A 72,089-nucleotide genomic window follows, 5' to 3' on the forward strand; every position below is an offset into this window, starting at 1 on the left:
ATAAAAGCAAGCAGATAATTCATTCACACAGTTATGGAGTTTCAGGCTTACCTCGAAAGTGAGAAATTTGGATTTCTGAGTTTGAAATGTCACAGGCCAAGATTATGACCTGAATGGCCTTCTCGATCCTAAAGTGATATGCTCGAAGCCTCGGATGAAGTGATAATATACAAGTAATGTGAAACTTACACAAAGGTTATATGACAACATCAAATTCAAAAGAAATTAATCTAAGAGAAGATATTTTTTTGTGATTTTTTTGGATGAAGTTAAGTTAATTAATAAGCTAATTAAACAAATAATTATACAAATAATTAAACTTAACAAGAAAAATAATTCTTTTTAATGTCACAAATTAGATTATACAAATATAAACCTAAATATAAAAAAGAAAATATTTTTGGAGTTTTTGATTGGTTGAAAATTAATTAATAGCAAATATTCACACAATTACTAATTAATTAACAAAATAAATTAATTAGGAAGAAAAATAAAATATTTTCAAGTCAAAAACTAATTAAACATTTTATCAACCTAAAAGTGAAACTAAAATATTTTTATGATTTTTAAAACTATTTTTGATTAATTATGTAAAGAAAAACAAATTAATTAAAGAAAATATTTAAACCAGGATCCTGTGTGGCGAGGCTGATGGTCTATAGTGGATCTGCAGGGCTCAGATGCGTTGGATATAATAAAGGGAATGATCTGATGGCCCAAAGAGTGAGGAGCATGGTAAGAGCGTGGTCAACAAAGCATATGACTGGTCTGAAATTTAAAAAACGCACGCGCGCAATCTGGCCAACCAGAGGACGCCATGTCCTCGTCTTCTACCTTGCAAACCTGTAAAAGTTTTAGCTACAAATTAGCTACGGATTCTTCCCAGCTATTTCGTAGCTAATCATCTCCGATCTCAAACCTGCACGAAACAAAATGAACAAACAAAATAGTAACCCAGATCAATCAAGTGACATGCCCTGAGCTCGAATATGCCCTTGTTGTCACCTAATTTGGCCTCTATTACAGATCCCTTTTTTTGAAGCTTCGAAACCCTAAAATGGCAACTCCATATACCTGCACTTAAACTCAAATTAAACAATCCAGAATCGTTCTACAAGTTCATATGATCATGAATATGTATTTAAAACAAATTTATGGTGCATGAATTAGTGTAATCGAATTCAAATAAAAGTCACTGAACCATGACTTATGGAGCTCGATTCTGTGAGCTTCAAGGCCTGGTAATGATTGGAATAGGTTCAGTGATACTTGAGGAAGATGTTTGAATGTTTAAATCTCACTGAATTGGCCTTAAATCCAAAATTCGAGTTTCAAGTTTCTTGCAAAAGTTTTGAAGTGTGAGAGGTGAATTTTGGCTCTGAATTGGTTTTGTTAAGATTCCAACAACTTCTAAATGGTATTTGGAAGAAGTTTGAACGACTCCTTTGGTTAGAACTTGAGAGAATTACCATTTGGGAATTCTAACCTCTTTAAGAACTTTGTGAAAATGGAAGAATGAGAAAACAAGTTCTTGGACAAGTTTTGGAGTCTTTTGCAAATGAAATGAGGCCTTCTATTTATAGGCAAAGAGTTATGAATTGGAGGGCAAGCAAGTGGAAAAGGCCATGATTGAATTTGTGGAAAAAGATGGAATGGAATATTTTTTCAATGATTACAAAGCTTAACCATGGTTAAGGAACTCAAGTGCATTCATCCAATCTTGAAAAATCTTATCTTAGATGCTTGGAATATGCTTTTGCTTTGGTCATTGCTTGCATCATGAAGCATCTTTGAATTATCTTTGAATTATCTCACTTTAATTGAATTTTAAATGAATAAAAATTCAACAAAAATGAAATAAAAGGTCATGAACCATGGATGTGTTGTGAATACCCTTGAACATATGAGAACCAAGATGAAATCACAAAATAATTGGCCTTTTTGAAAAAGAATCAAGTTTTGGTCATTACTTGTTTCATGCATTTTTCCAAAAAAAGGTCAACTTTATCAAGGCATATCTCTCTCAATTTTGATCCTATGAAAGTGTTCTTGTACTTTTTCGAAAGCTCAAGATGTCCTCTACAAGCCACTTTGGAAGATTTTTTGCATTTGAAAAAATTATCTTGATGATATGGGCTTTGACAAAAAACTGCTTTTTGTTAACTTTCAAAATGACCTGTAATGTTTTGGCTTATATCTCTTATGCGGAAGCATTTCTTGACCTCGGGCCCAACATCAAAGTTGTAGAAAATTGAATTTCCTTGAGAATGAGCTTTGGTTGTAATTTTTCTGATAAACTATGAGAGAGTTATGGCTGGTCAAAGTTCAGTTGACTTTTAGGTCAAAACCTTAATTTTGGCATTTTGAGTTTTGTTGATTTCTGAACTTTCCTTGATGAATTATGATCAACCTTTGATTAAATGATGAATATTTTTAACAAAATATTGATGTTGACAAAAAATTGTATTTTTGACTTTTGTTGACCACAGTTGATTCTTTTGTCAGACGATCCAAATTTTCACCTTTGATCAATCCTTGTGTGGGAGATTTCTCGAGCCAATAGATTAGGTCAAGATGATGCATTTGGGATCTTGAGTTCATGTCCCAAGCCATTAGGTCAAATATTGAGCAAAAGTCAGGAGTATGATGTCTTCAGTCAAAACCCTAATCTGGTTGATTCAAAGCCTTTGAGCTTGCTGAAATGAATCTTTGAGGACCAAATGTTGATTGTTGATGAAGATGGTTCATTTAAGATGAAGGGAGAACAAAACCCTAATTGGTTGTTACTTGTACTGATGAGTGATTTCTTGATTAAACCCTGCTGAGTCACAAGTAGAAAACACAATCTATGCAATTTGTTAGAGATGCAAATGATGCACATGATATGATATGAGGTGGTATCTTAGGTCAAAAATTGGGGTATGACAGATGCCCCTATTTAAGTTTCTTCAACCTGAGATATGAAGATTGAAAATCTTCGTTTTGATAGGGTGGAAGAGACTTAAATATCAGAAGACGCAAATTTTGGACCTAAGATACCAAAATCGCGAACGATGCAAGGATATTTTTACCGAGGGGATACCAAGAGATGATTCCACTGGGGACAAGGGATCGGGAAGGATGTCTCAATCCGTTTTAGGAAGAGAATCCTTTTTATCGAGAAAGCAAGTGTATGCTTCACCGGGGAATGATAGCTTTGTAAGAGAAAAGCTCACCTATCGACATTACCGACTATCAGCACAGTGATAGACTTGACAAAGAATAATGCGAAGGTAAAAGATATGAAACTGTATTACCGACTATCAACATGGTGATAGACATGACATGGTAAAAAGAGTTTCAAAGGTTCGGTTAATATTACCGACTATCAGCATGGTGATAGACATGATAAAAGTAATATAACCAGAACAAAAGGTTACCGACTACCAGCCTCGTGATAGCGGTTCTGAAGACATGATCAATTATCAGCCAAGTGATAAAATGATTCTGGAGACTTTGCTAGGGAAATTACTGGTTATTCAGCCTTGTGAACAGTAATAAGCCCTGATTGTCACATGGTCTTCATGATTGATTTCCTTGAGAGGAAAAATCTTTTGAAAGAAGCATAAACTGCTCAGATGATGAGGCTATTGTTTATGGTTCAACTTTTCTCGACTCTATTTGGGGAATCGGAATTTGAATCTCTGGTAAAGACAGGGTTCTATCCAAGAATGAACTGGAAAGAAACGGTCAAACAAGACTTTATACCCGTGAGGAATGAACTCAACTGGGGATTTTTTCCTTCGTTTTGGAGAGGAGAAGACCGAAGCAACCTTCTTCCACGAGGAATGATCTCAGTGGGGAACTGGAGAAAGAAGATGTTCTTTATGCTTATGGGTGACAACCTAATGGAGAGATGACACGCCCGTACCTGTTTCTTTTGGGGATAGATACATCCTAAACAAGTGATTTCAAAGCAAACACTGAAAAATGCAAGAATGCATAAATGATGCAAATATGTATGAATGATGAATGTCATGAATGTTGCATGCATGTTGACGATATTGACAGACAAAGAAGTGTATATTGGAGAAGGACCAACGTCGCAATACAACCAGATACTCGGCAAATGTTCTTCTACACAGTGCAGATAACACGGGTAATGAATGGCGTTGCATGCTTTAGACTTCTGTGGGGAAGACAAGCATCTTTTCTTCTTCACTGGAGATGAAAGAACTTCTTCACTGGGGATAAAAGAACTTTTTCTACCGTGAGGGGCAATTGGTCTGGGGAATTCTTTTTTGGGATAAGAATATCGTTGTCTCATAATCTCTTTTGAGAAAGAGAACAATTCTCAGGGAGAATCTTTTGTTCATCCTATGGAGACAGCTGTTGATGTTTCCTTCTGTTGTTCACAACTCAAAGGAAAGTTTCGCTTTTATTTTGAAAAAGAAAAGTAAATTCATTTAAAACTTCTTTTTTTTCTTTTTTTTTTCAAAAGTGAATAACACAATTAAAGCGTCATTTTGCAAGCTAGAAGAAATCAAGAATTGCAAATAAATGGGCACAAGGCTCAAATTTATTTAATAGGATGGTAATCAGCTAAAGGCGTGATTCCATGGAGTATTTACAAAAGTTGGAAATGGTAAATATGTGGAAAAGGCTACATTGAAAGCAATAACCACTATTATCCCTAACAACTTTGAGTTCCAAATGTGCTTGTCGCTTCAGATTGGCGATGATTTGATCGGAGATCCTTTGATGAAAAGACTCTTCAGGTGACGAAGTATGGACTAATGCAGTTACTTTGTCATAAATCCTTAATTTTTTCCTAGATTTCCCTTTCAGGTTTTCAATCTACCAGGATGAATTTTTCTGTTTATTGTCTCTAATTTTTGCCTGGACCGCCCTTTCGGGTTTTCAGTCCACCGAGACGCTCATTTTTGCCTAAGTCGCCCTTTGCGGGTTTTCGACTTACCGAGCTGTTCTTTTGTCTTTTTTAGACAAAGTATTTCTTGACTGCATCAGCATTCACAGGATGTGGGAGTTCATCACCATCCATGGTTGCAAGAGTCATGGCGCCGCCAGAAAATGTTCTTTTGACAACATACGGGCCTTCGTAATTAGGAGACCATTTGCCCCAAAAATCTGGTTGAAAAGACAAGATCTTTTTAAGCACGAGGTCGCCTTCTTGAAATTCACGAGGTCGAACCTTTTTATTGAAGGCTTGCTTCATCCTTGCTTGGTATAACTGTCCATGGCATAGAGCAGTCATACGTTTTTCTTCGATTAAGTTCAACTGATCGTATCTGCTTTGACACCATTCAGCTTCTGATAACTTAGTCTCCATGAGGACTCTCATTGATGGGATTTCAACTTCTACGGGGAGCACAGCTTCCATGCCGTATACTAGGGAGAAGGGATTTGCCCCTGTTGAAGTACGTACTGAAGTACGGTATCCATGTAAAGCAAATGGCAGCATTTCGTGCCAGTCTTTGTAAGTGATGACCATTTTCTGGACGATCTTCTTAATGTTCTTGTTAGCGGCTTCGACGGCGCCATTCATTTTTGGTCTATAAGGAAAAGAGTTATGATGCTCAATCTTGAATTCCTCACACAATTCTTTCATCATTTTGTTGTTCAAGTTCGAACCATTGTCAGTAATGATCTTGCTTGGAACACCATATCGGCAAATGAGGTTGTTATTGATGAACCTCACAACCACTTGTCTTGTAACGTTGGCGTAAGATACCGCTTTGACCCATTTGGTGAAGTAATCAATTGCCACCAAGATGAAACAATGACCGTTTGAAGCTTTTGGTTCGATCATTCCAATCATGTCGATACCCCACATGGAGAAAGGCCATGGAGATGAGAGAACGTTGAGTAGAGTTGGTGGCACATGGATCTTATCTGCGTAGATCTGGCACTTGTGACATCTTTTCACGTGTTTATAACAGTCAGATTCCATTGTCAACCAATAGTATCCCGCTCTTAAGATCTTCTTGGACATTGCATGCCCATTTGAATGCGTTCCAAAGGACCCTTCATGCACTTCATGCATTAACATGTCTGCTTCGTGTCTGTCCACGCATCTGAGCAAAACCATGTCGAAATTTCTTTTGTATAGCACATCTCCGTTCAGGAAGAAACTTCCAGAAAGCCTCCTTAGAGTTTTCTTGTCTTTGTTTGATGTCCCAAGCGGGTACTCTTGAGTTTGAAGGAAGCGTTTGATGTCGTGGAACCACGGTTTATCATCGATGACTGCTTCAGTTGCAAACACATAGGCGGGCCTTTCAAGGTGCATAATTCAGACTTTAGGCATATCATTCCGATGAATAACTTTGAACATGGAAGACAGAGTAGCCAAGGTGTCTGCCATTCGATTTTGATCTCGAGGTATATGATGCAATTCAACCTTGTTGAAGAAAGTCAACAGACGTCTTGCATAATCTCTGTAAGGAATCAAGCCAGGGTGGTAAGTTTCCCACTTGTTTTTGATTTGGTTGATCACGAGGGCTGAATCTCCATATATGTCTAGGATCTTGATCCTTAAGTCAATGGCTTCTTCGAGACCCATGATACAAGCTTCATATTCTGCGACATTGTTGGTACAATCAAATAGCAATCTGGCGGAGAAAGGGATATGGGTACCCTTGGGAGTGATGATGATTGCCCCAATTCCATTGCCAAAAGCGTTAACTGCTCCATCGAAAATTAGGCCCCACCTTGATCCAGGATCAGGACCTTCTTCAGGTAACGGTTCGTCAGAATCTTTCATCTCCAAGTACATGACATCTTCGTCAGGAAAGTCAAACTTGAGAGATTGATATTCATTAATTGGCTGATGCGCCAAGTGATCAGCGAGAATGCTTCCTTTGACCGCTTTTTGAGCACGGTACTCGATGTCATACTCGGATAACAGCATTTGCCATCGGGCAATCCTTCCTGTTAAGGCAGGCTTTTCAAAGACGTACTTGATGGGATCCATTTTGGAGATTAACCAAGTAGTATTGTTGATCATGTATTGGCGGAGACATTTTGAAGCCCAAGCCAAAGCACAACATGTTTTTTCGAGCATGGAGTAACGAGACTCACAATCTGTGAATTTCTTACTCAGGTAATAGATGGCATGCTCCTTCTTACCGGTTTCATCTTGTTGTCCAAGCATACAACCCATGGATTCTTCCAACACGGTAAGGTACATGATTAGTGGTCTTCCTTCAACCGGAGGAATCAATATTGGTGGTTCTAACAGGTATTCCTTGATACTGTCGAACGCTTTTTGGCAATCTTCAGTCCATACAACCCCTTGATCTTTGCGGAGAAGCTTTAAAATTGGCCCACAAGTAGTAGTCATTTGAGAGATAAATATGGAGATATAGTTCAATCGTCCGAGAAATCCTCTTGCTTTTCAGTTTTTGGTGCAGGCATCTCTTGAAACCCAAGAGCTTTCCAGATCTAACCCCAAAAGTAAATTTGTTAGGATTCAAGTGAAGCTGATATTTCCTTATTCGTTGAAACAACTTCAAAAGGTATTCAATATGTTCTTCTTCTGTGTTGGACTTGGCTATCATGTCGTCCACATAAACTTCAATTTCTTTATGCATCGTGTCATGAAAGAGAGTAGTCATTGCCCTTTGGTAAGTTGCGCCTGCATTCTTTAATCCAAATGGCATCACTTTGTAGCAAAAGGTACCCCATGGGGTGATGAAAGATGTCTTCTCCATGTCTTTGGGAGCCATCTTGATCTGATTATAACCGGAGAACCCGTCCATGAAGGAAAAGACGTTGAACTTAGCGGTGTTACCGACCAGCATGTCGATATGTGGTAATGGAAAGGCATCTTTTGGACTGGCCTTGTTCAAGTCACGGTAATCAACACACATTCTGACTTTGCCATCTCTCTTCGGAACTGGCACTATGTTGGCTAACCATTGAGGATACTCTGAGGTGAAGAGAAAACCTGCGTCGAGTTGTTTTTGAATTTCCTTTTTGATTTTGTTAGCCATATCAGGATGAGTCCTTCGCAATTTCTGCTTAACTGGCGGACATTCTGGCTTCAATGGCAAGTAATCATGAACAATATTGGTATCCAACCCAGGCATGTCTTGGTAGGACCAAGCAAACACGTCAACATATTCTTTGAGAAGATCTATCAGCTTACTCTTGATATCAGCATCAAGCAGCAATCCAATGGTCACTTCTTTTTTGTCTTCTTCAGAACCCAAGTTGATTCTTTCTAAAGGATCTTTGTGAGGCAGAATGGCTTTTTCCTCGTGCTTAAGTAATCGAGAGATCTCGTCTGAGATCTTTTCTTCTTCCTCTTCTTCGGCTTCAAACACAGGAAACTCAAAGTTGGGAGAGGGCATAGGGTTATTGCATTCAATGGGTTTATCAATAGTAAATCTGCACATATGATTTATGCTTGTTTCAGAAAAAACTATGAATGCAACAGTGTATGTAGATTTTCGAAAAGTTTTTTTTTGGTTTTTTAGGATTACCATTTCCAGAAAAAGCAAAAAATAAAACACATAGTGTAGGGAATTTAAAATGACACTTTATTTATGATTCATTTTTGAAACAAAGCCCTAAACACAAACTCATTTGTCTTGGGCAGGACAAAGAGGGAAACTTTTAAAAACAAATCCCTATACACAAACTTATTTGGGCAGGACAAAGAAAAAACATTTAAAAGCAAAGCCCTATAAAACATCTCTCTGCTTTGGGCCAGGCAGGAGGTCAAAATAACAGCGAGGTGATTACTTCGAGCGGTGAACAACATTTGGAACGTCGACAACTTTCTAGTAGCAACGAACTCCTCTGTGTATTATGTATTCAGGCAGACTTTTCTCGGAATCATCTTCAGTGATGACATTGACCGTTGGTCGAGCAGGATTTGAAGGTCCTGGTTTGTCAACCTTGTTCTTTGTAGTGCTGAGACGATCCTCTTCTGCTTCTTGAAGACCATAAGATGAGTCACATGTATTCTTAAGAGGCACATGCTCTGGATCTTCAGGATATAAGTCCCAATCTTCAGGATGAAGAGATTCATTGTCAGAGACACTTTCCAAGTCAACTACGGGGCCATCTTCCCCATCATCTTCAAAAATGGCGTTTATGTGAGAATAAACGTCTTCAGAGTTATCAACTTTGGTAGATGCGTTGAAGTTGAAATCTTCAGGGATCTCAAGTTGCTGTGAAAATTGAGAGAGCTTGTAGGCCTCTTCTGGTTGACTGTTATATTCAAAGGGATCTCCCCATCCAGTTGGTTGGATGTCTTCGATCGAAATTTTTGAACTTTCAGGTGCAGTATATTTCACCATATAATCATACTTGCCACTTGGTTGTCCCAAGGTATCCCAAACCTCTGCAGGAACAGGCTCAGTTTCTTTGCCTTTGGGTTTCTCTGAAGGAGGATAAAACGGTGCATATGGTTCTTCCTGAGATAGATATCCCGAGTCATTGAGATAACATTTCCATTCTTCTTCAGTATCGGAGAGACCTTCTTTGGTACACTCTTCGATAAGAACATTAACCTCTTGAGGAATCGGGTTAAGGAACCCTCCACTAAGGAACGTTTCTTTAATTGGACGAAGGGTTTCATCCTTCTTGGTGCAATTTGAGAACATCGGTGAACATCCGAGTCCTGCTATGGTTTCATTGTTCATAGGGATCACAACTTGCCCCCAGCCAGTGGTAGTGCCATCTTTTACTACCTTCACTGCCTCTTTGTAAGAAGAGATTGATGCTTTCTTTTTGGAAGATTCTTCTTCTAAAGAGAAACCTTGGAACTGCGTTCCTTCCACATTATCAGCGCCAATGAAAGAGAAAGTGGATAAGTGGCTCACCATCAAGGCTTGCTCCGCACTTATTATTACCAATTTTCCATTTGTTACAAATTTTAACTTTTGATGGAGCGTAGACGTTACTGCCCCTGCTTCATGGATCCAGGGTCGTTGAATGTCCATGACCTGGAAGGTGATTTGAAATGTATGTGGACCAATTGTCATGGGAAGGCTGACTTCGCCAATAACAGATTTTCACGATCCATCAAATGCTTAGACTACTACACCACTGAAATTCATAGGCATTCCTTGGTAAGACAAGCGAGCAAGAGTCGTCTTTGGCATCACATTCAAGGAAGATCCGGTGTCTACCAGCACGTTGGACAAAGAGTCTGACTGGCAGTTCATAGAAATGTGTAGAGCAAGATTGTGATTTCTACCCTCCTCGGGGAGTTCTTCATCACAGAAGCTTAAATTGTTGCAAGCTGTTATGTTGGCTATTATTCCATCAAAGTGGTTAATAGTCACATCGTGATCTACCAAAGCTTGATCCAAAACTCTCATCAAGGCCTCCCTATGGGCTTCAGAGTTTAAAAGCAACGAAAGTATTGAGATCTTTGAAGGAGTCTGCATAAGCTGATCCATAATTTTGTATTCGCTTCTTTTGATAAGTTTCAAGATTTCATCAAAGTCAGGATTGACATTAGTTCCACTGGATTGGCCAACATCAGTGCTTGGATTACTGATAGGAGTTTCCATAGGATTTCGCACCGGTGTATCAACAGGATTTTGTCTGGTTGCAGGAGCAACGGGCTGCTTTGGAGGTAGTGGAGTGTACACACGTCCACTTCTTGTTACCCAACTCACATCAGCGATGTTTACGACAGATGAAAGAGTAGGTATGGGAACTTCTTGTCCATTCTTTATCATTGTTGCGTTGTAGTTGTAAGGAACTTCTTTGTCAGAGTCATAAGGAACAGGTCCAGGTAGACAAATGATCAAAGGAACGACAGGAACCCTTGGTTTGTTGTAGGTAGCCTCTATGCGCTCTGGCATGTTGAAATGAGGAACAATGATGTTAACTTTAGGCATTACCGAGTTGATATCTGAGACTAAATGCTCATGCGGATAACATCCTATCATGTTAACTTCATCTTCATTCCTATTTCTGAAGATTTGAATAGTACCATCATCCAGCAATACTTGAAGATCTCTTCTCACAGTCGAACATCCATGAGGATCTACACAACATATGCTACATGAACCATAGTGATGTCGGCGAAAGTCTCGCATTTGACAGAGAGTGGCGTGCATTTGTACCAAATCTACTCTTGACAAGTTTATGTCGTAGATTTTGTATTGGCCAGGGCCTTCACGTACTAGGTTTACAGCATGCCCTCCATGATTGGGCATTGGATTTGCTTGCACATTTGGATTCAAATTTCTGAAAGAGAGGGGGTTTGATCTAACCAACCTCTGAACTTCATGTTTCAAAGCTTTGCAATGCTCGAGATCATGGCCGGGTGCTCCTTGATGATAAGGGCACGAGATCTCAGCTTTCTACGACCATGGGAGTTTCTCAGGTACTGGTGTTGGTGCTTTAGTTTGAACAAGACCTCTTTCAATCAAAGCAGGATACAACTCTGTGTAGGTCATTGGAATCGGATCGAACTGTGGAGCTCTTTGCACACGATTCTGATTGTTGTTGAACTATTGAGCCTGTTGTCGAGGCTGTTGTTGTTGAAACTATGGGGTAAATCCCGGATTTGGTGCTGCATTATCGGCTGGTGCGATAGCAGCAATCTGTCATTGACGATTGACGTTTCCTCTTGGCTTTCCTTGGGATACCATGTCAACACTTTGTTCTTTCTTCTTTAGGAAACTACTTCCGAACTTTTTGATTCCGCTTGAAGATCCACCTTCCTTAGTTAGACGTCCGATTCAGAGTCATTCTTCTAGACGCATCCCCATGTTTACCATTTCGGTGGAATCACTTGGAGCACTAGCAATCATGCGTTCATAATAAAACGGGCCAAGAGTATTTAAGAAGATCTTTGTCATCTCTTTCTCTTTTAACGGTGGATTAATCTGAGCAGCAGTTTCTCTCCATCGTTGGGCATATTCTTTGAAAGCTTCATGGTCTTTTTGAGCCATGGATCAGAGCTGGTCTTTGTCTGGAGCCATATCCGAGTTGTATTTGTATTGTCGGACAAAGGCCTCGCCTAGGTCGTTGAAAGTCCGAATGTTGGTGCTATCCAATCATGTGTACCACTTCAGTGCGGCACCAGTCAAACTGTCTTGAAAGTAATGGATGAGCAACTGATGATTATCTGCATAGGTAGACATCTTCCTAGCATACATCACGAGATGGCTTTGTGGACAAGAACTACCTTTGTACTTCTCAAAGTCAGGGACCTTGAATTTAGCTGGTATTTGTACGCTGGGAACTAGACATAGCTCCTAGGCATTCTTTCCGAACAAGTCTTTCCCATGGATAGCTTTGACTTTTAGTTGTATCTTGTTAAATTGCTCTTGGAGATCTTCCATGAGGTTACGCTGATTTGTGCTATCACCTTGATCATGATGAATCTCATTGTCTCCGTAGGGAACAGTGTGAACCATAGGAGTTGCAACCGTCATAATGGGTTGAGAAACCAACATAGTGACTTGAGAAAAGGTTACCCCCTGATTTGGAGTAAACACTGAACTTTGTGCAGCAGGTGCTTCAGTTGTGGATGTTGGAATCCCAGAGAAATTATGGCGAAAACCTGTACCGAAGCTGAAAGGCGTGCTCCAACCTTCATGCATGGAGAAAGATGGAATGCTGAATGCAACTGTAGAGACTGGAGTAGTGATCTCAGATATCACTATTGCTTGACTGTTGGGTGGGGGCTGCTGATTCTGCACGGCCATTGAGGAGTCAACCATAGTAGTGAGACTTGGAGGGTGGTCACTGTACCACGAAGCTCGATATTCTCTTGGCCAAAGTTTTCCATCACTCTTCTTTTGCTTGAACGAGTATTGTATCTGTGATCTGATTGCGAGCGCGGTCAAGAAACTTTGAGGCGCGACAGCTTGACAGTCTAATGGAGAAAAATCCAAAAGATGAGACTCTAGACAACAGACTCGAAATGCAGAATGATGCATGCAAAAAGTTTATGATTTTTTTCCAAATATTTAAAGATTATTTTCTTGCAAACATTTGAACACAAACTATTCTTTTATTAAAATGCTGGGAAAAGGTTACAACATTGGAGCGTAGCTCCTACAGAAGCAAATGATAATAAAAACTAAACAATCCTAAGCATCCTCATCGGATGAAGAACCAAATGCGTTATGCAGCTTGAGCTTCATGATTTCTTTCCCATAGTAAGCTTTCAACTCGGCCTTTTCGGTCCTTAGCTTGTCAACAACATTCTTCCAATCGTCAGGAGTTGGAGCGTTGCTTGTTGAGCCTTTAAGCTTTTTCTTGCTTTCTTTGATGTACCTCCTGATTACAGTGTCTTTTCGACGGATCTTCTCATATTTACTCATGAGCCATCCATCTTGACAGTAGAGGGTTTCTTCGTGATCTTTCACCCGTTTCTTCAACTTTCTATTTTCCACATCAGTCTTACGAAACTTGTCTTCCCAAGCGTCTTTTTCTAATCTCATCTTGGCCAAAGTATCTTGGTATTCCTCCATAGTGTCAATAGGAATGTTGGGTAGTTGAGATACCACAGGGAACATGAGTTTTTCATAATCATAAGGCATTTGAAACTCCTTTGCTCTTTTCTTCACCCAACACGTGTAGGTGTCCATGGCAATGCAGTTCCTTACCCCATCTTTTTCTTTCCTTCGGATGTCGTACCAAGCTCTCACCATTCTTTTCTTTAAACCTTGAGGATCCTCCCCCTCTTTATAGAAGTAGCTTTCCACTGTGAGACCAATGGGTTTAGCTGAATTTGCATACCCGAGTTTTCGTCGGGATAAGATCGGATTGTAGTTAATTCCTCCTTGTGTACCAATGAGGGATACGTTGGCGAACTCTCCACAACTATCAATGGTTTCTGTACCACAGCGAGCCAAGGTATACCAATGAATATCATTATTAGTAAGGGACATAAGTCTTCGAGGCCAACGCAAACCTTCTCGATTTTCCGTGAAAATAGGAGACTTAGGTAAGTGTGAAACAATCCATTTGAACAAAATAGGTGCACAACATACAATGATCCCGTCGCCTTGGCGATTTCTGTGATGGACAAAGAAATACATGTCACCAAGCAAAGTCGGAACATGATTTCCAATCAAAAAGATTGTTATGGCGTTGATATCAACAAAGTCGTTGATGTTGGGAAACAGAACCAACCCATAGATGAGCAAAGCTAGTATAGCTTCAAAAGCTATCATGCTACTAGTTTCGACGAAATCAAAAGCTTTCTTCATTAGGAACTGCGAAGTCAAACCCGGGAGATTTCCTTTGGTAGTCCAATTACTGTCTACTTCGGATTTCTTCAAGTGAATACTTGCTGCAATGACTTGTGATTTAGGAATGGCTTCCAAACCATTGAAAGGTATTTTGTCAGACACAGGAATACCCAAAAGATTGGCATATTCTTCCAAGGTTGGTACCAACTGGTAGTCTGGAAAGGTGAAACACCGGTAGACGGGATCATAGAACTGAACCAGAGTTTTGAGAAGTCCTTCATCAACATGAGTGTTCAAGATAGGCAAAAGCTTTCCATGGCTTTTCCTAAAATCGGAAGGATCTTGTACAAAAGATGCTAACTCTCTCAGTCTTTCCATATTAGGCGCTTTGAAACCGTACTTTTTGGTATGCCTTTTTACCCATTCCATAACTTAATCCTATAATGTTTGCAAAGAAAATTCTCTAAATGTTTTTGGAAAAATCATGTTTTTATGAAAAGATGGATTTTCAATGAATGTATGAATGCATGGATGCATGAATGCCACATATACAAACATGGTAAAGCAAACATGATAATACAAACATGGTAATGCAAACATGGTACACATAGGTTCAAAGGTTCAACGTCACGAGCATGAGGTCAAAGAACCAAACATGGGATAGTACTAGGGGTTAATCACCTGCACAACATGTTCTACTGATACGTCAGAGTCTACATTTTTCTTTCGGATATTACCGGCTTGCACAACTGAACTTGTGAGCTAGCAATATTCTCAAGAAAAACTCGCCTGAGTGTGGCTCTCCGCATGACAACTAATCCAAGTCTTCACCTGAATAGTTTCTGCGCCACAACCTAATAAGGCCAGGATGGGTTAATGGGTTCTGCGGCCAACTCAGCTTCTACAGTTCAATGAAAGCAACAATGTCTTCGCAACTGAACTTGCTAAACATATACTACCAACAAGGAACCTCCACTGAGCGGAAGGATTCTCATGACGGCTTGTTAAGGACTGAACTCCTTGTATGCCATACATGACTATACCCTCCACCTAATTCTTATGTGTACTTAATCCGGGTTAGGATTTGTCCATAATGTATCACTTGTAACAGAACCACACAAGTAACAGAACCACAGAACCACACATGTAACAAGAATGAAATGAAAACATAACAATTAGAATTAACCCTTTCTTTGGAAACAATAAAAAGATCTTCCCCAGTGAAATCGCCATTTTTCTGTCGCGTGAAAATCGGGATGAGACACCGGATGCCTTCTCTGGGCTCGATGCTCAAGAAAATGATTTTTTTTGTTTTTGTCAAGACCAAACTTTTTATTGTTTCCAAAGCAGGAAAAGGAAAAAAGTTGCACAAACCTTAAAAGATATGCAATGCAAATAATACAAAATTAAAAGCAATGCAAAAGGGGGGAGAGATTCCGGGTAAGAGGGTTGGTTATACGAAGGGAAGGTATTAGCACCCTACGTATCTATAGTACTCTATAGTTTTCTTTGTTATGTTTGTCTGTTTATTTCTTTCTATGCTATTAGGGAGGTTTTCTGTTGTGAGATAGGTGGGACCTAAGGTGTTTGTTTGATTATGCTCGCAAAGATCATCGCAATCCTCTGCATACATATCCCTTAGAGGGAATCAGAGCATCTGTAGCTCGGGGTCTACGGGTGCTAAGGTTTGAGTGGTTTGAGGGAGATAGAAGTTTTGCTCGCCAAGGAATAAGACCTTGTGCCTACGTATTCTCAAAGGGATGTTGAGAAAGTCAGAGCAATCATAGTTCCCACTTATGCTAGTGGAAGCAAAGGATAAGAGACAAATGTCATCTAAATGCTCGATGTATCTAATCTCTTTCATCACATACATCTGTTTGATTTTGTTTGAATCTTTTCATTATAAGACCTGGGCTGGGCCACTTATGGTTCTTAGAATGATAAAGATGATTTTTGTTTAGCCAGCCTTGTGGCAAAAACAAGTTTGATTAGCCAGCCTTGTGGCAAAAACTTTTGATAAGTCAGCCTTGTGGCAAAAAGTTTTGATAAGCCAGCCTTGTGGAAAAAACTTTTGATAAGCCAGCCTTGTGACAAAAAGTTTTGATAAGTCAGCCTTGTGGCAAAAGGTTTGATTGATTAGCCAGCCTTGTGGCAAAAGGTTTGATTGATTAATTGTGATGATATAGAAGAGATACTCCTATCATAGAGATGATAAATGTCTAATCTCCTAGGGTATTTGATTTGGATATGGGGATGCTTTTAAGAAGCCCGTGGGTCCTTGTATGAAGCCCAAGAGGAGGCTATCCGAGGGTCCTTGCATTGTAAGCCCAAGAGGAGGCTATGGGAGGGACAATCGAGGGTCCTTGCATTGTAAGCCCAAGAGGAGGCTTTTGGAGGGACAATCGAGGGTCCTTGCATTGTAAGCCCAAGAGGAGGCTATGGGAGGGACAAGTCGTTTGTACGAAGCCCAAGAGGAGGCATGGTATAGTTGGTTTGAGCTCTTAGAGCGATTTCACCGGGAAACCATACTCTATGTCGTAACCTAAACTAAGGGAGATTCTTTGCACGAAGCCCAATAGGAGGCTATGGGGAACCTAGTGTTGTACTAAGTTGAACAAATATATATATATATATATATATAACATGAACAAGCATATGAACAAGTATGAACAAGTATATGAACAAACATGAACAAGCATATGAACAAATACATATATGACAAAGTGTGTGTACATTGGAGTTTATGAAGGAAATATACCTTTAAGGATGAACGACTTGTCAAAAAAGGTTATGTACACGGGAATTGGGACTTATACTCGGGGAGAGGCCCAATGAGTTTATTCAAAGCTATGTAAACAAATATTTACAAAGGGGGTTGGGACTTATACCTTGAGGGAGGCCCATGTTGTTTTTTAAAAGGTTTTGATTTAAAACAAAAGTTTTGCAAAAGCACTACAAGAAACTTGACAAATTGCGACGGTTATTTTGGCTGATTACGACGGTTAAAACCGCCGCAATTTGCAATCTACGACGGTTGCAGCACCGTCGCAGAAACGTGTGTCGCCAGAGTGTATTGCGACGGTTACAAAAACCGCCACTCCAACTGTCGTTATTAATCGCGACGGGTATGAAACTGTCATAAATTGCAAATAGCGACGGTTATAAGCTGTCGTCAATTTCTATATGAATTTTTTTCAACTCTAGCTGCGACAGTTAGCAAACCGTTGTGAGTTTGAAATCCTGACTGTTTAAACCGTCATAATTTAATTTACGATATTCTTTTTTTAATAATATTTTTTATTAAAATTATTATCATTTCAAAGAGTTATTGAAAAATATTTTAATTTTTTTTAATAATATCTTTTTCATTTAAATTATTATCATCTCAAAGAGTTATTTAAAAGCATATCAAATATTTATTGAATTGATCAATTACTAACAAATTAAAGTTATTGACAAAAAATCATATGGAAATTTACTAATAAAAACTTACAATATCTCAAATCTTACCTAATAATACCCATTGAATTTTTTCATAAGCAAAGATTTATTAAAGGAGTACAAGGAATATTCAACTCATTACAAATTAGAATCCTTAATAAACAAGCCACCAGATATAAGTTCAATATATTAGAATTACAATCTACCTACCCTTTTTAGTTTATTATCACCCACTCTCACGTGAGAGTCTTGACAAAGTTAAGCGTTTTGATAGCATCTTTGCAGCCATCTTGAAACAGTATACAATATCTCAAAAATGAATATGACCTGCAAGAGGAAATAAATGCTTAGTTAAGAATTTTTCTTCGAGTAGGAGATCAAAACAAAGTGCTAAAAAGGTTCTAGAGTACAAGCTTGGTCTTTTAAAAATACTAAAAAAAGCACATTAAGATTTCAGATGATGAAAGAGTTTCCAACCCTATTATCCTTTTGAAGAAACTTTTATTAATCTTCACTTAATCAATCTATTTCCTCTTTCTATCTACATAATAAGGATAAGCATAATAAGGATAAGCATTGATCTAATTGAAGTAAAAAACAGGCTAATAAATAAACAGGTAGGTAGACAAATATTGAGTAAACAATTTAAAGATAACTTTTTGGAATTTGTGAAGTGAGAAAGTTACAACCTTCATAATAGATCATAGTTAAAACCACCAAACCAAGCAGTTGCAAAGTTGAAGCTAATGAAACAACAAGAAAAATAGAGAAACTAATACTTACATAGTCAACATGTTATCAATAAACAAAAGGTTGACACGTTGTAGAGGCCTTTGGGGCAAAATCCCCAAGAAAAACAATGAAGATGAAATACATTTTTTGTTTTCCTTTGTCTTCTATTCCATTCCACTAGTATATGATATTCAATTGAACCACACCTGTATGTTGACAGAGCAACCAGAGGTGTGACCTTGTTGTTTCAATCTTTGTGCCACCTATATGTTGACCAAGAAAACTATCTTCAGAATTGAGCAGTTCAGAGCAAAATAAAACATAAACCGGATCATATTACGTAAAGAAATTAAAACATATTTTGTACTCACAAGAACATGTGGCTGGTTTTTGGCATCAGGATATGCCTCAGGTGGTTTAGTCAATGTCTTTATGATGACATATATTTTCGATTCTATTTGTCTGTTCCGCATTTCTTCTTGTACCTGCATTATAAAACTAACAATCAATTGTTGGCACAAAATGGTGACAATCTGTATCTAGTGGCAAATTCTTCTTTAACCCCAATGTGAATTGAAAGAAAAGATGGAGCTTTAGCATAAACTTTCTGGAAGTTCTCTTAGTCAATTGGAAGTGTTTCTCCTTTTATTAACTTTCCTACAATGTAACATTATGCAATTCGGGATTAACTCTAAGGATTAATGAAAGTGGAGAAATATACAAGATGAGAATCATTCAAACATTAACAACAACAAAAATTATAAACACTATAATTTGAAACCAACCAAATGTGTCCCATCTGGTAGCATTTGATATTATGATTTTGGCAAAGAACTCTCTTCCATCGGAAAGTCTCACTCCTACCTACAAAAGTATGGTACAGTTTTAGTGTCATTAACTCACCAACCAACATAAAAAATACAGATTCGTTAACATTGCCTTGTCTTTCTCTGTATTTGTTTGAGGAACAATCCCAAATGTATATAGAGAGATACCAACAAATCCATGTCCTTGCGCCTGCAATGTAATTAATTAGTCTCTATGGAATGATGAACATTACTTGCCTATAAAGCTTCTGTACTTTATTCTATACAATCTCACAGCTGAAGAATGAGCTAACAAAATATGATGTGCAGCCAGGTAAGGTTCAAATGTTGAGTTTCCCTTAGAGCTCACTATCATACACAATGGAGGTGAACATCATTGAGGTGAGCTGATTCCCTGATCGTAACTTCCCATGGCAAAGATATTGGGCTTGCTCAGAGTTGTCCAATATTTGACTCTATCTCCAAACTCTCTAAAACACATGTCTGCATAGTTCGTGAAGTCTTTTCTGCATCGACATTTGAAACATAATTCTCAGTTCTGTCAAAAAAAGTTGCAAGATAAGAACATTTATTCCTAAGCATTATTTTTGGGATGTTTTTCCTAGATTTAAAGGTGTCACACCTTATTTTATACATTATAATTCATACACAGAAACACGTAACATTCATGACATGACGACTAATCCATCCTTCATAGTCATCTTCAAGTGCTTGTGGAAGATTATAGTTGTGTAGTGTGACATGTGGTTGGATACCTGCATAAGGGAAAGCCTTCCATTGTTAAAAGAAACATAACTCTTCTCATGTTTTAAACTTTGAATGAAGTCTTAATTAAGGCATCTTTTGTTTTATCTTGAAACAAATTAAGAGACTTGTATCGAACCATTGCTAATGAGTTCATTGATGAGATTGTTGTAGTACTGCAGTCCCTTTAGATTGACGGGTCCTCTACCATCTGAGGAGAATTAAAAACATTTGCAAAAGTTTAAGTACGTTAAATTGCAATACCAAATCATATTCTAACTGATCAAATTAATGATGAGATGAAACATGAAGAAGAGAAGGATTGAATTAATAACCGAACCAACATGTGCAAAGGTATCCCATATGCTAGCATTTCTTTCATCTTCATTAGCAGCTCCTTCCACTTGATAATCACCAAAAACAAAGTCAAGTGGAAAGTCACTTATGCTATAATCACCACCACCTCTCACATGAACTCCCACACTCAAACTAAGGATAAAAACTAACAAAGACAAGACAAAACATGCTTCTGGTTTCATTATTATCAAAATAATAGTAATATTTACGTTTTTAATTTTGTAAGAGCCTCAAGTATATATTGCATTAATTAGAGGGTGTATCATGTTTCTATATAAGATATTGTCAACTTGTCAACATAGTATTATATTACAACATTTTTTTTAAAGGTATACTAAATTATTGATTTTTTGTGTTCACGATTACGAAGGACCGATGAAAATTAGTTACTGTGTTAAAGAATTTTAGATTCAATTTTGATTATTCAAATTTAAATTTAAAGATCATTAAATAAATAAATATATATTATAGGTCATATATTAGAGTGTAGATTATGAAGAACTAAAAGCAATCAATTCATAACAATGCATATCTTGAAGATTCAAGTCTAACTCTTGTATACTAAAAGTCTAAGCTTCAAATCTAACTATTCTTGGTGTTTCAACAACCCTGTTCCTAAATACAATGTAATGTTTAAACAACCACTTTATCATCAAATAAAAAAGGATAAGAAGCATTGAGAAAACCTTGTGTGTAATGGGCAATTGATTCAATTGATTCATACCAACAGGGTCATGTGTTAGAACAAGATTTGTTCTGATCAATTATCTTAGTTTTGATGATAACAATAATATGAATTTTGCTTAAGATAATATGGTACTCTAATCCAATGCAATTTCCTTTTCAGGAAATATATAAAGAGTATGCATAATTCAGCGCTCAGAAGCTTTGTCTCAAATGGTTCAGCATGCAACATCAGAACATGGTCTGGCAAGACATCAGAAGATGGTCGAAGCAGAATCAGAACATGGATCTATGGAAGCATCAGAAGAACAAGAGAACAGAAGCACTGAAGTTCTGATGGTATCACGCTCAGAAGCACTTCAAGGTCAGAAGATCAGAAGATGCTTTGCACCAAGCTGTTTGACTCTGATGATAATCAAACGCTGTATTTACAAACATCAGATCAGAAGAAAGTACAAGTGGCAGGCTACGCTGACTGACAAAAGGAACGTTAGAAGCTATTAAAGGCAACGTCAGTAGACACAGCGTGAACAAGGCTCGAGGTAGTTGACAAAAGCGTATAACATTAAATGCGATGCTGTACGGAACACGCAAAGCATTAAATGCACTCAACGGTCATCTTCTCAAACGCCTATATATATGAAGTTCTGATGAGAAGCAAGGTTAACGATTCTGAAGAAAAACAACTCATATTAACTTGCTGAAACTCTGTTCAATTAAAAGCTCAGAAACTTCATCTTCATCAAAGCTCACTACATTGCTGTTGTAATATATTAGTGAGATTAAGCTTAAACGTTAAGAGGAATATCACAGTTTGTGATTATAACTTTTAAGAAGCATTGTAATACTCTTAGAAAGATTACATTAAGTTGTAAGTAACTAGAGTGATCGTGTTGATCAGAATACTCTAGGAAGTCTTAGCTTGTGTCTAAGCAGTTGTAATTAGAGTGATCACGTGGTGGTCAGGATACTCTAAGAAAGTCTTAGCTTGTGTCTAAGCAGTTGTTCCTGGAGTGATCAGGTTGTGATCAGGATACTCTAGAAGACTTAGTTGCGGACTAAGTGGAAAACCATTGTAATCCGTGCGATTAGTGGATTAAATCCTCAGTTGAGGTAAATCATCTCTGCGGGGGTGGACTGGAGTAGTTTAGTTAACAACGAACCAGGATAAAAATAACTGTGCAATTTATTTTTATCTGTCAAGTTTTTAAAGCTACACTTATTCAAACCCCCCCTTTCTAAGTGTTTTTCTATCCTTCAATTGGCATCAGAGCGCCGGTTCTAAGGTGCAAGCACTTAACCGTGTTTAGAAAAGATTCAGGAAGAGAAAAACGCTTCAGTTAAAAGATGGCTGGTGAATCTCAAGCAAATCCAACTCCATCTACATCTGGCTCTGCTGAGCAATACAACGGTAACAATGGTTATACTAGACCACCAGTATTTGATGGTGAAAACTTTGAATACTGGAAAGATAAACTGGAAAGTTACTTTCTTGGTCTAGATGGTGATCTATGGGATCTTCTGATGGATGGTTACAAACATCCAGTAAATGCCAGAGGCGTAAAGCTGACAAGGCAAGAAATGAATGATGATCCGAAAAAGCTTTTCAGGAATCATCATAAATGCAGAACTGTTTTGCTGAATGCTATCTCTCATGCTGAGTATGAGAAGATATCTAACAGGGAAACGGCCTATGACATATATGAGTCCTTGAAAATGACTCATGAAGGAAATGCTCAAGTCAAGGAGACTAAAGCTCTAGCTTTAATCCAGAAGTATGAAGCCTTCAAGATGGAGGATGATGAAGACATTGAAAAGATGTTTTCAAGATTTCAAACTCTTACTGCTGGATTGAGAGTTCTTGACAAGGGATACACCAAGGCTGATCATGTAAAGAAGATTATCAGAAGCTTGCCCAGAAGATGGGGCCCAATGGTGACTGCATTCAAGATTGCCAAGAATCTGAATGAAGTCTCTTTGGAAGAACTTATCAGTGCCTTGAGAAGCCATGAAATTGAGCTGGACGCAAACGAGCCTCAAAAGAAAGGTAAGTCTATTGCATTAAAATCTAATGTAAAAAAATGCACTAACGCTTTTCAGGCTAGAGAAGAAGATTCTGAAGAATCAGAATCTGAAGAAGAAGATGAACTGTCCTTGATCTCCAGAAGGCTAAATCAACTCTGGAAGAACAAGCAAAGGAAGTTCAGAGGCGTCAGAAGTTCAAAGAAATTTGAACGTGGAGAATCTTCTGATGACAGAAGATCTGACAAGAAGAAGGCTGTCTGCTATGAGTGCAATGAGCCTGGACATTACAAGAATGAGTGTCAGAAACTTCAGAAGGAGAATCCCAAGAAGAAGTTTCATAAGAAGAAAGGTCTTATGGCAACCTGGGATGAGTCAGAAGATGATTCAGACTCTGAAGATGAGCAGGCTAACTGTGCGCTAATGGCGATAGAAGATGACGGATCAGAATCTAAATCAGAATCAGATTCTGAAGAGGTATTTTCTGAACTCACTAGAGATGAGTTAGTTTCCAGTCTAACAGAACTTCTGGAATACAAGTCTCAGATTAGTCTCAAATACAAAAAGCTGAGAAAGCTATTTGAATTTGAAACTAAGAAGCTTGAGTTGGAAAATTCTGAATTAAAAGAAAAACTTTTAAAATTATCCAATAATGTTGGATCTCCTTCTGATTCAGAAAAATCCACTCCTAGTTTAAACCATATTCTGAAAGAATATGATTTAAGTTTCAGGAAGTTCTTATCTAGAAGTATTGGCAGAAGTCAGCTAGCTTCTATGATATATGCTGTGTCTGGAAACAAAAGAGTTGGCATTGGCTATGAGGGTGAAATCCCATACAAGCTTGAATCTGTGGATGATATGAAAATATCATACAAGCCTCTGTATAACCAATTTAAATTTGACCACTCCCATGATATTAGGCACACATCACATGCACAAAGCTTTCACGTTACACACACTAAGAAGCATGTGACACAACCTAGGAAATATCATGAAACTCACATTAAGAATTATCATGTTGTTCCTCCTATTGCTTACAATGTTAAACCCAAGTTCAATCAGAACTTGAGAAAAACTAACAAGAAAGGACCCCAGAAAATGTGGGTACCTAAGGATAAGATTATTCCTATTGCAGATATCCTTGGCTGCAAAAAGGACAAAGCACAACATGTCATGGTACCTGGACTCTGGATGCTCACGACACATGACAGGAAGAAGGTCTATGTTCCAAAACCTGGTGCTTAAGTCTGGAGGAGAAGTCAAGTTTGGAGGAGATCAGAAGGGCAAGATAATTGGCTCTGGAACTATAAAGTCTGGTAACTCTCCTTCCATTTCAAATGTACTTCTTGTAGAAGGATTAACACATAACCTCTTATCTATCAGTCAATTGAGTGACAATGGTTATGATATAATCTTTAATCAAAAGTCTTGCAAGGCTGTAAATCAGAAGGATGGCTCAATCCTATTTACTGGCAAGAGGAAGAACAACATTTATAAGACAGATCTGCAAGATCTTATGAGTCAGAAGGTGACTTGTCTTATGTCTGTTTCTGAAGAGCAGTGGGTCTGGCACAGAAGATTAGGTCATGCTAGTTTGAGAAAGATCTCTCAGATTAACAAACTGGATCTGGTCAGAGGACTCCCTAATCTGAAATTCAAATCAGATGCTCTTTGTGAAGCATGTCAGAAGGGCAAGTTCTCCAAACCTGCATTCAAGTCCAAGAATGTTGTTTCTACCTCAAGGCCATTAGAACTCTTGCACATTGATCTGTTTGGCCCTGTCAAAACAGCATCTGTCAGAGGGAAGAAATATGGATTAGTCATCGTAGATGATTATAGCCGCTGGACTTGGGTAAAATTCTTGAAACACAAGGATGAGACTCATTCAGTGTTCTTTGATTTCTGCATTCAGATTCAATCTGAAAAAGAGTGTAAAATCATAAAGGTTAGAAGTGATCATGGTGGTGAATTTGAGAATAGATCCTTTGAAGAATTCTTCAAAGAAAATGGTATTGCCCATGATTTCTCTTGTCCTAGAACTCCACAGCAAAATGGAGTTGTAGAACGGAAGAATAGGACTCTGCAAGAAATGGCCAGAACCATGATCAATGAAACCAATATGGCTAAGCATTTCTGGGCAGAAGCAATAAACACTGCATGCTATATTCAGAATAGAATCTCTATCAGACCTATTCTAAATAAGACTCCTTATGAATTATGGAAGAATAGAAAGCCCAACATTTCATATTTCCATCCTTTTGGATGTGTATGCTTTATTCTGAACACTAAAGATCATCTTGGTAAGTTTGATTCCAAAGCACAAAAATGTTTCCTTCTTGGATATTCTGAACGCTCAAAAGGCTACAGAGTATACAATACTGAAACATTGATTGTAGAAGAATCAATCAATATCAGGTTTGATGATAAGCTTGGTTCTGAAAAACCAAAGCAGTTTGATAATTTTGCAGATTGTGATATTGATATATCAGAAGTTGCTGAGCCAAGAAGCAACGCATCAGAAGCAGAGCTTCTCAGAAGCAAAGAATCTGAAGATCAAGTATCAGCTTCTCTGGAGGATCTAAGCATTTCTGAAGAACCATCTGTCAGAAGATCATCCAGACTCATCTCTGGTCATTCAGAAGATGTCATTCTTGGAAAGAAGGATGACCCAATCAGAACAAGAGCATTCCTAAAGAACAATGCAGATTGTCAATTAGGTCTTGTATCTTTGATCGAGCCAACTTCTGTTGATCATGCTCTAGAAGATCCGGACTGGATAATTGCTATGCAAGAAGAACTGAATCAGTTTACAAGGAATGATGTTTGGGATCTTGTTCCTAGACCAGATGGATTCAATATAATTGGTACAAAGTGGGTCTTCAGAAACAAGCTCAGTGAGAAAGGTGAAGTGGTAAGGAACAAAGCCAGACTGGTGGCTCAGGGTTATAGTCAGCAAGAAGGGATTGACTATACAGAAACCTTTGCACCAGTGGCCAGGTTAGAATCTATTCGTCTATTAATTTCATTTGCCACTCAACATAACATCACTCTCTATCAGATGGATGTTAAGAGTGCCTTCTTAAATGGTTATATAGATGAAGAAGTTTATGTCCATCAACCTCCTGGTTTTGAAGACTCTATGTCTCCTAATCATGTTTTTAAACTTAAGAAATCATTGTATGGATTGAAACAGGCTCCCAGAGCTTGGTATGAACGCTTAAGTTCTTTCCTTCTGGATAATGGTTTCACTAGAGGAAAAGTGGACACTACTCTCTTTTGTAAAACCTTTAAAAGGGATATTTTAATTTGTCAAATATATGTAGATGATATTATTTTTGGAACATCTAATGCTACACTTGGAAAGGAGTTTGCTGAGTCTATGCAGGCTGAGTTTGAAATGAGCATGATGGGAGAACTCAAGTATTTCCTTGGAATACAAATAAATCAAACATCAGAAGGAACGTATGTTCACCAAACCAAGTATGTGAAGGAACTTCTGAAGAAGTTTAATCTTCTAGACTGCAAAGAAGCCAAAACTCCTATGCATCCAACATGCATCCTAGGTAAGGATGAGGTAAGTAAGAAGGTAGATCAGAAGTTATATAGAGGTATGATTGGATCTCTTCTATATCTGACTGCTTCTAGACCTGACATTCTGTTCAGTGTTTGTTTGTGTGCTAGATTCCAATCAGATCCTAGAGAATCTCATTTAACTGCTGTTAAGAGAATTCTAAGGTATCTGAAAGGTACTACTAATGTTGGCTTAGTTTACAGAAAATCTAAAGAATACAACTTAGTAGGATTCTGCGATGCTGACTATGCTGGAGACAGAATTGAAAGAAAAAGTACTTCAGGAAGTTGCCAATTTCTTGGAAGTCATTTGATCTCCTGGTATAGCAAGAAGCAAGCAACTATTCCTCTATCAACGACAGAAGCAGAATATGTCGCTGTTGCTGGTTGCAGTACACAGATGCTCTGGATGAAGAGTCAGCTGGAAGATTATCAGATATTTGAGAGTAACATTCCTATATTCTGTGATAATACTTCTGCCATATGTTTATCTAAGAATCCTATTCTTCATTCAAAAGCTAAACATATCGAGATTAAACATCATTTCATAAGGGACTATGTTCAGAAGGGTGTTCTATCTTTAAACTTTGTGGATACAGACCATCAATGGGCTGATATCTTTACAAAACCCCTGGCTGAAGATAGGTTTAAGTTCATTCTGAAGAACATCAGTATGGATTTATGCCCAGAATGAGAAGATGAGAAGTTCTTATGTATGAGTATCTTCTGAAATGAAAGTGGATTATTTTTTTAATCAAAAGTTCTGATTGAAATCAATTAGAAATTATGATTCAGTTATTACTAACGTTTCATTGTCTAAGTTGATTCAGAACCTCTTTTAAAGCAAAACAGCTGTAACGTTTTATCTCGGGATGGTAAACCTGTCTTTACTGTTCATGGATAAGCGCGCGTGCAGTTGAAGGGACGCCGACCATAGGTAACTGTGCAAGTCACCTCATTTGTCTTTATTATCTCTCCTCATGTCACGTAACATTAAATGCTATTCATCATTTGTTTCATTTTAAATACTCTTCAAACGTTTCTCCTTCCCTCTTACATTTTCTCTATTGTACTTTTTCATTTTTTTTTGTCTATTTAAATCCTCCGTTCCTTTGCATTCCTCATCAAGTTTTTTTTTTCTCTCTCTCTTCTATTTCTTTTCTTGCTCAAACAAAGTTTTTTTTCTCTTTAAAAAAAAATTCCTAGTTCAAACCTAGCGTTCATCATGAATCCTTTCAACTCAATGAGAACGGATGGAAGGGTTACTCAGTTACCGGATGTGAAGCATATCTTGGGATGGCTCTCCAAGTCTCTTTCAAGACAGGTCTCTTCTTCAATGCTGTTATCAACATTTATCCAAAGGAAGAAGACCTTCTTGAGTCACTGGAGCCCGTTTGCAACATTAGCTCCCTGTCTGTGAACTGTCCCTCACTTCCTCCCTGGTCTCTTGAATCTCTCCTACAGTGGAGGTTCTAGTCTGAAAAGACAAGATGACCACAGGGATTCTTGATGGGTTGACACAGATTGTGTCTTGCTAGGGTTTTGTTTTTAATTTTTGTAGTCATTTCCTCTTGGGATGACTTTTTATGTATTTGCTAGGAATGTTTCTCATCTTGTTAAACATAAGAACCTTTGTAAAATCTTTTGATTATCAATGAAAAGTTTCTTTGTTTTTTACATTCCAGTGATTTTATTTGTCGTTTTATACATCTGAATCTTTTAGAATATTCTTTTTGATGTTATGACAAAAAGGGGGAGAAGATAAATGATAAATGATTTGATTAATCTATCAGTTGCTGGGTAAAACTCCCACACATTTACTAACAAGAACTGCAAGTTCTATATGGTTTAAGTGTGTTGCAGGTATAAAGAAGTGAAGAAAATCTTCAAAGCAAACACAAGAAGCAAAACCATAAGAAGCATTATTCTGTAAAAAGAATAAGCTTATGGAAACTGAAGCAAGCTGAGTGCTGTCAAGCTTCAGAATCAGAAGCACTGAGAATATAATTTGATCCAAAATTTGTCTATTTGCTTTGACAAAATTCTATTTGCTCCGATACATTTTATGTTCTGACTCGTTCATGCTGACTTTTGTCGTTTAGTTTTTGTTCTGTAACATTTCAGGATGTAGAGATGCTCTGATGATGCTCTGGTACATTCAACAATGTTCTGATACAAATCTAGCATGAAGTGATGTTGGAAGAAATTCAAAGCTCTGAAGCTATCCGAGGGAAGCAGAAATCAGAAGCTGTGAATGTTCTAAAGATCCAGAAAACTCAAGTTCTGAAGCTGTCCTAAATGGAAGCAGAAATCAGAAGCTGTGAATGTTCTGAAGATCAAAGAAATTCAAGTTCTGAAGCTGTCCTAGATGGAAGCAGGAATCAGAAGCTGGGAATGTTCTGAAGATCAAAGAAATTCAAGTTCTGAAGCTGTCCTGAATGGAAGCAGGAATCAGAAGCTGTGAGTGTTCTAGGGATCTAAAGAAATTCAAGTTCTGAAGCTGTCCAATGGAAGCAGAAGTCAGAAGCTATGAATTCTCTGAAGACAGAAGCTTATGTGATCGTCTCTACCGAAATAATCAGGGAAGTCTTTTATTAAAGTTCTTCGAGTATTTATTTCAGGGGGAGATTATTTATCTCAGGGGGAGATTGTTAATCTCAGGGGGAGACATATTCACATGCTTATGCTATAGCTGTGTAATTTGTCTTTTGCCGTCTGTTCTTTCTGATCGCAAATTCATATCATTTATATATGTTTTTGTCATCATCAAAAAGGGGGAGATTGTTAGAACAAGATTTGTTCTGATCAATTATCTTAGTTTTGATGATAACAATAATATGAATTTTGCTTAAGATAATATGGTACTCTAATCCAATGCAATTTCCTTTTCAGGAAATATATAAAGAGTATGCATAATTCAGCGCTCAGAAGCTTTGTCTCAAATGGTTCAGCATGCAACATCAGAACATGGTCTGGCAAGACATCAGAAGATGGTCGAAGCAGAATCAGAACATGGATCTATGGAAGCATCAGAAGAACAAGAGAACAGAAGCACTGAAGTTCTGATGGTATCACGCTCAGAAGCACTTCAAGGTCAGAAGATCAGAAGATGCTTTGCACCAAGCTGTTTGACTCTGATGATAATCAAACGCTGTATTTACAAACATCAGATCAGAAGAAAGTACAAGTGGCAGGCTACGCTGACTGACAAAAGGAACGTTAGAAGCTATTAAAGGCAACGTCAGTAGACACAGCGTGAACAAGGCTCGAGGTAGTTGACAAAAGCGTATAACATTAAATGCGATGCTGTACGGAACACGCAAAGCATTAAATGCACTCAACGGTCATCTTCTCAAACGCCTATATATATGAAGTTCTGATGAGAAGCAAGGTTAACGATTCTGAAGAAAAACAACTCAGATTAACTTGCTGAAACTCTGTTCAATTAAAAGATCAGAAACTTCATCTTCATCAAAGCTCACTACATTGCTGTTGTAATATATTAGTGAGATTAAGCTTAAACGTTAAGAGGAATATCACAGTTTGTGATTATAGCTTTTAAGAAGCATTGTAATACTCTTAGAAAGATTACATTAAGTTGTAAGTAACTAGAGTGATCGTGTTGATCAGAATACTCTAGGAAGTCTTAGCTTGTGTCTAAGCAGTTGTAATTAGAGTGATCACGTGGTGGTCAGGATACTCTAAGAAAGTCTTAGCTTGTGTCTAAGCAGTTGTTCCTGGAGTGATCAGGTTGTGATCAGGATACTCTAGAAGACTTAGTTGCGGACTAAGTGGAAAACCATTGTAATCCGTGCGATTAGTGGATTAAATCCTCAGTTGAGGTAAATCATCTCTGCGGGGGTGGACTGGAGTAGTTTAGTTAACAACGAACCAGGATAAAAATAACTATGCAATTTATTTTTATCTGTCAAGTTTTTAAAGCTACACTTATTCAAACCCCCCTTTCTAAGTGTTTTTCTATCCTTCATCATGAACTATTAACCTAACAGCAACACACATAGAAGCAGGGTATGAAATAGAAGAGAAACAAAGAGAAATTTATTTAGGGTTTTTGAACGGAAACCTATTACAGATGAGAAACAAAGAGAAATTGATTTAGAGTTTAAGAATACAAACCTGTTAAGATTGGTTTGGGATTGGTGGTGTGGGGTTTTTTATGTGGTGTTCCGACAGAGACACCAAGGCGGAGGCGGCGGCAACATTAGGGTTTTTGCATTGGTGTTGTGGTTGTTGTTTCATTTCAGTTGTGAAATAAGAAGTAGTTCTGAAAAGAAGAAGAAGCCATTCGTTTTCCCTTCGTTCCAGCGCGGTTGTTTGATTTTTTAGGGAGGTGGTTTATTTTTTTTAATCAACCGTGGTATAGGTGTTTTTTTGGGTTGGGCCAAAAACAGAGGGCGGTTCATCTCAACCGTCGCAACCCATTACCCTATTTTGAAGTGCCAGGCCAAACAAAATATAAGGGCGGTATAGTAACTGTCGCTATTTTAAAGCGCCAAGCCAAACTTAAATATAAGGGCGGTTAGTAACCGTCGCAGCACATAATTTAGGACGGTTGGGCTTGGAACTGTCGCAGCCTATATACTTTTTCTTTTAAAAGCCCAAGAGGAGGCTATGGGAGGGACAATCGAGGGTCCTTGCATTATAAGCCCAAGAGGAGGCTATGGGAGGGACAAGTCGTTTGTACGAAGCCCAAGAGGAGTTGGTTTGAGCTCTTAGAGCGATTTCACCGGGAAACCATACTCTATGTCCTAACCTAAACTAAGGGAGATTCTTTGCACGAATCCCAATAGGAGGCTATGGGGAACCTAGTGTTGTACTAAGTTGAACAAATATATATATATATATATATATATATATATATATATATATATATATATATATATATATATATATATATATATATTTATATATATATATATATATATATATATATATATATATAACAAGAACAAGCATATGAACAAGTATGAACAAGTATATGAACAAACATGAACAAGCATATGAACAAATACATATATGACAAAGTGTGTGTGTACATTGGAGTTTATGAAGGAAATATACCTTTAAGGATGAACGGCTTGTCAAACAAGGTTATGTACACGGGAATTGGGACTTATACTCGGGGAGAGGCCCAATGAGTTTATTCAAAGCTATGTAAACAAATATTTACAAAGGGGGTTGGGACTTATACCTTGAGGGAGGCCCATGTTGTTTTTTAAAAGGTTTTGATTTAAAACAAAAGTTTTGCAAAAGTTATGTACAAAAAGCATTTAAGAAAATATGTACAAAAGAAAAAAAGGAATGGGACTTACAACTCAAAAGAGAGGCCCATGTTTTATTTTATAAAACATGGTTGATTGTTTTGTTAAAAGATGCGAGGTTTCATCGTTTTGAAAAACTTTGATCGTTTGTTTAAAACATGGATTGAAAACAGTTTGAAAGTTTTTGTTTTGAAAAAAAATTGTATAAAGAAAAGGGGATGGGACTTACAACTCAAAAGAGAGGCCCCTGTTTTGAAAATGACTTGATCAATCCAAAAAGATTTAACCAAGAGTTTTTTTGAAAGAGAAAATCCTAGAAAAAGGCTTTAAAAATGATTTGTTTTTTATTAAAGTTATGTAAATAAATGAAAAAATATTTACAAAGAGGTTTGGGGCTTACACCTTAAGGGATGCCCATGGCAATAAAAGCAAGCAGATAATTCATTCACACAGTTATGGAGTTTCAGGCTTACCTCGAAAGTGAGAAATTTGGATTTCTGAGTTTGAAATGTCACAGGCCAAGATTATGACCTGAATGGCCTTCTCGATCCTAAAGTGATATGCTCGAAGCCTCGGATGAAGTGATAATATACAAGTAATGTGAAACTTACACAAAGGTTATATGACAACATCAAATTCAAAAGAAATTAATCTAAGAGAAGATATTTTTTTGTGATTTTTTTGGATGAAGTTAAGTTAATTAATAAGCTAATTAAACAAATAATTATACAAATAATTAAACTTAACAAGAAAAATAATTCTTTTTAATGTCACAAATTAGATTATACAAATATAAACCTAAATATAAAAAAGAAAATATTTTTGGAGTTTTTGATTGGTTGAAAATTAATTAATAGCAAATATTCACACAATTACTAATTAATTAACAAAATAAATTAATTATGAAGAAAAATAAAATATTTTCAAGTCAAAAACTAATTAAACATTTTATCAACCTAAAAGTGAAACTAAAATATTTTTATGATTTTTAAAACTATTTTTGATTAATTATGTAAAGAAAAACAAATTAATTAAAGAAAATATTAAAACCGGGATCCTGTGTGGCGAGGCTGATGGTCTATGGTGGATCTGCAGGGCTCATATGCGTTGGATATAATAAAGGGAATGATCTGATGGCCCAGAGAGTGAGGAGCATGGTAAGAGCGTGGTCAACAAAGCATATGACTGGTCTGAAATTTAAAAAACGCACGCGCGCAATCTGGCCAACCAGAGGACGCCATGTCCTCGTCTTCTACCTTGCAAACCTGTAAAAGTTTTAGCTACAAATTAGCTACGGATTCTTCCCAGCTATTTCGTAGCTAATCATCTCCGATCTCAAACCTGCACGAAACAAAATGAACAAACAAAATAGTAACCCAGATCAATCAAGTGACATGCCCTGAGCTCGAATATGCCCTTGTTGTCACCTAATTTGGCCTCTATTACAGATCCCTTTTTTTGAAGCTTCGAAACCCTAAAATGGCAACTCCATATACCTGCACTTAAACTCAAATTAAACAATCCAGAATCGTTCTACAAGTTCATATGATCATGAATATGTATTTAAAACAAATTTATGGTGCATGAATTAGTGTAATCAAATTCAAATAAAAGTCACTGAACCATGACTTATGGAGCTCGATTCTGTGAGCTTCAAGGCCTGGTAATGATTGGAATAGGTTCAGTGATACTTGAGGAAGATGTTTGAATGTTTAAATCTCACTGAATTGGCCTTAAATCCAAAATTCGAGTTTCAAGTTTCTTGCAAAAGTTTTGAAGTGTGAGAGGTGAATTTTGGCTCTGAATTGGTTTTGTTAAGATTCCAGCAACTTCTAAATGGTATTTGGAAGAAGTTTGAACGACTCCTTTGGTTAGAACTTGAGAGAATTACCATTTGGGAATTCTAACCTCTTTAAGAACTTTGTGAAAATGGAAGAATGAGAAAACAAGTTCTTGGACAAGTTTTGGAGTCTTTTGCAAATGAAATGAGGCCTTCTATTTATAGGCAAAGAGTTATGAATTGGAGGGCAAGCAAGTGGAAAAAGCCATGATTGAATTTGTGGAAAAAGATGGAATGGAATATTTTTTCAATGATTACAAAGCTTAACCATGGTTAAGGAACTCAAGTGCATTCATCCAATCTTGAAAAATCTTATCTTAGATGCTTGGAATATGCTTTGTCTTTGGTCATTGCTTGCATCATGAAGCATCTTTGAATTATCTTTGAATTATCTCACTTTAATTGAATTTTAAATGAATAAAAATTCAACAAAAATGAAATAAAAGGTCATGAACCATGGATGTGTTGTGAATACCCTTGAACATATGAGAACCAAGATGAAATCACAAAATAATTGGCCTTTTTGAAAAAGAATCAAGTTTTGGTCATTACTTGTTTCATGCATTTTTCCAAAAAAAGGGTCAACTTTATCAAGGCATATCTCTCTCAATTTTGATCCTATGAAAGTGTTCTTGTACTTTTTGGAAAGCCCAAGATGTCCTATACAAGCCACTTTGGAAGCTTTTTTGCATTTGAAAAAAATTATCTTGATGATATGGGCTTTGACAAAAAACTGCTTTTGTTGACTTTCAAAATGACCTGTAATGTTTTGGCTTATATCTCTTATGCGGAAGCATTTCTTGACCTCGGGCCCAACATCAAAGTTGTAGAAAATTGAATTTCCTTGAGAATGAGCTTCGGTTGGAATTTTTCTGATAAACTATGAGAGAGTTATGGCTGGTCAAAGTTCAGTTGACTTTTAGGTCAAAACCTTGATTTTGCCATTTTGAGTTTTGTTGATTTCTGAACTTTCCTTGATGAATTATGATCAACCTTTGATTAAATGATGAATATTTTTAACAAAATATTGATGTTGACAAACCGAGATAATAAGTTCAAAGAATCCCCACAGTTTCGTCACGGTGCCATTGAAGCCTTGTAGGTCGGAGCCTACTTAGGGCATGAGGTGGCGGTTGTCCAGCTGTGACGTTTTGAATAGCTGGGAGTACATAATGTCTACCGAACTTCCTTGGTCGACCAAAATACGACGCACGTCGAAGTTAGCCATTCGAGCCCCAGATGAGGAGAGGGATGGTGGCGTTGGGAGCACCTCCCGGCAGTTCTTCCCGATAGAATGCAATGGGGGAGGAGCCGCTCTTGGAGAGGTCGAGAGTAGCGGCTTTGCTCGAATTTGCTGAAATGAGCTCGTCGAACTTTCGTTTTACAGATCCGACGGTTAGTTTGCTCAATCCTCCTCCGGAGATGACCATGGCGGAAGGGAAGAACTCCCATGGGTTGTGAGAAGAGAGGGGGGAGGACATTTTTTCCCAGTCGGGGAGGTAAAAGTCCTCTGGTCTAGTGATACTCATGGCCACTTGCATGGCGGGCGTATCCTCTACAAGCTTTTCCTCGACGACCGGTTTGGCTTCCTTGGCAACCTCTTGTTTCTTTGCATATTGTTTCAGGTGTCCCTCTCTGATCAATATCTCTATCGCGTCCTTTAGGTGGATGCAGTCCTCAGTGTTGTGCCCGTGGCCTTTGTGGAAACGGCATAACTTTGATTTGTCCACGTTTGGCCGTGCACGCATGGATTTCGGGAAGCAGACCTTTCCCGTTTGGAATTCGGCGTTCGCGCATTCGTTCAGGATGCACTCCCTAGACGTGTTTAGTGGGGTGTATTCCCGAAACTTTCCCGTCGGTCCTTTGTAGTGTTTAGAAACTTCTTGTTGGATCCTCGGCGAGAATCGTCTTGACGAGCGCCTTTGGTGTTTTCTTCCTGTTTGGATTTGCGGACCGCGTGAGCGGCTTCTTTTTCCTCATACTGTATATATGCCTGGGCTTTGAGAAAAAATGAGTCCAAAGTGGCCGACGTCTCGATCCCGAAGGCTTTGGCGAAATCCGAACGTGGTCGGAGGCCTCGTTCGAGCAAGAACTTTTTCATGTGGGCTGTTGTGGACACCTGCACGGCCTCTTTGTTGAACCTCTCTATGTAGGCTCGGAGTGATTCGTCCTTCCCCTGGATGATGGCCTCCAGGGAGACTTCCGACTTTGGATGCCTGCGGGAAGCCGTGAAGTGTCAGGAAAAAAGCTTTCCGAGCCCTTTCCATGACGTGATGGACTCGTCAGGAAGGCTCTTGTACCAAGTCAGGGCTCCTTTGTGCAGCGTGGTTGGGAACAACCGGCATTTGATTGCGCTCGGTACTCCTCAGTAGTCAAGGAGGGCGTCAATGTTCTCGAAATGCTCGTCGGGGTCGGTTGTCCTGTCATACATGCCCATTGGTGGGGGATTCTCGAGACCGACCAATAGGGGTGCTTCCAAGATGGTGTGGAACAGAGGGCCTCGACGCTCTTCTTCCTCGTCACCACGAATGGGTGTGATGGACCGGCTATGGCTTAGCCTGTGTCGCCTGCGATCGTCGTCGTGCCTTGTGGAAGGCGACTCAGATATTCTCTTCGGTCGGAGAGACTGCGAACGGTGTCGGGAGCGATGGTCTCCGTGTCCCTTCTTGGAAGTGGGACCCGCGTGCCCCCTCGGAGAGGGGGAACGAGGGTGTTTCTTGGTGACGGTCTCGCGCTGGGAGCGAGGTTTGTGACCGGGGGAGTCCTAGAACGAAGTTTCTGTTCTAGCGCTCCGATCCGATGGTTCTCTTGTTGGATTAGGGCGTTCGTCTGCGTAAAGGCGGCAAAGACGGCAGCCATGGTTTGGTCCGGGGGAGTTGGACCCTTGGCTGAGAAAGGGTTTTCAAGAACTGCTTTGTGGTTGTCTTTACCGCTGGTTTCTCCGAGGTGATGGATAGTGTTGTCGCTGACGTCTTCCGGGAAGGGAGACGCAGTGAGACCGTCGCGAGGATGTGGAGCAGTGTTTTTGGGTGGGGGGACAACGAGAGAGACGTCGTTCTTGTTGATAATCGTTGCGTCCAAAGAAGAGAAGTCTTCGTCATTGCCAGCCATGGATGATAGTTGAATGAGAGCTTTGGTTCCTGAATTCTTGCAGGGGCAAGAAAGGATCAAGAAATGGAAGAAAAGAAACGGGGGAGCTGATGTTTCCCACAGACGGCGCCACTGATCGTTATGAGCAGAACAGGTGGCTGACAACCTTGAGGCTTGGACTTTTGGGCGGTTGAGAGAAAAAAGGTGGTTGTACCTGCAAGGCACTCTGATGCTAAAGTAAGCGTTTGGACAACAAGGTACAACAGAAAAGTGAGAGAATTTGGGTTGAAAAGAGATTACCCTGCCCTCTAGGATTAGAAGGCTATTTATAGGGAAGTTTTATGAAAACAGACTCCATCTTTTGAGGACCCACACGTGGTTTTCGGCCAGGAAATACGGATAACTAGTCGTTGCCGAGCACGAGGCTACAGCATGCTCGGTTATGTCTTGTGTTTGCCCGGAGCAGGCCGGGGAAGGCTGTCGCGTGTACGAACTAGAATTCCTTGGGCCAAAGAGTGGATTGGCCCAATTGAAATAATTGGGCCGGTCCATAACATATTTCATGAAGATTTTTGTTGTTGTATCGATATAAAAATTTGTAATTTGTAATATGCTCATAAAAGATTTTCATTCTAGAAGAATGACACAAATAATTTTAACGCATTCCAGAAGGATGGTTATGTTTTTTAGATAATTGTTTATAACAAATTATTCAAATAGTTTCTGAAAAACTTATCCAGCATCCTTGAAGGATAAGAAAATAAATTATTTATATAGTTTCTAAAGAACCTATCGAGCATCCATGAATGATAGTAAAACAAATCAATTATATGATGATATAGTTTTAGTGATATGATTTTGTATTGATAATTTTCTCATATGCATGTGTATTTGAATATATTGTCAACCATTATACAAATTAGATATAGTTCTTGATGCTCCAAAATTAGGATGATCAGTGTTTAATTTGTATCCTCAATTGTAATATCTCATATTCAACAAAATCTTGTTGATACAATTTCTTTATATATTATTATTTCTAAATATTGATATTTTAACAAGAGAATTGAGATATTGATTATTAGAGGAGAAAATAAAAGGTTAGTTTCGGGACCGTAAGAGTCAAATATAGAGAGGGAGCCCCAATTTTATTGGTACCAACAAAGTAATCCCACTCTCCATATCCATTCGTACTAGTGAAACACTAGAATTAGTCTCTTATGTCAATAATTAGTGACCAAGTTTATATAACTGATATATATCATTCTTTTTAATTGTATAGACTACAATTTTGCACTACAAAGTTTATTTTTGTAAAAACATGTTACATTCTACTAAATAAAATTCAATAGTGTAAAGTTGCTACATATTTTAAAGTTGTTATAATAGTCCTTATATTTCTCATATACATCTTGATTATACTATTTTTTTCTGTTTACAAGTATAGTGTGTGGATGACATTTGTAATAGAACAGCTACCAGCTTTTCCCTCGAGTACATGAGTATAATTGAAGCACGTGCTATTGTAAACCAGAAGTTTATAAGTTACACTTAAATGTATCATTGATAAAATCGGTTGAGTCATCACAAATATAATATGATGCGAATAATTAATATTGAAGAACAAGAAGTTTCTTCAATCTAGTAAATTTTTGTGTTTCTAAAGAAAATTAAAATCAGAGAAATTGAGTTTTTCATGACATTAATTGTTTCATCGACCAAAATATCATGCAAAATATTTATTGTCTACTCACAATCAGAAGTTTGTGAAATTGTTTTCTCAGACAATGATCTCATTTTCTGAATTTTTTTATTTCAGAACTTTCTTGATAAGTATCACATATATTATTAAAAATTGATATTGAACATCTTGTAGCATATGTTCATATGAAAAAATTTGGACTTGAAGATCCATTCTTTAGACGTCTAAAGCCAGTTGTATGATTGATACTTATGAGATTATAACATCTAAATTATTATTTGGGAACATGCAATTAAGTACATTAAATATTTATTCGCATCAAGCCAACAAGATACTATATCTTAACCTTCCCTTAAATTACCATTTATTCTAATATTTCTCATCTAAGTAAATATTTGGATGTGTTGCGTATATTCCAATTGCTCCAATAAAATATATTAAGACGAGTCATGAAAGAATATTGAAAAATATAATTGATTTGAATCTCAATTTTGAGGATAAAATTTGAGCAAATAATAAAATATTTGATTGCAGTCCAATAGACTGATTACCACTTAATAAACAATTTTAAATCTTGATCCACATACAAACCAATATGAATTAGAAATTCGAAATATTATTCATTTGTAAATTTTATACAATCAATAACAGCTGCTAATACTACAATCGAATTGGATTCTCCTGTTGGATAATCTTATATTGCAAATGAATTAAAACAGGGCATGATGCATGGTAGGAAAGTAACTTCTAATATTAACAAATGCAAACCTGAAGTTTACAAATAATGATAAATTTCTAATTTTACATGATCGTTATGGTATGGTCATCTCGGTTCTATAATAATGTAAAAGAATAATCGAAAATTCATGTTGTCATCAATTAATGAGTTGACATTATTCAATCAAATAAGTTCTCATGCAACTCTTGCTCGCAAGGGAAAGTGACAATTTGACCATCGCCAACAAAAACTGGAAATGAATCTATCAGTTTTTTAGAGCTTATACATGGTGATATTTGTGAGACAATACACCAATCATGTGGACCATTTAGATATTTTATAGTTTTAGTTTATGCATCTAGATGTTCACTTGTTTGTTTGTTGTCAACTCACAACCAGACATTTGGGAGATTATTAGCTCAATTGATTCGAATAAGAGCTCATTTCCCCGATTATCCTGTTAAAAAAAATACATCTTGATAATGCTGCAGAATTTTCACTCAAACATTTAATGAGTATTGTATGTCTACTAGAATTGACATTGAACACCCAACATCACGTGTTTATTATCTCTGAAGATGTATTGCAATTAAAAATGAAGACAATATTATGGTAGACATACAATTTATTTCATCAATTTATAATTTATCAATTTATAATTTATCAATTTATAATTTAATAATTTGTCAATTTCATAAATCTTTAATTTAATTTATCTTCAATTTATGTCAAAAAATTTCTTCAATTAAAATTTTATTTCATCAATTTAATTTATCAATTTATTATATTATATTTTTTTTGTAGTATAACCTAATTTCGATGATAGAAGAATTTCACTCGAAATTAACGTCTTTTATAAATATATTTTATATCTTTTTATTTTTTAAATTATATGATATTATTACAAAAATATATATTTGTTTTTGTAGGTACCACCATCATACCTTATTGGATGAATCAATCCTGTTTATTTTATTTAGTTATGATTTAATATATTCAATTTATTTTTATTGTTTGTTTTTTATTATGTATTTTTTTATTTATCAATGAGTTATATTTACATATATTTATGGGTTTTGTAATTTTTTCATTGATGCATGTTATTTATATTTGGCAATTAATTATTATGAATTAAAATTATGAATGAATGTTAATTATAATGCTATCAAAAAGTGTCATAGTGGTCCCTTAACTCTTCAAAAGATGTCATTTTAGTTCTTTTGGTCATTTTAGCGACTGATTTAGCGACCGATTTTTGAGTTTTTCCGTCGCTAATGTGACAAAAAGGACTAAAATGACACCTTTTGAAGAGTTAAGGGACCAATATGACACTTTTTGAAGTTAAGGGAACAAAATAAACCCCGAGGTTAACATAAAAGACCAAAAAGAATATTTTGCCTATATAATACTATAAAACATCAAACACAACTCACTTATATTTTAAATTAGAGACTTAATTGGTATAAAATTAACTATGTCTCTAATTTTAAATATAAGTTAAAATTGGTATAAAATTATTCATACCAATATATTTTAATTTATTATAATTAGCAATAATATTTAAATAAAATATATATGTGTATCCACGGGTGTACTTCTAGTGTGTGTGTGTATATATATATATATATATATATATATATATATATATATATATATATATATATATATATATATATATATATATATATATATATATATATATATATATATATATTAAAAAGTACATGGTGTGTGTTTCTCCTACAAGGGCAGAGAGACTCAAAACAACCTTGTAGGTATATTACATGTTTAGATTGTGATGACTTGCCAATGGCAGCGAGAAGCCACATGTGCGGTGATTTTGAGGATGTTTTAGGGACTAGTTCACATGAAGTGAGTGATCTTGTAGACAACCGGCACTGCTTGGTTGCAGGCGAGCGGTTAGTGTAACACCCTTCTAAACCTCCGCGGAAATTATAATAATTATTCAGAGTAAACATGAAAACAAGGGCGTCACAATTAAATATAAACCAGATATTAAAATTTTAGTTGTCATGCCTCACTTGGGAATGGTTCACCAAATATATAAATTCATGTTTAACACAGCGGAAACTTATTCAAACGGAAAAGCATACCATCACCAATGCATAATCCAACAAATTTAATCCAAAACATTAAAATAAAGTATAATCATACACTCTAAACTAGCGTTCCCCAATGTTATAAATCAGAGCATGACACCTATGCAAACTAATGGACTAGCCTAAGCTATCCTCACCAAAATCAAGCTGCTACTCTTCAATATGAAAATAACCACATGTAAGGGTGAGTCTCATTCGCAATTAACAAATGTTATTAAATCATAAATAATAACATATCATAAGCACATCATTCACCCAATCGAAATATGTTCAGATTTCCAGAAAAGTATTTATCTACAACAACAGCCAAACACAACACCAAAAATATAACACTGGAAATCCTCCAATCATGTTATAAAATTATGCATATGTAATTTACTGACACTATGCATGTGGTACCAACATGGGATTAACCCATCAGACCGATCCAACACATCACCAAGATACGGCCCTACTGGCACAAATTCCACACAATAGAAATTATACCCTCACTGATCCAAAACATCACCGGGATTCAGCCACCAAATGAGTATGAATGCATGCGCACATATCACATACTTACAACATCACCGATCCGATGAACAACACCGTCTCATAATCACATTTAAGTTACATCATACATTGATACATTTTAAAACAAATCACCACAAAGTATGTACATGTCCAGCATCATTCAAAACAAATCACCTCAAAATCACATTTAAGTTACATCATACATTAATACATTTCCATCACTTATATCAACAATGATTCACCAATTAATCAAATCGTGATTTAAAATAAAATCGAGCATATGCTCATCTCACTATCCTAACACATAGGATATCTCACGAGCTCCATCATGCTCGAAACGACACTGAAAACAGGCTAACGGTTCGAAAGTTACGAGTTTCTGAAGTTATTCAAATTTTTACAAAAAGACTCAGCGTAACCGGTTACAGACAGGACATAACTGATTACACTCACACAAAAGCCAATATTTTTCAAAAACACTTCAGCGTAACCGGTTATGGTAAACAGCGTAACCTTCTCGCTATTATTTTCCACACAGCCGTAACCGGCTATGGGAAATAGCGTAACCAGTTATGAATGACGTAACTCACTCGCTATTCAACTTGTTTAGTTCGTAATCAATTACGGCCTATCCGTAACCGGTTACAGACATCCTGCAGCAACAAAATCAGTATCTGACAGCATTCCACCATTTCAATTCCACACAATTTCGAGCCAACACATACAAGATCACAAAATAGCTAAATAACACACATTATAACACAAATCAAACATGTATTATGGGTCATCTAATCTTCATACAACTCATCAATCATGCAATTGTATCAATTCACTCCCAAAACCCAAAAGTTCCCAAAACCTAACATATAATTCAATTGACCCAAACAACCTACTCATTTCAATACTATCATCTATAACCCAATAATAGATGGTAATTGGAAGAGTCCCCCCTTACCTTTGATCGAAGTTCTTGAAAGTTCTCTTCCTCTTCTTCTCCTCTTTCGCGTGCCTGCTTCTCTTTTCCTTTTTCTCTTTTTCCTTATATTTTCCAATTCTCTTGTTTTATGAAAAATAAAACATAACTTAGTAAAAAAGCCTAACAAATTAGCATCCCTCTTTCACTAAGCACGACACATGGCCCAACAGCTTATATTCCACAATTCTCCAGTTAAATCCAATTAAAATACCAATAATCCCAATAATTAATTTAAATTCCAATTAAATTAATAAATAGAAAATATGGGGTGTTACAACTCTCCTCCACTAAAAGAGTTTTCGTCCGCGAAAACATACCTTAAGCAAAGAGTTATGGATAAGAGTCCTTCATCTGACTCTCAAGTTTCTAAGTCACATTTCCACTTGCCGGTCCTCCCCAAGCTACTCTGACCAATGCTATCTCTTTGCCACGTAATTGCTTCAAACTTTGGTCTTCAATTGTCACAGGTAAATCCTCAACCATCAAGTTGTCTTTCACCTACACATCATCCACTTGGATCACATGAGACGGATCCGCAATGTATTTCCTCAACTGAGACACATAAAATACATCGTGCAAGTTCGCAAGCATCGACGGTAAAACAATACGATAAGCCAATTCTCCCACTCTTTCTGTAATTTGAAACGGACCAATGAAATGCAGCGTCAACTTCCTTGACTTTATCGCTCTACCAACACCAGTCATAGGAGTCACTCTTAGAAACACATGATCTCCCTCTTGAAATTAAATTGTTCTCCGCCTCTTATCATGATAGCTCTTCTAATGACTCTGAGAAGCCTTTATCTTCTCCTGAATCATCTTAATATTTTCTGTAGTCTCTTGGACAATCTCTGGTCCAATCATAGCATTCTCACCGGATTCATACCAACATAACGGTGTTCTACACCTTCTGCCATACAAAGCTTCAAACAGAGCCATACCAATGCTCGAATGAAAACTATTGTTGTATGTAAATTCAATCAAAGGTAAATAACTATCCCAAGCACCACCTTTATCCAATACACAAGCACACAACAAATCTTCTAATGATTGGATCGTCCTTTCCGTTTGACCATCAGTCTGCGGATGATAAGCAGAACTCAATCTCAACTTAGTACCCAAAGCTTTCTGCAAACCTTCCTAGAATCTCGATGTAAACCTTGGATCTCTATCTTACACGATACTCAAAGGAATACCTTTAGACTAACAGTCTTCTCGATATACAACTGAGCTAATTTATCCATAGCATAATCCATTCTCATCGGTATAAAGTGAGAAAACTTCGTCAATCTATCCACGATAACTCATATAGCTTCACAGTTCTTAATTGTCCTCGGCAACCCAGAAAAAAATCCATAGATATACTGTCCCACTTCCATTCCGGAATAAACATCGGTTGCATAAATCCATACGGCTTCTGATGCTCGATCTTCGATTTCTGGCAAGTCAAACAAGAATAAACAAATTCAGCAATCTCTTTCTTCATTCCAGGTCACCAAAATAACTTCTTCAAATCATGATACATATGTCATACCCCAATTTCTGACCTAAGATACCACCTCATATCATTTGCATATGCATCATTTGCCTCTCTAACAAATCGCATAGCATGTGTTTGCTACTTGTGCTCACCAGGGTTTAATCAAGAAATCATTCATCAGTACAAGTAACAATCAATTAGGGTTTTGTTCTCCCTTCATCTAAAATGAACCATCTTCATCAACAATCAACATTTGATCCTCAAAGATTCATTTCAACAAGCTCAAAGGCTTTGAATCAACCAAATTAGGGTTTTGACTGAAGACAGCATACTCCTGATTTTTGCTCAGGATTTGACCTAATGACTTGGGACATGACCTCAAGACCCCAAGTACATCATCTTGACCTAATCAATTGGCTCAAGACATCTCCCACACAAGGATTGATCAACAGTGAAATTTCAAAGTCATCAGACTAGGGTTTTGAACTATCAGGGACTGAAATCAGGGATCACATTAGGGAAACCCTAAAAATCTCCAGGAAATCACTCAAAGGATTCAATCATCTTCAAATAATCCTTATAAAAATATCCAATGGAAATTGTATCTCAATTCAAGATCCATAGTCATCAATTTCATCTGGTCGACAATTAGGGTTTTTGACCTAATTCACCTGAACAACTGACTTTTTAATCAGGTCATGGTGCCACAACTCAAACTATGGTTCAAGGTCCTCTAATACCTCAATGTGATCCATTCAGATCATTCATTTGGTGAGGATAGCTTGATTCATCTGAAATCTCCAGAAACGCGATTCACCTGAAAAAGTCAACTGTACAAGAACACCATTGACTTTTTGGAAATTTTGGTCAACCATGACTTTTGAAGTTTTAAATCATCAATATATGATATTTGAAGTCATTTGATCAAGGAAAATCAAGAAAAACAATCAAGAATCAAAAAGTCAAAAGTTTGACTTTTCATACTTAGAAAAATTTCTAAGTGTTTTCAATGGTTTTTTCCAAACTTTGGAAGGGAATATCTCCAAATTTCACCTACAAACTGAAAAAAACTTCTAACATAAAAGTTGTAGATTTTGATCCAACGAACAACTTTGTCACATATAAGTTTTTTCCATAAGATCAACCATTTAAGAGATATGGAGCTTCAAAGTTGGTATCTTTTGAAAAATTCACTTAAAACTTCATTTTCTTCAAAGTTCATGGATCTTTTTCACCCATTTCCTTAAAGGTCTTGAAGAAACTTTCAACTAGGGTTTTGAAGTACATAACAAGAGCTTTCCAAAATGTCCAAGAGCATGAAAAAATATGGAGCATAGCTATGGTTTTGAATTTTGCCATTAGTGATCATTTCACTTGAAATTACAAGCCATTTTTACCAAAGTTATGAACTATTTTACCTATCATAGCAAGCAATGACATAAACAAGCAATAATTGGGAGATATTTCTGGTTTGTGATCAGAATAGAAAGAGATAAGAAGCATAGAAGATTTTAACCATGGTTAGTCATTTTAACCATTTGCATTTAATGTGAAAGATTCCATTTTATCTCTTAAGCCAAGTCACCAAAGAAAGATCAACTTGTATAGTCTTGCATTCAGAACTTTTGGCCTATAAATAGAGGTTCAAACTCCATTCAAAATCACACCAAAACCTCACAAAACATAGGTTTTCTCTTTCTTTCTTGAATTGCAAGTTTCTTAAGTTTCAAAGAGGTAGAAAACTCAACCTCCAAACCATTGAAGTTCTGGCCAAGATGATGGTTCTAACATCTCATAAACATCATATGGGATGTGTTTGATCCACTCATACACCCCAAAAACACCTAAATCTCAAAATCACTACCTCACTTCCATATATGCATAAAGAGAGCCTTATCATGTCAATTCTCACACCAGGCCATATCTGTCCAAACTAACCTTCCAAACATTATCCATATACTTCATATGAATGATCCAAACACTCATCATCAAGTTGTAACATCAGAGTCATCAAATTTGACTCATGCTCCAAGTGACTGCAAATCGAGTACCACAGTTTGATCCAGATGAATTCAATCCATTCCAAGCCTTCAAACATGTTCCATAATCATCATTGAAGTTATCCAGATCAAGAAACAACATCTGTAACACCTCCAGGCACGAATTCAATTTCCAGTTTTGCAAGTTTTTAAGGTAAGTGTCTTGAACTTCAAACTCTATCATTCATGCATCATAAATGAAAAATTGGTTTACCATCATGTTTCTGCATAAATATAGATCATTAACCCTCAATCAATTGCTAAATACCTTGCACATACACGATTTCATGATCAATCTCAGAATTAGGGTTCTTCGTGTTCATCAGAAAATCAATGATCTTAGAGCAAAAATAAATGAAATTAAAGATCACCATCATGTTCCTTATGAAAAATCGAGTGAGATAGACTATCTACTCGATCAAAACAATCCAGTTTCAAAGATTTTCAAAATCAAATGGGGATGGTGTTCTTGGCGCGTTTTTTTGTTCAGAAAATTCAAATTCTTGTTTTTTTAATATAATTAAATGGACGCGTGTATATTACAAGCCACAAGCGTGGCTCAGTTGGCTTTTGTTTTGAGAAACAACCTCCAGGTCGTGGGTTCAACACCCTTAGGGACCAAAACCTCTTTTTTATCACTTATTTTCTTCATTTTTTCTTAACAACTTCACTTAATTAATTAATTAACCAATCAAATCAATTCATTTTTACTTCATTTTTTGTACACTCTTTATTTAACATATATATTTTATGAATATCCAAAAAAATCACAAAAAAATATTTATTTGATGTGTTTTTATTAAGTTTAAAATGACTTGTTTTTAAATGTTTTAATACTTTAAAAATAGTTGTTTTTACTTGATTTTTAAACTTAATCACTTGTAATTATTTTTGTGATCAAACCCTAATCTCTTAGGTCTTAATTAGGCATAAGCTTTGTCTTTATCTTAATTAAGTTGACTTTTTGTTAAAATTTAAACTGTTTTAAAACAAACGATCAAAGTTTTTCAAAACAATAAACCATTTCTTTTTGGTTTTCTTTTCAAAAAAACTCTTGATCAAATCTTTTTGGATTGATCAATTGATTTTCAAAACACTGGGCCTCTCGAATATTAGGGAGTATAAGTCCCATTCCTTCTCTTTGTACAGTTTTTCTTTAAACAGAAAACTTCTTTCAAAACAAAACTTTCAAACTGTTTTCAAACGACGAAACCTCGCGTTTTTTTACAAATCAATTAACCATGTGTTATAAAAAGACATGGGCATCCCTTATGGTATAAGTCCCATTCCCTTGTATAAAACTAGGTTTTTCATTGTATATACGCCTATCTTTTTATACCTCGATCAATTTGATTAAAACCCTCGAATAACAAATCAAATTAGGGTTTTCTTCAAAATCTTTTCAAAAAAACACAATGGGCCTCCCTTAAGGTATAAGTCCCAAACCCCCTTTGTAAATATATATATTTACATAGCCATGAATAAACTCAATGGGCCTCTCCCCGAGTATAAGTCCCGAGCCCCGTGTACACAAACGGATCATCCTTACAGGTATATTTCCTTCATAAACTCCATTGTATACACACACCTTGTCACATATAACTGTTCATACTTGTTCATATTTGTTCATGTAATTGTTCATATTTTTTCATACTTGTTCATATTTGTGATCATGTTATATATACTTGTTCAACTTAGTACAACACTAGGTTCCCCATAGCCTCCTATTGGGCTTCGTGCAAAGAATCTCCCTTAGATTAGGTTAGGACATAGAGTATGGTTTCCCGGTGAAATCGCTCTAAGAGCTCAAACCAACTATACCATGCCTCCTCTTGGGCTTCGTACAAACGACTTGTCCCTCCCATAGCCTCCTCTTGGGCTTACAATGCAAGGACCCTCGATTTTCCCTCCCATAGCCTCCTCTTGGGCTTACAATGCAAGGACCCTCGGATAGCCTCCTCTTGGGCTTCGTACAAGGACCCACGGGCTTCTTATAAGCATCCCCATAATCCAAAACAAATACCCTAGGAGATTAGACACATATCATTTCTATGATTGGAGTATCTCTTCTATATCATCACAATCAATCAATCAAATTTCTTTTTTTGCCACAAGGCTGGCTAATCAATCAAACCTTTTGCCACAAGGCTGGCTGATTAATCAAAGTTTTTGCCACAATGCTGGCTTATCAAAACTTTTGCCACAAGGCTGGCTTATTAATCAAAACTTATTGTCACAAGGCTGACTTATCAAAAGTTTTTGCCACAAGGCTGGCTAATCAAACTTGTTTTTGCCACAAGGCTGGCTAAACAACAAAACATCTTTATCATTCTAAGCACCATAAGTGGCACAGCCTGGGGCTTATAATGAAAAGATTTCAAACAAAAAACAAACAGATGTATGTGATGATATAGATTAGATACATCGAGCATTTAGATGACATTTGTCTCTTATCCTTTGCTTCCACTAGCATAAGTGGGAACTACGATTGCTCTGAATTTCTCAACATCCCTTTAAGAATACGTAGGCACAAGGTCGTATCCTTGGCGAGCAAAACAAAACTTCTATCTCCCTCAAACCACTCAAACCTTAGCACCCGTAGACCTCGAGCTACAGATGCTCTGATTCCCTCTAAGGGATATGTATGCAGAAGATTGCGATGATCTTTGCGAGCATAATCAAACAAAAAACTTAGGTCCCACCTATCTCACAACAGAACCTCCTCAATAGCATAGAAATAAATGAACATAACAAAGAAACCTATAGAGTACTATAGATACGTTGGGTGCTAATACCTTCCCTTCGTATAACCAACCCTCTTACCCAAGATCTTTCCCCCACTTTTGCATGGCTTTTAATTTTGTGTTATTTGCTTTGCATATCTTTTAAGGTTATTGCAACTTTTTTCCTTTTCCTATTTTGGAAATAATAAAAAGTTTGGTCGTGACAAAAAACAAAAATCATTTCCTTGAGCAACGAGCCCAGAGAAGGCATCAGGTGTCTCATCCCGACGATTTTTTCCCCGCGACAACATATTGGTAGCACCAGGATGAATACTCAATCCACTACGATGTCTTTCTTCAAGAATACTCTTTCTCAGCTCGGCAACATCATGAACACAAACCTAATCATCAAACCTCATTATACCAACCACGTCAATTTTGAATTCACCTCCTTTATCTTGATTAATTAAACTCAACTTATAAACCAATTCCACATCAGCTTTTTGACCTTCTCTAATCTCATTAAGGATACCACTCGTCAGCTTTAACTTACCCAATTTAACACTACTAGGAGTACCTTCACATACCAAACTTAAATCTCTGAATTGTTCAATTATATCCAATTCTCTCACCATCAACATAGACATATGTAAGGACTTCCTACTCAAAGCACCAGCAACAACGTTCGCTTTACCCGGATGATAATTCAAACCAAAGTCGTAATCCTTAAGGAATTCTAATCATCTTCTTCGTCACTGAATATTTCAAATCTTGTACCATACAGATAATGTCTCCATAATTTCAACACAAATACTACCGCTACTAACTCTAAATCATGAGTCGGATAATTCCTTTCATGCACTTTAAGTTGTCTCAACGCATAAGCTACAACTTGTTGATTCTGCATTAATACACCGCCTAAACCCATCAACGAAGCATCACAATACACTACAAAAAATCCTGTCAGATTCGGCAAATTCAAGATCGGCGCACTAGTCAACCTTCTCTTTAGCTCTTGGAATCCTTCTTCGCATTTCGATTCCCAAATAAACGCTTGACCCTTTCTAGTCAACTTAGTTAATGGTAACGCTAACTTTGAGAATCCTTCTATAAACTTCCTATAGTAACCTGCAAGACCAAGGAAACTACGAATCTCGGAAACTGACTTCGGAGCTTCCCATTGAGATACCGCATCTACTTTAGTTGGATCAACGGTAATACCATTCTTGGAAAACACATGACCAAGAAAACTAACTTCGCTCAAACAGAATTCGCACTTCGACAACTTAGCATAAAGCTTATTCTCTTTCAGCAATTCCAACACAATTCTAAGATGTTCCGCATGTTCTCCTTCGCTTTTGGAATATATTAGAATGTCGTCAATAAACGCCACGACGAACTTATCAAGATAAGGATGAAAAATCCTATTCATGTACTCCATAAAAACACCAAGTGCATTAGTAACTCCAAATGGTATCATTGTATATTCTTAATGACCATATCTTGTCCTGAATGCAGTATTCTGAATATTGTCCGTCTTCACCCGAATCTGATGATATCCAGACCTTAAATCAATTTTACTAAATACACTTGCTCTGACCAGCTGGTCCATCTAATCATCAATCCTCGGCAAGGGATACCAATTCTTGATAGTAACCTTGTTCAGATGTCTATAATTCCCACACAGTCTCATTGAACCTTCTTTCTTCTTTACCAGCAACACCGGCGCACCCCACGACGACACAATAGGATGGATAAATTCCTTCTCAAGCAACTCTTCTAATTAACTCTTCAATTTGGTCAATTCAGATGCCGACGTACGATAAGGCACCATTGACACAGGACTCATTCCAGGAATCAACTCAATAGCAAATTCCACTTCTCTCTCTGGTGGTAACTCTCTAACATCTTCTAGAAAGACCTCTGGAAAATCACACACAACCGGTAATTCACTACCCACCGCTTTTTCTTTCACTTCCATAGATGCAATTAACATAAACACAGCATCCCCGCCTTTAACCGCCTTGTTCACCTATCTCACGGTCATTGCCAAGTCTTCAACACTGACATCTCCAGGAAAGATCACCGTCTTCGTAAAACAATTAATATGAACCTGGTTAAATTCCAACCAGTTCATTCCCAAAATAACGTCTAGTTGTTCTAACGGAAGGCGCACTAAGTCCATCCCGAATTCTCTACCAAAAATATCGATCGGACAATTCAAGCAAGCAAAAGAAGTAGTAACTGAACCCGACGCAGGAGTGTCAATAACCATACTTCCATTTATATCAGATATTTCCAAATTTAATCTTTTAGCACAATCCAAAGATATAAACGAATGAGTCGCTCCAGTATCTATAATTTAAATTAAAGGTGTGCCATGAATAAAACACGTACCTTTAATCAATTGATCCTCAGGAGTAGTCTCAGACCCAGACAAAGCAAAAACCTTTCCACCAGATTGGTTATTCTTTGGCTTCGTGCACTGCGAACTGATATGAGCTTCTTCACCACAGTTGTAGCAAGTCATGGTCTTCATCCTACAATCAGAAGCAATATGACCCGCCTTACCACACTTGAAGCACTTCCTTTGTTCCACATTGCACTCATTCTTACGATGTCCTACTTCACCACAGTTATAACACCTAACAAAAGAACTAGAGTCCCCCACTAGGCTTCTTCCATTCACCAGCTTTAGAATTTCCTCTACCATATGGCTTACCTCGATCCATAGGCTTCTTGCCTTTCTTGTCAACTAACTCGCGAGAGTGAGATGGCTTCAGCTTAATGTTGTCTTCCTCAATAATCCTACTACAATCCACCAAGTCAGTAAATAGACGAATCCTCTAGTATCTGATACCTTGCTTGATCTCATCACGGAGCCCATTCTCAAGTTTGATACACTTTGAGAATTCACTAGCTTCGTCATTGTTGTAGTGAGTATAGAACTTCGCCAGCTCAAAAAATTTGGAAGCATACTTCGGCACTGTCAAATTACCCTACTTCAGCTCCAAGAACTCAATTTCTTTTCTTCCCCGAACATCTTCAGGAAAGTATCTCCTCAGGAACTCTCTTCCGAATGCAGCCCAAGTAATAGCCACACCATCAACGTCCAGCTCAGCTCTAGTAGTAACCCAACAATCATCAGCTTCTTCAGACAACATGTGAGTACCATACCTCACTTTCAGATTCTCAGCATAATCAGTAACTTTGAAAATCCTTTCGATCTCCTTCAGCCACTTATGGGCACCTTCAGGATTATGAGTACTTTTGAATAATGGAGGATTGTTCCTCTGAAAATTCCCCAATTGTCTGTCAGCACCAATCCCAGCTCCATTGGCATTCCCCCCAGCACACCAGCAATCATGCCCAAAGCCTCTGCAATTGCATCATCGTTTCTTCCACCTCTTCCATCCATTGTTCTGCTAATCACAAAAAAATTCTATTAGCACAAAAGTATCGACAGTGACAACTTGCACTCGTCATATACAAGGGAATAAGTGACACTAAGAATCTGGTCAGAATGACTGACTATGCTCTGATACCACTATTGTAACACCCTTCTAAACCCCCACGGCAATTATAATAATTATTCAGAGTAAACATGAAAACAAGGGCGTCAAAATTAAATATAAACTAGATATTAAAATTTTAGTTGTCATGCCTCTCTTAGGAACGGTTCACCAAATATATAAATTCATGTTTAACATAGCGGGAACTTATTCAAACGGAAAAGCATACCATCACCAATGCATAATCCAACAAATTTAATCCAAAACAATAAAATAGAGTATAATCATAAACTCTAAACTGGCGTTCCCCAGTGTTACAAATCAGAGCATGACACCGACGCGAACTAGTGGACTAGCCTAAGCTATCCTCACCAAAATCAATCTGCTACTCTTCAATCTGAAAATAACCATAAATAATAACATATCATAAGCACATCATTAACCCAATCAAAATATGTTCAGATTTCCAGAAAAGTATTTATCAACAGCAACAGCCAAACACAACACCAAAAATATAACACTGGAAATCCTCCAATCATGTTATAAAATTATGCATATGTAACGTATTGACACTATGCATGTAGTACCAACATGGGATTAACCCATCTGACCAATCTAACACATCACCAAGATACGACCCTACGGGCACAAATTCCACACAATGGGAATTATGCCCTCACTGATCCAAAACATCACCGGAGGATTTAGCCATCAAATGAGTATTAATGCATTCACACATATCACATACAAATAACATCACTGATCCGATGAACAACACCGTCTCAACATAACTCATCATAGTTATCATCACAAAGTATGTACATGTAAAGCAACATTCAAAACAAATCACCTCATTATCACATTATAGTTACATCATATATTGATACATTTCCATCACATATATCAACAATGTATAATTCACCAATTAATCAAATCGTGATTTAAAATAAAATCGAGCCTATGCTCATTTCACTATCCTAACACATAAGATATCTCACGAGCTCCATCATGCTCGAAACGATACTGAAAACAGGCTAACGATTTGAAAGTTATGAGTTTCTGAAGTTATTCAAATTTTTACAAAAAGACTCAGCGTAACCGGTTACAGAAAGGACGTAACCGATTACACTCATGCAAAGGCCAATATTTTTCAAAAACACTTCAGCATAACCAGTTACGGTAAATACCGTAATCGGTTACGAATGACGTAACCTTCTCGCTATTATTTTCCACACAGTCGTAACCGGTTCCAGGAAATAGTGTAACCATTTATGAATGACATAACTCACTCGCTATTCCACTTGTTTAGTCCATAATCGATTACGGCCTATCCGTAACCAGTTATAGACAGCTTGCAGCAACAAAATCAGTATCTGACAGCATTCCACCATTTCAATTCAACACAATTTCGAGCCAACACATACAAGATCACAAAATAGCTCAAGAACACACATTATAACACAAATCAAACATGTATTATGGGTCATCTAATCTTCATACAACTCATCAATCATGCAATTGTATCAATTCAATCCCAAAACCCAAAAATTCCCAAAACCTAACATATAATTCAATTGACCCAAACAACCTACTTATATCAATACTATCATTTATAACCCAATAATAGATGGTAATTGGAAGAGTCCCCACTTACCTTTGATCGGAGTTCTTGAAAGTTTTCTTCCTCTTCTTCTCCTCTTTCGTGTGTCTGCTTCTCTTCTCCTCTTTCTCTTTTTCCTTCTATTTTCCAATTCTCTTGTTTTATGAAAAATAAAACATAACTTAGTAAAAAGGCCTAACAAATTTGCACCCCTCTTTCACTAAACACGACACATGGCCCAACAACTTATATTCCATAATTCTCTAGTTAAATCCAATTAAAATACCAATAATCCCAATAATTAATTTAAATTCCAACTAAGTTAATAAATAGAAAATATGGGGTGTTATAGTTAGACCGGTTGTGTATGTTACAATGATAATGAGCGACGTGCTCTTTGAGTAGTGGGGAATGTATATGATTTAGAGTCTGTCATTTATCCCCTTGAGGGGTGATGTGTTTATAGGGATCTCTAAGACCTATGGTTTTTACCACCTGGACGCGGCCTTAATCGCTTGCCACTTACTACGGGGGGTTATTTACTACCTATTGTCATACCCCAAAATTTTCCCATTATATTTCAACACTTCTCCAACTATTCAAAGTAGTACAAGAAGCAATCATGCCTATCTTCTCCTAAATAAACCTCTAAATTAGGGTTTTGTTGTTCTTCAAGGAAAGGGGACTTTTGAGAATTCAGGTGGACTTCATGGTATCTCATGTGCATCAAAGTATCTCCATACTAAATTTCAAGTCTCACAATACAAGTTTGCTCAGTCAAAAGCTCAAATGATCAACAATCGACTGGTTTGACATAAAAGTCAACTATGGTCAACTTACAGTCAAAACTCCTGATTTTTGGTCAACATCAACATCTTGAAGTTATATTCATCATTTGATCAAGGGTTGACCATGATTCATCAAGAAAGGCTCAGAAGTCATCAAAAGTCAAAGTTTCTAAATTAGGGTTTTTGGACTAAAAGTCAACTGAACTTTGACCAGCCATAACTTTCACATGCTTCATCAAAAAATTCTTAACCAAAGCTCATTTGGTAGGAAATTCAATTCTCTACAACTTTGTTTCTCACATGACTTGGCCAAAAATGCATCATTTGGAAGATATGAGTTCAAACATTACAGGTCCTTTTGAAAGTCAACAAAAAGTTGTCTTTTGTCAAAGCCAATATCATCAAGATAAAGTCTCCAAAGTGGGATGTGGAGGACATCTTAGGCTTTCCAAAATGTCCTAGAACACTTCCATACCATAAAAATTGAGGGAGTTATGCATTGTTAAAGCTGACCAATTCTTGATAAAATGTATGAAGCAAATAAGGACCAAAGTTGATTTTCTTGCAAATGGGCCTAATCTTTTATGATCCAAACTTGTTCCTCAAGTCATCAAGAAGCTCCAAGTCCAAGTCCATGAATTTTTGACAATTATTTGATTATTATTCGTTAAAAATATGATTTAAATCAAATAATCTAGGAAATATGAAAAGATTTGATTTGGCTAAGTTCTCTAATCAAATTCAATCACATAATAGACCATATCTTTGATTGAATTTCGTGCTCCCCAAGGTTGGAAGAAGGAGATTGAGATTTGGCCAATTTTAGAAAGATTGAAAATCAAATTTCAATCGAAATGCCAATCATTGATTCAATAAGATTAAATCAAGTTTTGTTGCCAGAATCTGTTCTATTATAAAAACACAACTTGTCCAAAGCATAGAGGGACGAAATTTTGCAGCCAAGAGCCATAGTGAAGTTCTTGAAATTTCAAGAAAAGTGAGAGATCGAATTCAAGGTTGGAGGCCAATACAAGGAGTTTTGTGGATTCTAACACGTTCCTGGAGTCTTCCTGAAGCTATCCCCATCATTACCAACAATCAAAGCGTTCAGAATCATCAATTGTATACTCACAGTTTGCATCTTCTAACCTGAATTCAAATTCAATCATTCACGCATAGTTAAAGCTCAGTGTAGGGCTTTTCGTTTTAGGCCAAATTGCCATTGTTAGGGTTTGAAAGCTCAGACGAGGGATTTTCGTTTTAGGCCAAATTGCAGGGAATTATGGGTACCACTGGGTTTGTGAGGATGAGACGAACTCATCCATGGCTTCATAATGAATTTTTTATGCTTGTGTGAGATTATGACATATGGAGGTTCTATGGTGACGGACTTTGTCCGTAGGTAAAAGCCCAAAACCTAAAACGACGTTTCTGGGAAGAAGATGAGTACGTGGCTTCGTACCATTGGCTTGTTTGAATTGCGCACGTTATTTCATTTAACTGGAATGTTTAATATACTATAATTGATTTGCGTTCTATTGCTGACTAAAGCGTATTGGTTGAGATGGTAAGAGCATTGGTTGGTGAAGCTAGGGCGTGGGTTCGAGCCTTCGTCCCAACATATATATTTTTTTGTGAATTAACATACTTTCAGGTTCCATGTGCGCTACAAGAGGAGACCCATGGTACACCCTCACATCACAACCCTTGGGTCACATCGAGATCATATTCAACGCCCACAAGGCTGAAGGCATACCGTGGACATGCACAAGAGCACCACACATGATCACATCGTATTATTTTTGTTTTATTTGGTTTATTTTAATTTCTTTTTAGGTTTTTTTTATTTAGCCAATAAATCTCAATTTCCCCCTATTAACCATACAAAACTCTAAAATGTATAATAGGTAGGTGTTGTTCATTCGCATTCTTCTAGGTTCTAACCTTTAGGTTTTTTAACCGATTTAAACCGATTTAATTAATTAGGTTTTTTAGCCAAAATAATTAATCTAGTTAATTAGGTTTTAAAGCCATTAGGTTTTTTAACCGATTTAATTAATTAGGTTTAAACCAATAATTAATTAACTAATGTAGGTTTAGGCTTAATTATTTTAATTAGGTTTTCACCTCATAACCCTAATCTTCTCAAACCCTAATCTTCATTCTATGTTTTATCGATTCTTTGATTTTTGTGCATTTAATTATTTCTAATTATGTATCTGTTTTGAGGTTGTAATAATTTTAATTAGGTTTACTTTTTTTTGTATTTTTTAATGTTATGTAACTGCTTCGAGGTTGTAATAGTTTTAACTAGGATTTTACTTTTCCGCATTCCCCGATTTTATTGTAATTCCCTCCACAAAGCCTGGTAATAGCGTAGGACTTTATTTTTTCTGCTTTTATTTTCTACACTATATAACTATTAGATGATAATAGGATTGTATGGCAAGATAAAATCAAACTAGAATAACCCTAATTTTCAGGATTAAATAAATCAACCACTTTTGTTCACACACACACTCACCTTTAGGGTAATTCTCTCTTATGTTGCCTGTCGACGAATAATAGTCAAGTCCCTCGAGCGTAGGGATACCTTAGCAAATGTTGCCTCCGATTTCAATCATCATAGTCCCTCCGATTTAAAGATCAATGTCCCTTCGATGTTGCCTACGATATAAATGATCTCGTCCCTCGATTAAATGAAGATAGTCCCTTCAAATGCTAAGGTATCCTTATTTTTTGCCTTTTGTGACTATCCCATCCAATGCATAGGACTTCCTACCCTCTTTATGGTATGGATAGCCCCTGTGACTATTCGATGACTTTTCGATGACCTTTTACATCCAATGAAAGAACTTCCCACTAACTAATGGTGTGGATAGTCTCTTTCCCTTAACGAAAGGAAAAGAACAAGAAAGACCAATTTAGGGTAGGTAACTCCTGATTGCTTGCTCAACTCAAAACATTCAAAATGTTTTTTCACACCTTGTTTTTCAAAACATTTTTCAAGATAAATAATTTGTATATATTCGAATGATGAATCATTACAAAGTTAACTCTTTTACAAACTGTTTTTCTAAACACACACCATATTTCAAACAAGTCAAACAAAAACTAGTGAGCTAAGCAATTAAGAGCCCATGGATAACCATCGATACAAAGAGTGCTAATACCTTCCCTTTGTATAACCTACCCCCCGAACTCAAAATATTTTTCAAAAGGTCTTTCATGTTCTTTTTGTCTTTCCTAATTAGATAAAATAAAATTCGATGGTGACTCTTTCTTACCGCAACATGTTTTGCGAAATAAAAAAGATAAAAAGTCAGTTCTCCCACCGTGTTACACCTATCTTCTAGGAATCAATATGGACACTCTCTTGGCTCCCACATTCGTGCAACCTCTCTAGTCTAGGGCTTTACCACATATAACATTACACAATCTCTCAAGCACAATGATTTTTCTTTAAAGGGTGAAGTATCTAAAACTACTCTCCTTTCCATAATGCCCCATCACCCTATCAACGATTTCCTTGATTAAGAAAGGTCTCCTTAGGTGGCAGTACTCCCCCTCAAAGGTGATTCCCTCAATGAAATGCGTGCTAGACAATAGGCGAGATATTTGTTTACTAGCTTCACCCGATGAGTTAGCGTCAAGGTGTCCCCTTTTTAATTAAGGTGTGTTACCCGAGACGTCAACCAATCACGTTCTGAATGTGTTTCTCTTTGTTTAATGTAATCATTAATAGCCTGCTATTCGAAATTGAAAATGTTTATAGCACGTATAGGTAGCATGCAGAGTTTCATATAACCCTGAGAGGGTTCAGAGTTATCCTATAAGAAGGGTTTTCCTTTTCGCATTCCTTTTTACTTTATACAAACTTTCTCAAAACATCTCCATTTGTCACCTCAGCGAAGCTTTCAACCATCTCAAGAGTAGGAATTTCTTCATATTTCCTAATTATTGGTACTAAATCTTAGAAGATCTATTTGGAAAAAGTGCTTCAATGTTAGGGATAGGAATTTTGGATAGATAGCTCCTTTCTGGTGGTTGCGACAATGGTGGTGACTTTTTTATTCTCTCTGACTTTCTCAAGAACAGAATGTCTTCATCCTCCATGGTTTCCAAAGGCGCGAGTAACTTTGTCTCTATTTACACTTTCGAGGAACAGATATGTGTCTTTCTAGTGGTAATGGATGTCTCTTCCTCGAGGAATAAGGATCGGGTTATCCTAGAGACTCTACCCTTAAAGAGGATGACTTCGCTTGTCTCCTCCAATCTCCCCTCGCCATATTTCAACTTTCATCATTCCTTTATCGAGGATATGAGAGTCCTTTTTCCTCCTTCTAATTTTTCCATGGAGATTCTCAGGGGCTTAATGTCGCTCCTTCTCAATTGTTTCTGAACAGCTGGGGTTACGTTAGGTCTTTTGAGATGGTTTGTAAGAAGTTATACATGAACCCGACTATTGGGGTCTTCTTCTCCTTCTTTGTTACCAAACTGGTGAGAAGTAACTAGGTTACCATGAGTAACCAGCAAACAAAGGATCCTTTTACCCCAACTGCAAAAACTTTAAGTATAGGAAAGATAAGTTTGTTTGGATAAGCGATCGAGAAGATTCTCTTGGAATGCTAGGCTCCGACTGTGCTCCCCTTTTTTCATTATCCTGGACGGAGGACCCGACGATGGTTATAGATTACAATATGGTGTTCCTATCCCCCACTGATAGAAGGACTGTTTGTTTCCTTTAGAAATCCAATATCATGCAATGGCGGGAAGTAATTAAACTATGACGAGAGTGTTTTCTTTATGCATAATAAATGGTAAAGAACATGGCGCAAGAGTGCAATAAGATATGGGAAAGGAACAAGTTCTCCAATTTAGTCGTTAGTAGTCCGAAAAGTCACCCAGGGGTTTGACCATCCAGGGGAAGAAAAGAGTGACCCAGACATCGACCTCAGAGTTACCAAAGGCTAAATCTAAACTACTAGGAGAGAGTCTCCTTCTATTTTTGGTCAGGCGATGGAGCCTGGTGAAGCAGGAATGTTACGTCCTGGTCCAACAATGTCAATCTAGATCTTCTCTGCTTCAGAGGCTCGCGTCTCTCATTTTCCAAGGAACTCCCTAATGAAAATGATACCCTTCTATTAAACGCGCTGCTACTTTAAGATTTCCAACATGGAAGATATGATAAGGATGCTAGTGACCTAGAGGCGAGGCTTCAGGAGCAGATATAGGCTTATAATGAGAGTCAACGATTGTTACAGTCCCTCTAGCCAGATAAGGAGAAATGGGGGAAAACATCGGAGGACTCTCAGGGAGATGCCAGGGAAATCTTTGTTGAGAAAAAATCTGTGTAGGATTATTTGGATGCAGTTCTCCTCCTCCAAAAAGGCTTAGAGAAGGAATTATCATATTTGAACGGCAAAATTGTGTCACCTATCGACGTATACTTTGAGTGGGACAAGGAACAAGTCATTTTTTATATCCTACTCTATACTTGAGTCCCTTACATCCCTTAAAGGGAGTGAAAGGCAGGGTGGTGGTGGATGAGGAGGCAACGACTCTCGATTCAGAAGGAAGGTGCGCCTTAGAAGGGCGGTGAACATGAGAGTCCTCGTGAAGAACTCCAAGGAGAATAATGTTCACCCTCTATGAATTTGTTTGCCATTTGTTATATTTCTTTTGACCCACTCAGGGGATTTTATAATCGTTTGGAACAATGACGTCTCTCTATGGGTGTCTATTAACCGTATCTATCGTTATTTAGTCTCTTTTTTTCATACATTGATGTGACTGTTTTTGAGATGGCGTGACACTCTTTCCTTGGGGAACCTATTATTTTTAATTGCCTCTATGAGTGACAAGGATCCTATCTTGGGGGATCCAGCGTGTATAATTGCTCGTATGGGTGGCAAGGGTCCCATCATGGGGGATCCAACATATATAATCACCTCTATGAGTGGCAAGGATCCTAGCTTGGGGGATCCAATGCATATAATTTCCCCTATGGGCGGCAATAATCCCATCCTAGTCGATCTAACATATATAATTTCCTCTATGGACAAAAAGGATCTCATCCACGGGGATCCATGTGAGTAAGATATTTTTGAGTGATAGCAAATATGTCTGATAAAGAAATCCGTGAATGATATCTCACCTGATCTATATGTTTGCATCATGTGTTGTCATATGTGTTTATGCTACAAAATTGACTTTAAGGGTAAAATCTCATAATATTGAAGGATGAGTCGACACAAAAGATCACGTGTCAGCTCATAATTCATTTGAAACAATAAAAAACTTTATCCCTTCACCATGAGTCGATACGTAACCACTTGTATCGACACATGGACTAAAAATTTCTAAGCATGTATCAATACATAGGATCCTCCATTGACACATGCTAATTACATGTCTCTGGAAAAAAGTTTTCAAGATGCATGTATCGACACATACATGCTTGCATCGACACATGCTGATTACATGTCTCTGGAAAACATTTTACAGAATACATGCATTGACACATACGTGCTTGCATAGACACATACTCCTTTTATTTTCTGAAAAATGAATTTAGATATAATATGAGTCGACTCATGATCAACTTGCATTGATACATATTATTCTAACTTGTCTGGAAAAACTTTCTGAAACAACATGCATCGATACATGTGATTACAAACTTTCTAGAAAACTATTTTAACACAATATGTATCGACGCATACAAAGACAATCTTTCTGGATTGTGTTTTTACAATAGCATGCATCAACCAGAAACACGTTGCATCAACACATACATACCTTCTTACACACATGTATCGACTCATAAGTGTTATGCGTAGACTCATATTTCTGTTTTTTCATCAAGAACAGATTGGTTCTTGGATGTTCGATAATCAAGACTAGACGAGTTAGATTCATTCGTAGCGAAAGGTTTTGAAATCAAAGTGATTTTTCAAACAAGTAGTGGAGTAGAGGATTGTTCGTGAATCTTGCATTCAAAGACTTGATCAGCTCAGATCAAGGGAAGGTTACTACAAGAAGAAGAAGAAGGAAATTTGTGTGATTCAATTTTTAGATTGTAATTGTAACCTTGTAAACATTTTTCAGCTTATTGGAAATAAAGACTCAATTTCGTTGTTGAAATTGAAGGGAGACGTACCCACACGCGAGGACGAAAGTGGGGAACTTCCTTACGAAACCTCTTTGTGTATCATATTTCTATCCTTTCTCTTTATATTTGCAATACTTTTACAAATCAATTGGTGTTCTATTTTTGAGTTGAATGATCCAATAGTGGTAGAAATAGTCATTTGAAAAACAGTATTGTTTTTTATCATTAAACGGGTGAATTCCAACTGTTTGATAAAAGTATCTGCTAATTGTTTGTTCATTGGAAATAGTTCATTAGTGATAAGTTCACTAATTTGAAAAGGGTTTTGTGTTAATTCATCTTCTTCATCCAAATAAATCCAGCAACATTCGCGTGTCCGGCTTTTTAGTGGTCGGTTCAGAATAGACGGTAGTCGATTCGGGACCGATATCTTTTGTAATTTTTGAAAATCCTTGTTAAGAGGAGGTGATATATTCACCCCCATCTCGATCACTTGCCACACCGTCTAATAAGTGGTATCAGAGTGCCAGTTCGCTGGTGCTTTGTATCTACTAGTAACGATATGGCTTCTGAACTAAAGGGGTGTACAATAGAGCTCCTGTTTTCAACAGTGAGAATTATGCTATTGGAAAGACTGCATGCGAGTTCACATAAATTCCATTGATAGGAATGTATGGACTGCCATCCAAAATGAACCATTTCAAATAAGTGTGAAAAATGCGGATGACGTCATGGTACCAAAACCAGAGGAAAATTGGGATGAAAAAGATGAGAAAAAATGGTCGAGCGATTGGAGAGGCCAAAATATGATAATCTCGTCACTTGGTGTTGATGAGTATTATCGGGTATCCCATTGCACGACAGATAAGGAGATGTGGGATGCTTTATAAGTTGCACATGAGGGGACTACTAAAGTGAAACAGTCTCGTATTAACACACTCAATCAAGAGTTCGAACTCTTTCGCCTGAAACAAGGAGAATCCATCTCTGAAATGAAAAAGAGATTCGTTCATCTAACTAGTCGTTTGAATGCATTTGGAAAGCCTGTTTCCAATGAAAGTGCCACTAATAAAATTTTGAGATGTATTAGTAGGGAATGGCAACCTAAAGTGACAGCTATCAAGGAAGCTAATTGATCGTACCTGATCAACTGGATCTTCAAGGCCTGCAATGAGCTGGGTCTTCAGTGAACTAGGGGGTGTGCCTGCGAGGTACTCCGATGCCAAAGTGAGAAGAGGGAGCAATCAGAGTGCAAGTACAAGGTGAGAAGGGAAAGAATGAAGTTACCTGACCCTCTAGTGAAAGAGGGTATTTATAGCCCCCAGCGCTGGGCAAAGGTCTCGCTATTGGACTGGATGCCCAGGCCCAATTAGGAGACTTCTGGGATCCTGCATGGATATCGAAGACCAATATGTAGCCTCCATCATGGGTCAACCACTCCGGAGTTTGCGGGAGGACGCGGTCTTTTCGGGAATACATGGACTCTGTTTAATCCGGAGGATTGGGAACGAAGGAACCCTACAAGGAGGAGGGTTCCCGTTGGAGGAGGCGTCCACTGGGAGCACCTACCAGGGTCGGGCAGGTGCCACTGCTCGACCAGGAGTTAGGGAGTTGAGTGAGGGGAAACCATATGTCTGTGCTCGGCAGACGAGGAAACCACTCATGTGGTCCAATAATGTTGGGGAGGAATGTTTTTATATGGGCGGGATCCAATTTGGGCCTTAACCTGATTGGGCCAAGCGTCCGCCTAGTCCAGAATACTAACAATCTCACAACGCTAAGCATCACAGCCTTATTTGGCAAGCTGGAAGAACATCAACAAGAACAGGAAAGTATTGAAAAGTGTGAGAATAAAAGTAAAAAGGATAAGAATAAAGACAAAGAGGGTGAAGAGAAGTCAATAGCTCTTATGGCTTCTAGCTCCAAGACCTCGCAAAAGGAGCAAAGTGATGGTGACTCAAATAGTGACGAAGATTTGGATGATAAGGAAATGGGACTTTTCGTTCAGAAGTACAATATATTCATTTGAAAGAATGGAAGCAAGCACTCCAACAAGAACCTCATTAACTTTCAAAGACAATCAAAAGGGATAAAATATGAAGAGAATAATAAGAATAAAGAAAAAGGACCTTGCTTCATCTATAATGAGAATAATGAGAATAATCAAAAGGGACATTCCTTTTACTCATCTATAATAAATGTGGGATGGATCAAATAAGATTTGAACCTTATATATCTGACATGAGTTAGAATTCTTTTGAGAAGAGTTCAAGAATGAAGGAAAAAAAACTCGAAAAGTTATTAAGAACATATGAATTGTTTGTTGTTGTAAATACCTATATAAAAAATATAACGACCATTTAAATCGTATCATGTTTGACATTGTTCGATTTATTATAGTTCGATTATATCTTTGTGACTCTTTATTATAATTTTTTTATATACAATTATTTCTATCCATAACCAATTCCATTTAAAATAGTCGTAAAGACACCATATTTTATATGGAGGTAAAAGTACCTAGTTTGTCTTTATGATCATCTAGGTTGTAAGGTTTATTAAGTAAACTTGGTCACAATCTAGATGAATATGTACTTATAAATGCATCCCAATGGAAATAAGGGACGCACTTTCTATAACACGTTAGAGAACAAAATTGTTTTATCACTAGAATTGGAGTCTTCCATTAGAGATAATAGGTATCTAAAGGAACCAGTGGGAGTGATGTAGAATTAGAAGAAATTCAAGTACCATATCCTTTTAATTTCTACAATTTACTTTCATTATTTTTCTTCCGGTGCAATTCACTCAACCAAAATTACAAATATGATCTTAATCGAGAAAAATATAAAATTAATCACGACTTTTAAATACCACAATTCAACCTCCCCCCCCCCCCCCCCCCCCCTCCTCTTTTGCTTAAAGTCACTTGTTCAACAATTGTCGCGTCAAACTCCTATAGACTAAAGGGATCTGATAAAAAGAGATTTAAAATCATCTGAAACATAGCAGAAGACTACATCATTCATACGAGGTCTATCAACATCAAGTTCTTTAAAAATATCAATGAAATGATTCACATCCTCTTGTCTAATATCAGACACCCCTTCAATTAAAACCTCTCAAACTTTCAGCGTTAAAATAGCATTCCTTTTACTCATACTCTTAACAAAAACATAAACGAAACCAAAATTAGCATCATCAGCCTTCGGCCAATTAAATCTAGAACTCTATAAGATCAATCAAAATATCAACCCTATTAATTTCCTCTCTCAACCGATCAATTTGGGAGTCAAGATTACAAAAATAAATAAATACTTTATTACAAACCAAACAGGAATGATGATATTATACATTATTCAAGTTAATTCTATAAATTTAATACAAAAATAAATACTTTATCATGAACCAAACAGTAATGATAATAGTATACATCATTCAAGTTGATTCTATAATTTTAATGGTACATATTTTATCCTGTCAAATTCCAGGAGTGAAAAAATACAAAACTAGATTTGTCTTTCTATAAAGCTTCATTTAATAATAAAAATGAAGTATTTCTCTTTTTTCATGTATCTTTCTTAACCACAAGAAAACCCACAATCAAAGATTTTAAGCAATACATCCAATAGATAAAGTCAACAAACAAGTGTTAGCATGTTCATGGAAACAACTATGTTTTTGGAAATTGACTGCTTCATTAATAGGAGACTCACAATACCATATCAATAAATGGGTCAATCAAGTTATCAAAAAGAACTTCATTTCTAGTAATAAGACTTTTCTCGTTTTGATGATAAGGACTCACTCCAATATAAATTCTAAACTAAAAAAGTTGCTCAATGCATTTTCATGTTTTCTGAAAAGCTAGTTCACAGTAAAATGTCAGGTCAATTGTAACTCAAGTCAACACAGACTCCATTTGCAATATAAAAGTTAAAAAGAACAAAGAAGCAAAAACTGTTTAATTTAATCAAGGCGTCTCAAGTTTTAAGAGGCGCTGTGTAGGTTAACTAAAGTTTAATCATGGAAATACAAATACAGACCCTATATGCTTACTGTTTAATCTAGAAAATACAAGCTTAAAGGGTATTATCATGTGACATATGCATAGGCATAGGACATGCAAAGTATATTCCATGATAGCAATTTTTGATAATTTGCAGGGAGCGGGAAATCATGTGACATAGCCATAGAACATGCAAAGTCTCATTTTGTAATAAATTTTTTGTACCAAATCTTTAACAGGTTTTACAAAGGAAAATGGATTTACTGCACTCACAAGTTCAGGTAGCGATACGGGAGAATCCAAGTAATTATTCACTCAACGAGAATACAAATTCAGTTCTGTTCGCACCAGTGTTTCAAACAGATCATTTACTCTTATAACTAACTGTGTCACTAGATTTCTCAAATGAGATTTTAAAAAACAAACACTATAGGGAGTGAGTAAATAAATCAATTACAGATAATCTAATCAAAATGGAGCTCAAGAAGTAATTGAATTAAAGTTAAATCAGTAAGCAACCAAAGTGGTTGTAATGTGTATAACTTATCCAATAAATCCAAATTCCATGGTACAAAAGCTTCCTCAAAAGGCATAAAAAAAAATACACTGTTTCCCTCGTATGGTCCACCCGTGCTTCTCCAATAGGGTTTCGAAAAATTGGGTAAACAGAGTTTCCTGTCAAATTTCAAAATCTTACCAGCCTTATCTGAGCATCATCCCTCTAAAGAATGACCCTATGAATCATTCAATTAGTTCCAAAATTAAAGAAAACCCCTACATTCAGAGTCAGCCACTTTCTCTTTTGCAGTTACCAGGTAACAAGTACTTGTATCTATCTGCGTTATTTAATAAATATGCAGGAAGATGCACTGCGGAATAAGAATGTGGAATCGGTCCAAGTTTTCCAATGATCTCCTTGAATGTATACTCTTCGGGAAGCATGTCGAATAAGTCAGCACCTTTGCATATCACATTCTGGATCCGTTCAGGGTTCAAGTAATGAGGGAACCTCACCCGATCGTAGTGGCTGTACGCTTTCATCTTAAACACAAACTCACTGATACGGCGGAAACAGAAACTACAATGCCACCCAGCATCTGATAGCAGTACATCAGACTGTCTATAGTGTGCATACCTTGTTTTGTCGGCCTGGTATCTGTGGATTGACGCTCTCCAACTTTTGTTGTCGAGAAAAAACTCGAAAGAGTACAAGTAATTCCTCAGTTGAAGATGAAGAACCGGAGGTATTTCATCGCACCACCTCAAGAGATTAATCGTGTGTGCACTGGGAATCTCATCAACATCCGACATTATCAAAAGATCATCATCTTCAATGCCTGCTATCCTCAAAAGCTGATCCAACGCAACTCTTTGATACGCCTCCTCAATGAACGGATTTTCCTTTTTCCTGAACCTCCCACCAATAACGCCATATGTCAGACGTGGCTCAACAAACTTGAACTTGTCCCTATTGCCCGCGTAAACCAATGGTTTAACAAATCCAGTAAACGTCGAGTTTGATTCTAGAAGTACATACTGTGAAACATAAGGATACATTTCTTTCCATCGGATAGTAAGCATTTCAACTTCATTACTAAACAAAACAGCGTCAAAGACACGCCTTGGAGATTCGCGAATTCCCCATCCATGAAGTTTACAAAGAGACTCCATCGACACGTTCTCGTGATAATAGTGAGGGATTTCATGAAAAGGCTTCGGCGGAGATTCCCACAGTGGTCTCAAAAAGTATGAGATTTTCTGGCCGTGCAAATAGATCAAAAAAACACCTATTGGGATGATAATAAACATAAACATGTAAGTCTTGAAGTCCAATCCTCTCAAAATACACTTCAGTCTTCTCGACATATTCAGCGCTGCCGGCGTTCCCTGCTGCATAGAAAACCAAAAATCTCTAAGCCACAATATATAACAACTTAACCATCAAAATTTCATCAAGCCAAAAAATAACCTTAATTGTACAAAAATGCTATCAAATTAAATCAAACACACAAACAAACCTTATCGAAAATGCCAATCAGAATAGACAAATATTACCCAAACAAAAAAAATTACATGAAAAAAGAAAGTTCAAGAAACCACAATCTCAACAACCATCATTCACCAAAACACATACAAAGAGTTTAAAAAGGAAAAAAAATAGGAAAAAAAAAACCCTAATTTGAATTCCACATAGAAAACCTACAATTCAAACCTCATAGGTTAAAAACTTAAAAAACCACAATGGCCTATCCATCAAAGGATAAACCCAACCCATCAACAATCTATAAATTCAAAACAACAATAGATAAATAATCAAACATCATAAATACACATAGATAAAGGGGGAAAATGAAGAAGATTACAATTTCCTCCTTAAATTCATAAAAAAATTCAATTGAAATTATAACAAAAATTTGAATTGAATTCTGAAAAAAAAAATAGTCAAGTTTCTGTTTTGCACTGAAAACAAAACCCAGGCAGAGAAACTCATGAAAATTGAAAACCATAACAATTTTTTTAATATAAAAAAAAAACATTTTATTAGTATTGTAGAGAATGAAATAATAATAAAAAAATAATGATAATAAAAAGAATACCTCTCCACAAACATCCTCGCAGATATCATCAGTCTTCTTCGAAATATAATAACCCTCAGACATGGCGAAGAAGAAAGCAGAAAAACCAAAGTTTATGTTTTGATATTTATGTGTTGGGATAAACGAAAAGATGAAAAGTTAGGAATTGGGTTGTTATGTGAAGTGTAGAATGAAAGGTGGCAAAACCCAGTAACGATCGATGTTAAGTTTGAGGCTTATATTAGTTTCTGGGTGTGAATTGTAAAATGGAATTTGGAATGGTAAATGTGAATTGTAACGCCTATTATAGCCGTTTGGTGTGTGCGACGATACGATCGAATGAAACTATATTCACGCTTCACTATAACTTCCTTCACTATTTTTTAGCCTATATTCACTATACTTAAATCAATTTTTCCTTTTTTTTTTAATTTCTAGAGTAAACTAATTTATATGAATAATAAATGAAAAAAATAGTTTTAACTGCTGACGATAATGAATTATGACAAGTTAGACTGAAAATTTTAAAAAATTTATATGATATGGCAGAACGTTATATTCTAATTGGATAAAAATATAAAACTTTTTTACACGGTCGGGCGAGTGCATAATCATTAAATTAATAATAAATTGTGGGGCTTTAAATACACGTGAGATTGTAGAAAACGAAATGGTCTTTTGTTATGGTCATTGGTAATTTTGTTATAGGTTGTTAACGAGGAAATAGATTTTCAAATTTTATATTATCACTTCTGAAATAAGTGTGAATAAATGAAGATTAAATATGTAATTTATTCAAAAACGACAAAATCTTTAATAAATAAATAAAAATGCACTGCTTTAAATTCTTTGGAATATTGAGTATGTTGACGGGTTTGTTTTAATAAAATATTTTAATATTATAAATCGATATTAATTGTTATAACCATTTATAAATAATATATTAAATATAATTAAAATGAAAATCAAATACTTATATTAACCTCTATACAAAATATTTTAAATCAAATATTTTAATATTAAAAGACTTTTCATTAACAAGATTAAAAATTATAATTTCTAAATTTTTATTTGCAATCGAATTTTCACAATTAGATCTTTGGTTTAAAATTGACTCGATTCGATTATATTTCCTTTAACTCGACCAAATCTTCCAATTCCGGTTCTCTACCAATACATCAATACATTTAGAGAAGATCTGCTCATACAAAACATATCTCTCCCTCAAACATTGAGTAAATGTACATCCTCACACAAGGAACCAAAAGACAATAGACTAATCTTAGGGTTTTTTATTAGAAGAAAGTGGATGAAATTTTCAATGTTTCTCTTCCGCTGATCATCATTATCATCATTGCTAATCATTCCATCTCTAGAGTGCTAGTGGATAATGGAAGTTCCTTTATTTTGATTTACTTTAAAATTTTCGCTGAACTCGTTTTGAGGGAACAAGATCTGAAGCCATGTGAAGACTAAAGTCTACTTGCTTTTAACGACTCGTCTACTCGTCCATGCACACATATATACCTACTAGTCTTATTGGGGGAAGGGAGTGAGAAAAGGACGATGAGCATCTGATTTTTCGTGGTTCCGTGTAAAAATGTCTATAACGCGTCCTTGGTCGGTCGTTCTTAACAACCTCAAATGTCATAGTGTCTCTCGGGAACATGAAGTTAAAGTATCACGAAGACTCTAGCAGGCCTGTTGTGATCAAAGTCGACCTCGGTGGAGCTCGTCGGATACAAAAGTTATACTAAGAAAGTGTATAACTATTGTTATCATTCCCGAAAAGGAGGCTAGAGAGGAGAACGGTTTGACGAAAATAACTACCTTCGATGTCCGAGACGAAGGGAATCCCTTAGATGACTAACTGAAGTCGTCGATTGGGATCAAAGCAAAAAATATGATGTTGGTCCCAGATGAAGACTTTGGGACCACTCAGTTGGACGGCAACTCATTAAGATCTGTAAGGATAAGAGTCGGCCTACCCTTTGCAATAAAGGAAGGATTAGTAAGCTCCAACGCCGGGTACACATTGCAAAGGCGAGGGCAACAATCTCCTGAGAAGGTGAAGGCAACACCAAAAACCGTCCAAGGGTTGCTATACGCTAATTTCATCAGTGAGTTATAGTTTACTGAGTGGTTGCCCAATATGGTGTTGGTCAAGAAAGCTTCTAGGAAGTTGAAATGTGTGTTCACTACACCGACCTGAACAAGGCATGTCCTAAAGAATCATATATGCTCCCGAATATAGATAACTTGGCCGGCAGCTCATCCTGATACAAACTAATGTCCTTCATGGATGAATATTGTGGCTAGAACCAAATACTGATGTATGATCCGGATAGAGGAAAACCCACTTTCACGACTAAACAAGCGAACTACCAATACAACGTGATTCCATTTGGCTTGAAGAATGATGTTGCTACATACCAAAAAGAATGATGAACTAGATTCTTAAGGATGAAATAAGTGAGGCATTGGAGGTATGCATCAATGACATGACAGTCAACTCAAGTAAAGAAGAGCTTCACGATCAATATATTTTCCGAGTCTTCTAAAGAGTCTGAGAATACAATATGAGGCTGAGTCTGAGAAATGCTCATTCGGCGTGAGAGATGAAAAGTTCCTAGGATTTTATTTGATAGAGAGATGAGTAGAAGAAAACTTGGACAAATGTGAAGTATTTATGCAAATGGTTGCAACCATCTTAAATAAAGAAGTTATGAAACTCAATTGAAAGCTAACGGATCTGAATAGATTTATTTCAAAGTTGACGCAACATGCCCTTCTTTTTTACAAGTTATTGAAGAAAGAAGTTTGGTTTAAATTGTCACATGAGTGCCAACAAGAGTTTACCTCCCTAAATTTAGCCATATCCACTCCACTTGTCTTAACCTGGTCCATGCCAAGAGAACCTTTGTTCATGTACTCAATCATCTCTGAAGATACATTTAGTGTTGTCCTTATCATAGAATCGAATGGCCAACACAACCTAGTTTATTTCATCTTAAATGCCTTGGCCATACCAAAAACACAGTATCAAAAGATAAAGAAGGAGACCCTAGCATTAGTGACAACATTAAGGAAACTACGACATTATTTCTTAACACATGCCATAATAGTGAGGACGGAGTGCCCACTAAAATAAGTCCTCCCCCGACTAGACCTAGCTAGAAGATTAAAAAACTGGTCCATCAAAATGTCCCTATTTGAGGTCTCATATTAAGTTGGAAAGGCTCTAAAGGAGCAATAATTTGCAAACTTTATAACAAAAATGACCCTTGGCAAGTTGAAACCTACCCATATCTGGATTGTATTCATAGATGGGTCATCTAACAGTCGAAGAATCAAATATGGACTCATTTTAAAGAGAAAAGTTGGATTGACCATCGAAGTATCCTTATGATTTGGATTCCCTACTTCCACAATCAAGCTGAGTATGAAGCAGTAATA

At 36.9% G+C, this 72,089-nt stretch overlaps 2 protein-coding genes across 3 annotated transcripts; both read right to left on the reverse strand.

The window, feature by feature from the left end:
- Window positions 1-869: 869 nt before the first annotated feature.
- Window positions 870-20,457, reverse strand: LOC131641149 (hydroxyisourate hydrolase-like). The gene is made up of 8 exons (XM_058911464.1): window positions 20,259-20,457; window positions 20,058-20,129; window positions 19,823-19,929; window positions 19,089-19,211; window positions 18,719-18,832; window positions 18,554-18,610; window positions 1,075-1,111; window positions 870-919 (listed from the first exon to the last, which is right to left on the reverse strand). The coding sequence occupies exons 1-8, from the start codon at window positions 20,455-20,457 to the stop codon at window positions 870-872; spliced, it is 759 nt and encodes a 252-aa protein (XP_058767447.1).
- A 46,096-nt stretch (window positions 20,458-66,553) lies between these two features.
- On the reverse strand, window positions 66,554-68,979 carry LOC131641150 (uncharacterized). Of its 2 annotated transcripts, none has more exons than XM_058911466.1 (2): window positions 68,655-68,979; window positions 66,554-67,944 (listed from the first exon to the last, which is right to left on the reverse strand). In XM_058911466.1, the coding sequence occupies exons 1-2, from the start codon at window positions 68,715-68,717 to the stop codon at window positions 66,844-66,846; spliced, it is 1,164 nt and encodes a 387-aa protein (XP_058767449.1). In that variant the 5' UTR covers window positions 68,718-68,979; the 3' UTR covers window positions 66,554-66,843. The 2 variants fall into 2 exon arrangements, with proteins under 2 accessions (XP_058767449.1, XP_058767448.1); XM_058911465.1 differs by having other exon boundaries at window positions 66,554-67,947.
- Window positions 68,980-72,089: the final 3,110 nt, after the last annotated feature.

The sequence above is a fragment of the Vicia villosa genome, unplaced genomic scaffold (genome assembly GCF_029867415.1).
Source record: "Vicia villosa cultivar HV-30 ecotype Madison, WI unplaced genomic scaffold, Vvil1.0 ctg.003534F_1_1, whole genome shotgun sequence".
Taxonomy (NCBI): domain Eukaryota; kingdom Viridiplantae; phylum Streptophyta; class Magnoliopsida; order Fabales; family Fabaceae; genus Vicia; species Vicia villosa.

Bases quoted from the DNA above. Each gene is read 5' to 3' on its own strand.
- LOC131641150 (XM_058911465.1), bottom strand. From the start codon at position 68,717: ATGTCTGAGGGTTATTATATTTCGAAGAAGACTGATGATATCTGCGAG. The intron at 67,948-68,654 runs GTATTCTTTTTA...TTTTCTATGCAG, and splicing joins GCGAGGATGTTTGTGGAGAG to CAGGGAACGCCGGCAGCGCT.
- LOC131641149 (XM_058911464.1), bottom strand. From the start codon at position 20,457: ATGAAACCAGAAGCATGTTTTGTCTTGTCTTTGTTAGTTTTTATCCTT. The intron at 19,930-20,057 runs GTTCGATACAAG...TCCCTTATGCAG, and splicing joins CAATGAACTCATTAGCAATG to GTATCCAACCACATGTCACA. The intron at 18,833-19,088 runs GTTTGAATGATT...TTTATAATGCAG, and splicing joins TAATTTTTGTTGTTGTTAAT to GTACAAGAAGAAATGCGGAA.